Source organism: Pinus tabuliformis, chromosome X (assembly GCF_031772625.1).
Source record: "Pinus tabuliformis cultivar Carrire ecotype Pingquan chromosome X, CPIR1, whole genome shotgun sequence".
In the NCBI taxonomy this organism is placed as follows: Eukaryota; Viridiplantae; Streptophyta; class Pinopsida; order Pinales; family Pinaceae; genus Pinus; species Pinus tabuliformis.
Genome location: NC_142308.1, coordinates 872,108,812 through 872,180,900, shown reverse-complemented (window position 1 = coordinate 872,180,900; position 72,089 = coordinate 872,108,812). Strand labels below are relative to the sequence as shown.

The 72,089-nt window shown below is 39.1% G+C and overlaps 2 pseudogenes; both read right to left on the bottom strand.

Annotated features, from left to right (window-relative positions):
* Positions 1 to 12,046: 12,046 nt before the first annotated feature.
* On the bottom strand, positions 12,047 to 57,964 carry LOC149142477 (uncharacterized; annotated as a pseudogene).
* Positions 57,965 to 58,847: 883 nt separating this feature from the next.
* Positions 58,848 to 71,007, bottom strand: LOC149142476 (NF-X1-type zinc finger protein NFXL1 pseudogene; annotated as a pseudogene).
* Between the last annotated feature and the right edge of the window lie 1,082 nt (positions 71,008 to 72,089).

Here is a 72,089-nt window from a genome sequence, read left to right as displayed (position 1 = left end):
ATTCCGTCTTAAATGTCGGTCGCCTACTCCATTTGGTCTCATTTCTACCATCAAATCATGAACAGTGACTTTAACGATCACTTTCCAGCTGACATGCATGATTTCTCCCTGGGTAGTGCAGCTCTCTGCGCGCTGTCATGAACCCTGTGACACCTCCTTGCTTATCACAATCCTCCAATTGCGCGGCTCCTTAACCTGAGCAGTGTAGTTTATAGTCCCGCGCCTCCTTTCGGCTGCCTGGAGTGCTAAGACTATACTACCCTCATATAGTCACATGGCCAAACCACCGATGTATGGATTCAATCTGCTGCCATTCCCCTTTCTTGGGAAGTGATCTCCATTCAACTTAACGAATTGAACTGCTCCACTGTTAGTAATTTCCTTAATGACATAAGGCCCTAACTAGTGCATTATAAACTTCCCTGGAAATTTATCAAACTTACTATCATATAACAAAACCAGGTCATTTACCTTAAAGGTGTGCAGCTTAATGTGCCAATCATGCCATGCTTTTTCACGCTGCTTTTGGACCTGTTGGTGAAATCTAGCTACAAGTCTCTCTTCCTCAAGCTCAGCCAGCTATACGAGCCTCTCTTCCAGGGCTCCATGATCCATCATACCCATGAGTGCCTCTATGCATAGACTAGGAAAAATGTATTCCATGGGCATCACTGCTTCAACGCCATATACAAGCCTAAATGGTGTTTGTCCAGTCAACTTCTTACATGTCATCTGATAGGCCCATAGTACTATGGGTATGCATAGGTCCCAATCACTTTGTTGATCGTTGAAAACCTTGGTCAGCGTGTTTTCCAGCACCTTGTTGAATGCTTCCACCGTCCCATTAGCTTGTGGGTGATAAGGCATGCTTTTTTGGTGATATACCTGAAATTCCTCCATCAGTACGCTGATCGTCTCATTCAGAAAGTGCGTACCGCGATCACTCATAAAAATATTTGGACACTCGAATCGTGTCAGTACATCCTCAAAGAGGAACTTCGTAGGAGTAGTGCCTATACAATCCTTTACAGGTTGTGCCTCCTCCCATCGAGTCAAATACTCCATTTCGATGATAATGTGTCGTGCTCCCGTCTTCCTCCCTTGGGGCTAAATGGTTCCCACAAAATCTATCACCCATTTTTCAAAGGGTTGTAACATCATCTGTGGATTCAGAGGCAGCTCATCCCTCCGCGATGGCCCACCAGTCCTTTGACACACATCGCATGCCTTGCAGTAAGCTTTTGAGTCCTGATGGAGGGTTGGCCACCACAATCATGCGCGTAGAATCTTCTATGCAGACGCTCTTCTTGCATAATGTCCTCCCGCGGTGCCCCCATGAGCATCCATGAGGATACTGCACCTTTCAAACTCTAGTACATATCGTCTCAATATTTCATTAGACCCCATTTTGTATAGATGCCCAACAATGATAGAAAAATCTACAACACGAACCACTAACTCCTTCTACTGGATAGTGTATCCTTCCAGGGTAGTTCCTGTCGTTAGGAAGTGTATGATATCTTCAAATTGACCATCCACAATGCACACTGCAAATAGATGCCCATCAGGCAATCCCTCCTCCAAATTTTTGGGATCTTCCCCTATTTCGATGCGCAACAGACTGTCTAGTCCCACGTTTAGTCGTCCAAGCTTCACAATAACTTCAAAATCATACTCGTGGAACAATAACACCCACCTGTAGATTCTCCCCCCCAACACAGGCTTATTGACTAGGTATTTCAATGTGGAATGATCTGTATACATCTTAAAATGGCCACCCAACAAATAGTGTCTAAACTTCTGGAGCGCGTATACCATGGCTAACTCTTCGTTCTCGGTGGTGGAATAGTTCTTCTCTGCCTTGGATAAACTTATACTTGCAAACTCTATAGGATGGTCCAATTCTCCTCCGCCAACCTGCGTCAGTACATCGACATGTACATGAAACTCCTTCTTCCAATCTGGGAAGACTAAAATCGCCACAGTGACCATATTTTCTTTCAATACATCCAAGCTTTTCTAACAGTCCTCGTTCCAGCAGAACATGATGTCCTTTTTCAACAACTTTTCCATAGGTGCGGTGATCTGGGCATAGCCCTTGATAAACTTCCTATAATACCCAGTATGTCCTAAGGTTGTGCGCAGCTGTTTCACACTCCTCGGTGCTTCCAAGTTCAGTATCACCGCGATCTTCACGGGATCTACCATCAGTCCCTATCTACAAACCACATGACCCAACAGAGTCCCAAAAGGAACACAAAATAGGAATTTCTTTTGATTTAGCGTGATCTGGTATCTTCAACAGGTATCTAGAATCAGGCACAAACTTGCCACATGGCGTTTCACCAGGCCAAACACAGTCCAACCATCAAAGTGCACTTCTAGGAACTTATGAATAAATTCCTTGAACGCAGTAATGACTACACGCGAAGAAATTGTAGGCGCATTCTTCAATCTGAAAGGCATTACAGTGCACTGAAAACATCCCCACTATGTCGCAAAGGTTGTCTTGCTCCTATCCTCCAGTGCGATTTTGATCTGATGGTACCCAGAGAACCTATCAATGAAGGAATATGCCTCTTGGCCACCTACATTATCCAACACCTCATTAGTGAAAGGAGTTCGGAAAGGATCATGTACACAAGCGTCATTCAACTTCCTCAAATCTACGCATATCCTTATTTCAACCTTCTACTTCTTTTCTTGTACCTCCATTGGGCTTACCCAAACAGATTCTTCTATGGGCTTAGTGATGCCTGTCGTGAGCATCTTGTCTAGCTCTAAGTGGACCTTCTCCTTATACTTCGGATTGAGGCAGTAAGGTATTTGCTTAACCGGTTTCACGTCGAGTTTTAACGTGATCTTCATAACACCCAAGTCTCCTATTATCCCTTTCAGCTCCATAAAATTGGTAGGGAACAAATCCTGGTATTCATGGAGCAATTCAGCAACCTTATCCACCGTCGTGTCATCCCAGTAATCTCCAATCTTTGCGAATTTGGGTTCCACCTCCATACCAATATTTACCTGTTTCATTTTCAATGGCGCGGTCATATCAGGATTCTCAATATGTGGTCCCTCAACCTCGTAGTGACCCTCTATTTCAGGGATGTTAATCTTTTGTGAATCCTCATATTCTTCTTCAGCAGTCACGTTATATCATTTCAGCTTGTGGTTCAGCTCAATGGTCTAATCATGTTGAATTAGATCCAAAGGATCATTTGGTATCCTAAAGATTGCTACTTTCACTTCATGTAGCACTTTGTCAATACAATCAAACCCGTCTTCAAAACTGAATGTCATTATGAATCCTTCGCACAAAATATCCCATTCTCTTGTACCATTTTGGAGCTCTGTTTCCAAGTACCAATTCATTGGTATGACATCTTAGGTGTGATAGAACAAGTGCACCCATTCAGGTTGGGGCTTTGTTCCATAAGCCTCGGACCATTTGGCCAAGTGTGCACACGGATCGTCCCTCCCATCATATTTGTCTGTCATTCGTACCTTCAGCTTCCCAAAGCATGTTCTCATCATCCTCTGACATTCATGCCAATCATTGAAGCTACCCTTGTGCGTACCCCACCATCTTGCGGGCGTAGCACACAGTGCCCCATCCAAAGCCTGGAAGCGCTACTTTTCTGGTACCTCCCTCTCAACTGCATCAAAAAATACATCTACATCATTCATGCCATCATAAGTGGGTAGATTTCTTACCTCTGACGACACACAGTGCAGTGACCGGGTCATCATGTTACAACTTAGCATGGTTACTTCATGTAATCAATTCTTCCAACACTCTAATTCTTCATCAAAGTCTGAGGTGCAGGAACTCTCGCGATCCCATGTAATTCAACCATCCACTGTTGGATTCACCCAATCTTGGTCTCGCGTTGTAATCTTATATATGTAATCCAAATCATCATCACTCTCATAATCGCGGACTAGTTCAGTATAGCGCGATCCTTCAGCAGGATCTAGGGGTAGTATTACGTGGAGTGATTTCTTCTCAAATATCATCTTTTGCTTCTTTAGGTAGATTACCCCATTCATATCAGTAGCCCAATCAATGCCAAGGAGTGCAGGGTAGGAGTTGTTGTCATACTTCAAAGTCATCCAACACGCTCGCGCCTTCAATATCTACAATTACCCCTTACAGTCACCCCATAGGGATGATCTTATGTTGATTTTCCATCCTTAACTGAATTGGAGACCACTGCAGCACGAGTCTTCCCATCCTCTCCCAAGTCTGCTTTGGTAGGACATTCTGGTCTAACCCCAAATCCAAAATAACCTGATCCATTTCATATTTTCCTATTTGCGTGTTCAGTCTCATCTCTCGTACTATCTTTGTTTTATGCTTACCAATCTTTTGTACCACACGCAGTTCACCTTGAGTGTTTCCGGCGCATCTATTTATAAGCTCTTGTAATCCCTTCACGGCCTTGCTATTGCGTAGCAGCTTCATACAGGTCTCTAGAAAGGTCGTAAGCATAGAAGGGTCCATCTCCTAATCCAACTTATCCTTGCTCTCTGAGGTGGATGCCTCAGCGAAGATCTTCTTTGCTTCCATGAACGTTTCGCGTGCGCGCTCCAAATCAAATTTAGCCTCCTTCATCAGAGCTTTATGAACCCATGCGTTGTATTTAGGTTGTTTCCCCTTATCATCCCCTATTGCAATTCCACTTCCGAGAACTATATTTACATTCAGATCCTCTTCGCAAGGATCCTTTGTAGGTTCTGAGTCAGCTGAGGAGGTATCGCCCTTTGTCGTGTATCCTCGCTATCAACGTAGGACAGCCCTTCATTTCATGATCAAACAAAGTGCAATATTTTCACAATGGACACGTTGGGTTAGTGCAATCGCAGGCATAGTGTCCTGGTCCTCCAAAATTGTAGCATATTAGTTTTCCCTGACCTCTGCCAGGTCCTCCTCCACCTCTGCCTCGTCCACGCCCCTGAAAACCTCTTCGCGCCATCCCTACACTCTGGTTAGGGGGTCACGTTTCTACCTGAACCCTATAGGTGGGTGTTCTATCCATCATCAATTCATAACTTCTGCAGTTGTGCTCATCATGCCCTACCGACCTGCAGAATTTGCGGAACAGTTGTTGTGGTGTTTGTACGAACTTCTGTAGCAAATGACAGTTATCCGTCGTATGTTTTCCTACTACCTGACATATAGCGCACCACAATGAAAGCCCTGTGCTCGTTCCTACTTGGGCCTCTAGCCTCAAAGGCATTTGTCCCTCTCCTAAAATATAATTTGCAAAGAATGGGCAATGGTCTTTATCATACCCCTGACACTTGCATTTCAGGCACCATACCTCTTCGCGCACCTCTGGTCAAATTGTCCTGTCCTGCTTCAAACTTTGCATTTCAAGGCAAATATTTTGCAACTGCACATGGATCTGTTGGACCCTCAGGTTTAGATCTTGTATCGGTGTTTCATGCAGTCTCATTGCAATCTCCAAGGCCTCTACCTGAGTTGTTATCTTCTATTGTGACAGCGCAACCCTTAGGTGTGGCAGGAGTGAAGCCACGAACCACTTACAGTGCTATCCATCTGTTAGATTCATATTAGCTTCGTGGATTTGGCATTTCAACCTTTGATCTAATTCCCAGGGTGTCTCTCTTGGATTCATCGCAATTTCCTTGAACCCCACAATTGACTGTGCCTCAGATTTAGGCCTAATGAACTCTTTATTCAGCACAGTCTAGACGCCTGCCACTCTAGCGTTTGGGTTATCATTACAGTACTTAATGTACCAAGTTAGTACGCGATCCTGCAAGGTAGTAACTGACGTTTCCTTCTTCATGTGATCATCTATAATTCCCTGATCTTCCCAAACAACTTTTACGACGAACCAGAACTAGTCCGGGTCCTCGTTTCCCAAGCCTTTAAACAAAGGTAGCTTCACTGAATTCACCATGCTGAACTATGGTGGAGGTGGTGGTGGTATGGGTGAAGTCGCAGGTGATGGTGGTGAAGTTGGAGGTGGTGTGGGTGGATGTGGCAGTCGCGGGAATCCTTGTCTTATTAACTAGATCACACTTCGCAGAGAAGCCTGCGCTACTCCCTCTTCGTCACCCAATGGAGGTGAAATCAATGGACTATATTCAGGACCTTTTCTTCCTTCGTTCCTGTAAGTTTTTCCACTTCGCGTAGCCCCGAACATCAAGGTAGCTGCATAACCTATTTTTCTCACAATAACATCTTAATCCAGGTATTCAAAGACATCAAGTACTTACCTCATGGACCTATGAAAAGGCGTCGCTCCACCTCGCTATAGATAACTGAGGTATCGACCGCGTATTCAGTCACAAATCCTCCTATGATGTGATCAAGTCAATAATTGACAGCACGAGCGATCTTATCCTCAGAGGCTTTTAGTCTCTGTACTAACTCCGGGGTCCAAACAATAGGACCTTCAAGTCTCCACCTTCCTTGGCTATCCGCTAGCTTCACGATCCACTTGTATAACTCAACTGGAAAGGAACAGAAAAAGATCTCATGGATTTCTATATATAGGTACCTGTCTAGCCACTATTCCTTGGTCAGTCGTAGATTTTTGTTCTCCTGCGCTGAAAATTCATGGATCTTCCTATCCAGACAATCTTCGATCTCTTTCTTAGATGGATTCCAGTGATACAAAATCACACATCTCTTATGTAGATTTTGATCCTGGCAACGGAACCATTTTTTGGTTGCGTGGGGCTTGACCTAGGTTCAGTGTTAGTTAGCCAAAGAAATCCCTACACTACTGGCCCTTTCGGCATCAGCCCATGGAGCACGGACCGAAGTCTCACCTGAAGCAGTATGGGGGGATGTTGGAACCAATTTTCCGCACCTTGAGATGGTCATGATGTTAGTTTATACCCTCTATTCCTACTTCCGTGTAGGTCAATAAGTTCTAGGGCTCTGTCAGTCTAACCCTTTATTCCGCCTTTCAGTACCTCCGTGAAGGAGTGTGATTGACCTTTGCGTAGCCCTAGCCTACGGTCCAGGTACTTTCGCGTTGCTATAACAACATATTGCACCAGTTCCCAAGTTACCTTAAGTGTTTTAATTATATTACTAAACAATCATAGTTAGCACCACATAAACTAATATTCTCACTTGTGTTCAATTAACCAACATACTTACATACATTTGTGCATCACATAATCATTGTAAATCAAATCCATACACAACATAACAGGATGTATTAACAGGAAATAAAGACACAGAATTTGTAGACTACTTCTCTTTATTGATATCTGAATATTATTACAGACTCTATTTGCCTTGCGCACACAGCTGCAAGGGTCCGCGCACTTAGCTGCGGACTTCCACCCTATGCCTCTGCACACTCAGCTGCAGAGCCTCTACCTACGCTAAGACCCGGAATTCTTAGACTTTTCTATCAAGACTCTTCACTCCATTCTTTTCTAAAGACTTGTTAACTACTTAGAGCTTACTTACTTATCTCGTTTTATATAATCCCATGGTCCGCAAACCATGGGTGGATATTTACAACCAACTTTACACTTTACAAAATAAGGGTAGACAACCCTTTATGATTGATGACACCTTCGTGCTCCGCAACCACAAAATGTGAAGACTTTACAACTTTATGAAAAAACTTGACCCAAAACATGGGCTTTTATCCCCAAAACTATCCTTGGGGGATCACGTTCTCAAGAACTATCTAATAAGATCACTCATTGCAGATGTTCCTTAGGAAAAGGTAAAAAAACCAAGTGAAAGTGAATGATCGACCAAAGAGATGGTGGCAGTGGAATGGAAAAACCAAGGCCCATCTCACAAAAATCGGCTAATAAAAATGACATTCAAGAGATGTAAAGTGAAAATGGTTTCATTTTTACACAAGTTTGAAACATAGGAAACTTGGCTTGAAATTGGTTTCATTTTTACACAAGCTTGAAACATGTAGAAACTGTGCTTGAGATTTATTTGCATGCCCCCAGCATAATGACTCAATTCGAGGTAAATGGCCCCCAAGATTCATTTCATTCACCTAAGTAGACTACGGGTTAATAACAGGTGAATGGAATTAAGGTTTACTTACAAGATCAAGTGAAAGACTCGACTGCGATTTTACGAGATCTAATCAAAGACTCAAATTGGAAGGGGATTTGTTTCATTTTTTAACGATATTGAGATAAGTAAAATAACTCTACTCATGGACACTTATTTCATTTTTTAACGAGATTGAAATAGTAAAACAACTATCCTCAACGGACTAATTTCATTTTTTAATGAGGTTGATATAGTAAAAGAACTATCCTCATATCCCTTGTTTCATTTTTTAATGAGCTTGACACAAGACAAGGAACTCTGCTCCAAACACTTGATCACATAAAAAAAGAGACCATGGCTTCCAAGAGGTTCTCATCAGATGGGAGAACAACACTCTGGAAGGGATACATGTCCAGGGATCCAATGGAAAAATCGGGCTCCAATGACCCCAGTTCATGGCATACTACATCACCTACTAGATCATTAGTAGATTTGGGCATGGAACAGGTAGTCATGTAATTAACCTATGGTGGGGGTGATACCACTTGCATATAAGAACCATTTAGGGATGATTTTTGATTGGGAGTTTTTTTAGGACCAATGACCGTAAGTTAATCAATGATCACAATGCTTCCTTCATGTGGGAAACACATCACTCCAAAGAGGGAAGAGACAAGAGATCCTATGATGTAAATATAGTCACAACCAAGGAGTAGATTAAGATCTAAAGGGCCTTGGACAACCATCACGTCTATATAGACAGTCTTTCCTCCCAAAGTAATAGGTAACTTAGGAAGGATCCCTAACGGTTGACTGTTTCCTCTATTAAAACCTAAAAGATTCTGAGTGACAGGGACAAGCTTTAGAGAACCTAAATCTTTCCAAGAATTTGAGGACAAAATGCTAACAGATCCTCCCTCATCTATGACTGTGCTAGATATATCCATATGGTAAGCTTGACCTGTAATCTAGAAAGGTACATAATACGGAAGATGATATCCTGCCAGTCGACTCCAATCAAAAGAAGTGACTAAACTACTCAAAGGGGGTGTCATATGAATGTGAGAGCTTTCCCCTTGCACTATTGGAATAGGAGAACTACTCTCATGCACCTCGAGAATAGGAGAATTTCCCTCCATTTCATTCGAAACTAAAGAAACTAGAAGAACCTGAGAAGTACGCGGTTTGCTCTCTACTGAAAAGGTACAGTTAACTGAAGATGGATTCAAGTCTATCGTTTTCTCAACCAATGGTTGGTCGAGAATGGACTCATGAGACTCACTTTCAAAGAGATCAGGGTTAAACAAAGATAGCTATTGATCAATCACTTGATCAACCAGAAAAAGGATCAGGAGAAAGATTTCGATAGCCAGCTGGAAGATGAGATTGGGAAGCAGTAAGGTTTTCCAACTCTTTGGAAACTTCATCCATAAGGGGACAAAGGTGAATGGGATGATTACCTTCACACACCTTACAGGGAAATTTGACTTTTCACCTTTTCCCATGGGCTTTATTATTACTAGTTGAAGGTTTATCACTGACATGATATCTAGAGGCTGAAGACAAAGGTCGATGTGAATCTATGGACCACAATTCTAAGACCTTGCAAATACTAGGAAAATTCCTAAGAAGGTGGTCACCCTTACATAGCATGCAAGGGAATTTCACTTTCCGGGGCTAATTGGAAGATTTGTATATATCAGTTGCATCCGTAGTAATGGTTGTTTGGTTGCCTCCTTGATTATTTATCTTCTTCTTATTCATCTTCTTCTTATTCTTCTTAGCATCTTGGTTACTAGAATCTAGACTTTCACTAGGCGAATAGGAAGAATGGGTGAAGAAATAGGCGAAGAAGGTGAGGGGTCAACTTTAGGATCAACATGAGGTTGATGTTGTTCAGGTGGAGGAGAACTCGGTTGAAAAGTAGTTTGGACACTCCGAATCACCGAGGTCGAAAATAACCAAACCTGCAAACAAATGGTGAATCTAAGAAGGGACAACGTTGCCATAAACGGAGCACTAGTATTTCCAAAATAAGGAAAATAACTAGGACTCCTGTCAGATGGGTTTCCTTGACTGGTAGACTCAGGAAATGTTGCCATCAGTATCAACCTAAGATCTACTAAGGAGTATTTCAATAGGAAGGATGTTCTTCTGTAGTCAATTAATTGATTTTAGAAATTAACAAAACAAAATAAAAGAGAGGTAAGATAGGAAATAGGGTTTACCAAGTATCTATGAACTATAATAAACACCTTAGCTAAAACCAAGGACTTAACATACGGCGACCAATCTCCCTGAATTGTGTGTTCAGTCTATCACGTTTACAAGGTGGTTGAATCAGTTACCTATGGATAAAGGATAACAACCTAATGGGGTCTCCCAATATATACTCAATGGTATGGGGAGCACATGTCCGTGTTAGCGCTATCTAATGCATAAACATTTGATGAGAGAGTTCCCATATACTTGTCATACTGGAGTGCCTCCAATATACTCGAGAGTACTGGAGAACCTCCTATATACTTCTGTACTGGAACGGGTCTTCACCCTTGGGATATAATGTAGGCAGTTAACGATAGCTTCTATGTCTAAAGATGATGGAACACATCTCTAGCCAAGACCTGTAGATATTTTTGTTAGGTTACAAATGCTCCTTAGGTTAATTGAGGTAAATTTTAAGTTTATCTTGAATTAGGTTTCAATTTTATGGCTTAATGATGTCACCTGAATTCCTATGATGCAACTAAATGAGAAAAATAAAATCTTTTCATTCGATGAAGGCTAAAGTAATGAGGGAATAGAAACAACCAACAATGCATCAATCAAGCAAAATGCATCAAAACATATCTCCCTAACTTTTCGAATGCAAGATGTAAAAATGAAAACTACTCTTTCACTTTCACTAACGAATGCAATGACAAAATGAAATCTTATGAGAAACAAAATCACTTTCTTTCACTAAGATGCACTAATAATTTGTTCATTTTCTTTCAATTTGATTCAAAATGAAAACTAATCCATAAGCAAAGAAAAAATGGATTTCAAAACAGCTAAAATGAAAATTTCATTCTCTTTGGTTTCGAACAAAAATCATTTCAAAAATAATTAAATGAAGAGATCTTTTCACTTTTCATTTCAAAACAACGAAATCAAAAGAAGTATATACTTTCAATTTCACCAAAGCAAACAATTGTAATCTACGTTTGACAATGGAGCAAAATAAATTTTAAAAGTACAAATATGATCCAATACTAATGAATACAACTTCACAAATATGAACCGAAAGCAACTTGAAAATGATGACCTAATCACAGTAAAACTCTTAAATAGAGACAATCGATCTCACAAACACAAGCCAAGTGATGAGTGGAGGGACCTAGACCTAGAAACCCCAGAAGACAACTTAACTTCAATCACACATCAACAGAAGTAAAGATACAAATGCAACCATTAAAGGACAGCAATCAAGGCAAACACAACAATATCACAATGGAAAAACACTCACAAACATTAAGACATATTGAAAGGAAAAATGGCATTGAAAGGAAAAGAAGCACGACAGTTAATCAAAAATCAGTGTTGACAGTGTTTCTGTAAGACCAGAAAACTCGTTGAGCGAGGAAAAGAAGGAAAGATACAAAAGTTTCAAAAATTAGATTAGACTCAACACTCTCAAGCAAAATCAAGTGACTGTATAAACCTACAGTGGTGCACAAAAGCTGAGAAATCAACAGTTTGTCAAACTAATCAGAGGATCAGATCGAAGAAAGTGATGGAAAATTTATAGCTTCCCCAGTGGAGTCGCCATTTTGTTGTGTAGGTAAATCCTCTCTGTGGATAGAGATGATCCCTCTAGCACAATGAGTGGGTGTAGCAACAAATGAGACAATCTACAAGATACTTTCCTAGATTACGAAAAAAATGAGAGAAGAGGAAGGAGACCTACCTCGCTCTGATGCTACAATGCACTCCTTTGATGAAGATCTTGATTGCTTGTTCCTTGGGTTGAGTCCTTACTACTCACTGTGTTCGAATACCTGCATAAACGTTCACAGACACAACAAAGAATAAAAGTGCAACAAGAATAATTAAATGTAATCCACTTAACAGATCAAGGAGAATTAAGATAAATGAAGCATTGACACAAGAATTTATATAAAGTGAACTAGAATTTTTATATATATTAATGAACAAAAGAGGAATCATACAACCCAAGCCTTGATGTTAGTAGCCCTCCTTGAGTGAATGTCCAGGCCCAAGCTCAATATCTCCAAGCACTCCTTCTCCAAGCCAAAGAGAATAACATGTAGGCACTATCTCAGCATAAGGGTGCAAATATAAATTAGATACCAGCCATTTGGGAATGGAAGAGGATGAATATATAGGCAAGGAGAGGGAGTTATGATCTCACCATAGATAGGGGAAGGTCCTCATCTCAAGGGGGAAGCTCATTGGGATAAGATCAAAGGGTAATGTTGGGAGAATTCGACCACATCCACAACGAACATCATCCAGCTCATCGTTCTGGAAGCATATAGATCACGAAGCTTCTCCTCCTCTTTGGAAAAAATTTCCTTTTAGGGATCAGCATGAGTATCCAGGAAAAATCCACTCAGGCAGTGAAAGGCTCATATGGTGCAACCTGCCATCAACACGAGTGGGCAATGTCACATTCACACTAACCTAGAAATTAGGGTTTTGAGCTCATTTTCTCAGGGAAGGCTCAAGCATGTTTTCATTAGTTCTTGAGGGAGGATGTGGAATGCATATTAGGATGGCTACACTACATAGTTGTCAAGTTTTTGGCACTTCGAGGTATGACACAGGGAAATGCAGGAGGTGTGAAAAAATATTGTGTAATAGGGGAGCTGGCAAACATAGATGAATTAGTAGATTGGCTCCCAAGAGGAATTTATGACATGGTTCTTCTCAATGAATAAAAAGGAATGCGATGAGGTGAAAAATTAGGACCTAAAAAGTTCAAATGGGCAGAATACTAAGGATCAGGTCGGAAAGGATAAAAAGGAACACTTGGGAAAAATCTTGGATCAAAATGTTCAACAGTGGTAACTAGAGTATGAGGTGAATCGTCCTCCTCGTTCCTAGTAATATATCCAATGCTAATCAATCCAGCAGGTAATCCAATTGTAATTATCAGCTTCCTTCGAGGTGAAGGTGGAGCAGGAGTAGGAGCTATAACATCCGAAGGTGATTTAGGTTGAGAAATATCAAACTCAGTTCTTCTAATTCTGGTTCGGTTGGTTCAGTTTCTAAAATTTCTCTAGTATTAGATTTAGTCTGAACTACTTCAATAATCTCTAGGTCAAAATGAACTAAGCCTGATTCTACTTCTTTTGTTTGATTCACCTCAGTTTCTATTGTCCCATAATGTAAAACTATAGATGTTTCAGGTTGTTCTGAGGTTCCAGATCATGTTGATTTTGACCTTTTAGTTTTTATCTTTTCCAATTGACTAGGTGTATATTCAGGGGGTTTACCCTGCATTCTATGTGACTGCCTTGGTGAATCATCCAGGATGAAATTTTTTATCACAAAATCAAACAATATTCACAATCCAATCCTAAAGCCTCTAAAAATTAAAAACAAATAACTAACAAATGCCAAAATATCTAAGATTCAAACCATGCAAACAAGATTTTCATAGCAAAATCACTAATTGGTTATGAAATCAAACATCACAGAGATCAAAGTGAAAAGTGGCTATCGATAGAGTGAGACGAACTAGTTACGCTGAAAACCTACTTAATGTACATGATCCAGTGCAAGTAAACTTCATTTATGCCATCTCAAATGAAGAACACCCTCCAGAAAGGTCCAAGTGATTCTAGCCAACGTTTATTCTAGGTACAACAAAGAATTCCCCTCCATCGTCACCTCGGGTAAAATCCCTCAGATTATAGTCTCTAAGGTTACCACGTAAAACAATTTAACCTGGGCAGGCAGTTGCATATCAAACGTACATGCAAGGGTTGAGTAACAAAGATCAATCCCCTTGAAAGTTCTTTAACATGGTTAATTTGAGGTTTACTTCCAAGTGACTCCCAAGTACCTTTCAGCACCGTTTTTAGTACGTGTAAATCACTCTACCCTAGCCAATGAGGTGGGGCCAATCACTTCACTGGGTATGATATGATCTCGTGCTTGACTCCTTTGTAAGGTGATCTTTCCAGAGAAAAAATGCAGTAAATGGATTTTTATCCCTATCACAAAATGTTAATGTTTGTTTGCAACTTTAAAAAGTTAACTCACTTCCCTATTCCAAAGCCCTACAACCTGATCTACTGTAGGTGGAAAAGAGCCCTAAAAATAAAAATAAATCTAGACTGATTTTATTAGCATTGATTTTAAGAGTTGTTATTTACTCAAAGGTAATGGACGTGAAACTTGATGGAATTGTGACTTGATGCAAATCCTAATGCAATCGAAAATGAAAATGTTATATTTTCATTTCAATGAATTTCTATCCCTTTTCCTACAATACAGATATCCAATTTTGAATTACCAAAATATTGAAAATAACTTCAAGATTTTCACTTGGCCCAGTAGCACAAAAAATCAAGAAAAGTCTCTTTAAACACACAATCACTCGCAAATTCATAAAATGAAAGTAGAAACCAATGAACACTAAAATGAATTTTCTCTAATTGAATGCTACGAATTCACTTGCAGTAAATAGTACAGTTCATAAACACTTCAGCAACGGAAGAAAAAATGAATTTTCATTTTGAAACTAGCATAAGTATTTTTCATAAACAATGCCCAATCTTGTAAATCATTGTGTCATGCGGAAATAGTCAATTTTGCGGACAAAACCAACCTCCCTAGAAGCTAAGGCTTTCTAGTGACAAACAAGACAATTAAGCACTATCTTTCCCTAAATATGCATTTAGAATACAAGCAACCAGGTGTTTAAAGCATACCTTTAGTCCAACGTTGTTTGTAGCAGTCCAACCTCTCCAATCCAGATGAGCTCCTCCTTCTCTTTGAAACCTGCATTCACTAACAAGCAAACGATTACATAGCACCTGAATAACTCATAAAATAAAACATATTCATCATAAAGACCAAGGAGTATATGAAACAAATTATATATAACAACTTTTTGAGAAAAATGAACTTAATTGTATTAAGTGGAAACAAAATAAACCATTACAACCAGTGCCTTGGTGTTGTGCAGGTCCCTCCCAGGGTCCAGCAAGAGTTCTCCTTTACTTTGATCAGCTCACCCACTTCCAAATGAAGCTAAGAAAGGATGGGAATCTCTCCTTTCAAGCTCTATAAGGGAGTCCTAATTTCAGCAGCATCTACCCTTAGGAATGTTCAGCTTTCAACCTCCCCTCCCTCTGGCCCAATGCTTGTATTTATAATGCTTTGGAGGAAGTTAATCAGGTCCACCATCAATGGGATAAGCCCCTCTTTCAATGGGATAGCTCCCCTCTTGATGGGATAAGTTCCTCTTTCATAGGGATGCATGAACCATCTGGAGGCGCTCAATACACGTCAAACCAACTTCTAGAATGCTCTAGAATCGACCACAAGTAACTTTTTTGAAGTAAAACTCACGCCTTTTGACCTTTAGAGGAGTACGCACCCACCCCTTTACAGACAGAGCATACAAGTACGCAGGTATTGTGAACTTGGGGTGCGTACACGCAGGTAAGGTTAAGAGAAACTGCATAACCAGAGTTAATTGACTTTTTAAGGACTTTCTCTCTTTCTTGGAGTTTGACATGAGGAGCAGAGGTATAATACTTGCCAAGGAGGATAGTGTGACAGTTGATGGAGCCATACTGACTGCAAATAGTCATGGTGACAAATTTTAGTGTAACAGATTTCCCCCTAAAGTGCGAAGCCTGTAGTAGATTAGGGTTTCATATCATCTAGGAAGGGTGAAGCACTTTATCATTTCAAGGATTATCTTGTGGAGAGCCCAGTTGGAACCTGCAAATATTCAACACAAAATACATATATAAGATCATATCATCACTGAGGTAGGCATTCCCATACTCAGATTGAAAACTTTAACTAACAAACTAACTACTGCTCTGATATAGGAATGATTTCACAGTACATCATAATCATAGACTCATGTAGACACAGTATGGACGCAGCCATCTGTTTATGATTAGTCTACTGTATAATGAATACAAAACTCCTCGCAGCCTGGATGGTGGAAACTAGATCCAGGGTCTTCATTTCTACTTCCCGAAATAGTATGATTCTATCCATGCGAATAAATGAGTTGATGTCGAACATGGTAGAAACCACTTGATTACCAGTCGATGATGTAAACTGTTAACAAGTGTGAGAGAGACCACCAGTGATGTCAATGGTTCTCAAAGTACCCAGTACAATCCGTGAGATGTGAATGAATGTGTTGATGTCGAACATATCACGGAATCCTTCGATCGAAAGTCAATGATGTAAACTGTCGTCAAAGGCGAGAAACCTGCCATTGATGCATGCATATTTCAAGGTACTGACGATTTCTAGATCATCTTTCTAGATAATGTGCTGATGTCGATAGAAAGCGATCCGTTGCAGGCAAGCCCACAACACGAAATCATAGATCAAGTTGAAGAAATGTAGCTGTAAGGACTGACTCAGGGATGGTCAAGATGGATGACAAGTATTTTGCAGATGAATGGTTTATTTGCAGTGACCTCTTGAACACATAACGACACAACAGATGGCTTGGTGACAATTGACCCAAAGTTAATACCCGGAAACCGGCTGAAGACTTTCAATGTGGTTTGATCAACTATTAGGCAAAGGATTTCCCAACCCATGTGAATAAAAAGTGTCGTGTTCAAGAGTGGTGATAAGGTTTTTCTGAGACAAAGGATAACAAATAGGCTCATTTTTCTCTCTTTTCCCCCACCATTTCTGGCAAGTACCTCTTTATTTTTTTACAAGCTTGAGGAGGATAACATTTGCTTGATTATAAGCTCATCCTTCGGATGAGTCCAACTTAGTTTAGATTCGAACCCTAAGAAGGAGTGGTCCGTTCCTGTTTGTAATTGAACAGGTCCTTTACTGTGAAATTTTAACAAGTCCAGTATAGGAGAAACTCGGCGTTTTTCAATTTTAGAGAATCTGAAAAACTTAAGAAGACTCCAGGGTTGAACTTTTTCGTAAATTTGTGTCTCCCAAGCCCGAAAAAGTATAAAATAATACTTGAGAGAACCACTTGATCTTTTACGAAGAAGGAGTACTTTCATAATTAGTGTCTTTGACCTGAAAAGTAAAAAGCGATCAAGGACACGTTGTTTTATTTCCAATATCGAATTTGAAACGACAAAAATCCGGCAATCTTTTCATGTTTTTACGGTCAGAAAAGGGCTATAAGAGGATCGCCTTTTAATTCCGTTTTAACGAGTGTAAAAGAAACGCTCGGCAATCTTTTCATGTTTTAGGAGTCAGAAAAGGGCTTAAAGATGACTCTGATGTTTTTGTTTGTGAAAAATGACAATTTTCCCTGAAAATCCTTTATCCTGCACAAAAACCAACACATTACTCATACCTGTTTAAAGATAGATAAAAATACTTTGAAAAATACCTTTTCATGGTGAAAAATAAACAAATTTACCATTTATTTACCCAAAAAACCTATAAAAAGGGCTTTTACCAATTCATTTTTGCCATTTTACTGTTGAGGAGAGAAAAGGGGCTTTTGGCAAGAAACTTCCCGTGGACATTGCGGAGAATCCGACCGACGAAATCGAACACTGTCTCTTTCAGGTATTCTACAACATCCTCCTCTTCATTTTCATCCATTTAGAATTTGTTTTTAGGCCCTAGTTTCATTTTTTGTAGGCTTTGGGGTTTCAAGGTCCGCCTTTCGGGGTACGCAGGTGCTCCACTAGTGACCTGCGTACCTCGACATTTTCTCAGTTGGGAAAATGGCGGGCGTACGCACCTTGCCTTAAAGGAACCCACGTACCCATGCTCTGTTCCTAATGGCGGGGTGCGTACTCCGCGCAAAGGGTTTACAAACCCCAAATTCTCCAAATTGGACCAATAAATTTTGATTTTATGGATTCTAATGGATGTTTTCTGGTGTGTAGATTGCCCACCATGCTTGATTGGCGCGAGAGAGAACACGAAGATGTTGATTTGGCCGCCATTAATCATCAACCATCCATTGATGCTTTGAAGGCATGCGGCCTTTACAAATACTGGGCCATACCTGGCATGAGGGCCCAGGTGCGCTTTCTAGAGTGGATGGTAGAGAGATGGAACGTCCAGGACCAGTGCTTTTACATTGGAGGGCACCAGCTCGAGATAGAGCCCTCAGATATTTATTTCCTCACTGGTTTGCCCAAGAGAGGCGAACACTTGACTCTGTTCGGGACTAGGCCGGGTGGCCAGTCCATCGCTAGTCTCCGACAAGAGTGGTGTAACACTCAGTCTCAGGAGAAAGGGATAGAGATCAAAACTATATCCCGACCTGAACTTATGGTGATTGCTTTTACAGTTACCAGACTTTGCGGGGCTGCCGCTTTACACATTGCCACTGGATCCCAGATGCGGATGGCGATTAATTGATATCGGGGCACCATTTTCAACTGGTGTGATGTTGTGTTGGCCAATTTAAAGGGCCAACTGACTAGAATAAAAAACGGACAGCTAAAGACTTTTGGTTATGGGCCTTTAGTTGTGAGTTTTGCTTTAGAGAGGGTTCCGATGCTGATCCCACAGCAGCTCACTGTTGAGGTTGGGCCTCCTCGAGAGCCTAAATTGATGTGATGGGTTGCGGTTATAGCCCGCCATCCTGACGAGGGCACGGAAGTTGTCTGATTTACTCCGGAGTACTTTCACTGGTTGGAGGACCAGATCTTTTCTATAGAGGATTTTCCTTATGCCGGAGTTGATTTTCGTGGAGATCCGGACATGGTTCTTCCGCCGAGAGAACAATGGGATGACACAGGTACTTCATTTTCACAAGTTTTTAAATTATCTATTTTTTTTTGTTTTTATATCGTCTCAAAACTGACAGTAATTTTTTTCAAAATGCAGATGTAGGCCCACGCCGTCCAGCCAATCTCCGACCTTTCGAGAGGAGACTACCAGTTGCAGCAGCACCGGCCCCACGGGACGAGGCCACAGAGACCCTAGCTGAGTTGGAACAAGACCTAGAGCGTCTTACAGCAGACATACCAGAGACTACTATAGATGATGTTCCTATCAGGCTTCAGCGCTATGTAGTCGCAGTCCTAGGACCTTTTAGGAGGTTCTTGTGTAGGGTGGCTCGTGCAGTGGTGTCGTATAGAGAGCATCACCAGTGATTGGATGGTCATTTTTGTAGACACATGTGACATTTTTGTTTTTTGTACTTATCATTTTTGCCGATCATAAGGTGTTTTTCAACCTATGATCGAAGACGATGTATTTTTTGACACACTCCTATCTATATATATCATTATTACCGGCTTATCTTGTTAAACATGTGTGATGAAATGTTTTTAAATTTACATGTATGATTATTGCAAATGTCTGTCTAACATTCGAGAAGCAATTGCATCTGCTAATGTATTTAAAGACCTTGGAATATGCTGATATTCAATATAATCAAATTCATGTTCCAAGGGACGCACTCTCAAAAATAACCTTAATAACACTGGATTTCTAATGGCATAGACTCTATTTAGCTGTAATACAACGAATTCAGAATCCAACCTCACGATCAAACTCCGAATCCCAAATGAAATAGATTCAGACAATAACTCAATCACTGCACTGTATTCTGCAATGTTGTTTGTTGTTTGACCGAGGCTTACCCCATGCATAGAAACTAACTTGTCAGAGGGCGAATAGATAACCCAAGCCGCGAAAGAGATATTCCGTGTACTACGACAAGCGCCATCAGCAAATCCAATGTATGTTTGGAGAGGCATCGACATCTGCAAACATCAAGGGTAAAACCAAGATAAGCAGAATAATGACGAAAAACACACTTTCTAAGCTAAGCACACTGTCTAAACTAACAAACACACCAGCTAGAAAAAAAAACCTAACCTAACTAAAATCTCCATACCCATCATTTAAGCATAATACCTCTTTAGGTAAAGTCCATTTCTGGGTTTACCCAAAGAGTCCCCGTCAAAGTCTACCAGCTCATAGGCCCCTTTTGCTAGCTTTCGCTTGACAATGTAGGGCCCATGCCACATGGGAACGAATTTTCCAGCACCTAATTTATCGTTAGCTTGATCATATAATAGCACTAGGCCTCCTTCCAAAAAATTTCAAGGGGTCACATTTCGATCATACTGAGCGTTCATACGTTTTGCGTGAGCCTCGATTGCCAATGCAGCATCACGTCGAGTCTCATCTAATTGATCTAAGTATAATAAACGCTTCTCCTCTTCGGAAGTAGTTGGAAGTAATTCGACGGCCATTTAAAGTGACGGGATTTCGCATTCAATGGGCAGCACAGCTTCCAAACCATAAACTAGTTGGAAAGGAGTGAACCCTGTTGATGTTTTCACTGAGGTTCGGTACGCCCAAAGCGCGGAAAATAACTTGTGCCAATTCGACCGATGAATACCAATGATTCGTCGGATCATGATAACTAAAACTTTGTTGATGGATTCAACCAGACCATTCGCTTGTGGCTAATAAGGAGTTGAGCTATCGTGACGTAAACCAAGCTGGCCTGTAAGTTCTGTCATCATAACGTTTCGAAAATGGCGCCCATGGTCAGTGATTATCGCTTGTGGGACACCAAACCTAGCAATAATGTGATTGAATATGAAAATTGCAGCTGTCTTGCCGTCTGCCTCGAATGTAGGCATCGCCTCGGCCCACTTAGTAAAATAATCTATCGCAAGGATGATATACACATGCCCCCTAGCCGAGTGAGGGTTACATGTAATAAAATCGATACCCCATTTGGCAAAAGGACCAACGGCAATTATAGGGTGGAGAGGAGCAGGTGGAGCACGCATCTTGCGATTAAACACTTGACAGTTGTGGCATTTCCGGACCACAGTAATACAATCTTTAAATAAGGACGGCCAGAAGTAGCCAACGCGCAATATCTTTTGGGCTGTGGCATACCCAGACATATGACTGCCACACGCTCCAGAGTGACAGTCATTCAAAACCCTTTCAGCTTCCTCGTGAGTTAAACAAAGTCGAAAAACCAAGTCTGCCCCACGGCGATAAAAAGTATCTCCAATAATTTTGTACTGTTGGGACTGGAACCGAATTTTCCGACGTTCTGACTTTGAAACTTCGGGCCGAAAGGATTGGGTCTGGAGATAGACGATGATATCTCCATACCACAGATCTAAAGTGCTGATGAGAAACAAAGATTCGTCCGCAATGGGTTCCTTTGCCACAATTTCCGTGTCAGCACGCGGGAAGTCACACATTAACTCTGCAAAAACTAAAGATTTCTTAGACTTAGATTTCTCAAACTCCAAGTCGAACTCTTGCAGGATAAAAATCCATTTGGAGTACTTGCCCCCTAGCAGTTGTATAGTCAAAATGTAGATCATAGGGTTGCAATCCGAAATGACTGTAGTTTTGCGGAGTAGAATGTAGTGACGAAAACGTTGGACAACTTGAATGGCCGCCAATGCCAATTTCTCCACATGTGAATATTTGAGTTCAGTTGGATTTAACGTCCGACTAAGGTAATAGATCACATGTTCCGTTCCGAATTCATCTTCTTGTACTAAGACCATTTCGATGGTGGAATGAGCGGTGGCAAGGTACAAAAAGTAATCCTGGTTGTAGTTGGGAGGATGCAGCAATGGTGCATGGGTCAACGCGTGCTTGAGTGCATCAAAAGATTTCTGAGCTATCTCATCCCAAGGGAATTGAGCGTTCTGTTTCAACAACCAGGTAAAACCCTTTGTAACCTCGGCGTAGTTAGGAATGAATTGTCGTAAAAAGTTTGCTTTCCCCTGCAAATTTTGGAGTTGGCGAAGACTCGAAGGAGGAGGCAATTTGATGATAGCTTCTACCTTCGAGGGATCGACGCGAATGCCGACTTTCGAAACTACAAATCCCAGTAATCGACCTACTTCTATATAGAAGACACATTTGTGTGGGTTCAACCGAATACGATAATGCCTACACCTCATGAAGATTGCTCATAAATGGACAAGGTGATCAGCTCGATGTAATGAATGAGCGGGCAAATCATCGAGATACGGTTGCACAATGTGTTTGATGTCATGAAACGCATAAGACATCGCCCTTTTAAAAGTTGCTCCGGCATTCTTAAGCCCAAAAGGAAATTTGCAATAAGAAAATGTCCCCCATGGACAAATGAAAGCCGTTTTTGGTTGATCGGCAGGTAGAATATTGATTTGATTGTAACCGGAAAAACCGTCCATAAAGGAAAATATTTCACTGCCGGCACAATCGTCAATTATTTGATCGATATAGGGTGTTGGATAGTTGTCCTTGGGACAAGCTCGATTGATATCCCTATAGTCGATGCATATTCTTATTGTTCCCTGTTTTTTGTTAACCGGAACAATATTCGATACCCAATCCGTTAACGGGATCAGATAAATGAAACCCGCTTTCAACAGCTTCTCAACTTCTGCTTTAATTGTAGCCACTTTTCGTGGGTGAATCTGACGCAAACGTTGCCGGACGGGTTTAGCGTCCGGGTAAGTTTTGATCTCATGGACAACAATTGCGGGATCAATTCCTGGCATTTCCTCATAGGACCAGGCAAACACGTCGCGGAATTCTTGAAATAGGGCCTTGTATGTCTGAATTTCGTCATCTGAACATGAGGCACCTATATGAATGTGCTCAACAATTCCGGGCTTGACTGAAATGTCAATGGGAATAGTGCGAGAGATGTTTCCCAAATTCAGCTCTGAATCAGGATGTTTCATTGGATTCTGAGCTTCTTTGACATATTCAGCTGTAAAGATTGATGAGAAATCGTTTTCAAAACGATCATCCTCAGGTAAAAACGAAGATCTGTGATGGAGATCTTCCCATGGTAAATCGTCTACACACAAGACTTCACGAAGTTGCTCGTCAGATGACACAACTTCGGGAAACACTATTAACTCTGAGGTTGACGTGAAAAGTGATTCCTCACGGACCACATTCATTTGGTCGATTTTGGTTGAACTCGGGTCGGTAAAAGACTGCACGACTTCATAGGCAATTTCATACGAAATCAAAGGCATAGTATCACCAAATGAGTCTATCTCAGATTCAAAAGGAACGATCCAAGGATCGTCATAAACAATGGTGTCTGAAGTAATCATATGAATAGATGCAAATGAAGACAAGGCGTTGATTGGAGGAAAAGGAAAAGTTCCCAGTAAACCGACATCTTTAACTAATCCTACTCCAACATCCTTATAAGGGATAGTCGTTTTACCGACATGCTGGATACTCTCTGAAGAGGTTGGGTCGGATGAAAAGTAAGCCAGCTGGTCTATGGTTACGATCTTTCCATTATGTGGAAACTTTATTACTCGGAAGACCGATGAAATGACCGCTGTCATAGCGTAAGACCAACTTCGACCCAAGAGAAGGTTGTAGTCTAGAGGGGCATCAACCACCTCCACATCTAGACTAACGGTTTTTCCTTCAACCCCTATAGGCAAATCCTGTAGAATGCCAAACGGATGAAACCCACAACCATCAAAGGCCTTAAGAATTGTCAGGGATTGATTTAGTGAAGCTCCCTCATCAATTGCAGTCCTATGAATAGGCCTGTTTTTGACTATCACTGGGATCTGGAAAGCCATTTGATGAGGTAAACGCGGTGTACTATTTTCTAGATCAAAGATTATTAGGTTCGGGTCCTGAACATCAACAGCTCCTATAGCCGACAAGAGTAATTTGCGTTGTGCTGGGCATGATTGCAGCACTTCCAAAGCCGACATTGTTGAGGGTGAAACAGCTAAATCCTCAACAATGTTGTAATTCTGGGCTGCTCTCGCATGTGGATTGAAAGCAGACCTTCGAAGTACACCCTTGGCGGGCGGTTTGATTACTAAGTCCGGGTTAGGTTTCTTGATCTGTAGTGGATCGGAACCGGGAGCTGAGGTTGATGGATTAGAATGAGAAGATTCTGCTTCTTTGCCATCAACGGGACTTTTACTACCATAATCTTGCGATCGAGTCACAATCCGTACATGAGACATCATCAATATGGGTTCTTCACTGGCACTCGAGGAAGAACCTATCATCTTACTCTCCTGCTTTGGAAATGGATCTTTCAAAACAACAGGAGTTGGGGAACCCTTGACGATTTTCACAACCTCGGCCCGATGAGGGCAATCTCTTGTAAAGTGATCCTCTTCACAAATAAGACAAGGATATCGAGGTTTGCGCTTTTCGTCATTGGTTTCCGACTTTTCATTTTTTTCCTTTGGAGCTTTGTCTGCTTTATTCTTCTTCTTACCTTTCTTCTTCCCACTGGGTTTTGATTTAGCCGTAGATGACTCTACAGCGTGAATATCGGCGGAAACTTCAGCAGAAGATTCTCCTGTCGGGGAGTCTGGTAAGGTTATAATAGGAGAAGAATTCTTTGAGGATTTCTTCTTACTTTTAGTGTTCACCGTACCAATCATACCATCAGCGGCATGAGACCCTGAAGGAGCAACAGCGATTTGATTTGACTTAGGAAGATCTGGGATCTTTTCGTGTAACGTACCTGACTGAGTGTAAACTAAGTCAAGGTACTGCGCTTGAGCAATCACTTGCTCCTCAGTAACTACTCCGGCCTTAGCTACGTCTTCAGTAATATTTGGTAACAATGATTTAACAAACCATTCAGCTAAGATTTGGTCCGGGATAAAAACTTTCACTAACCGCCTTCGACGTCTCCATTCATGAATATGATTAGAAATATAAGTGGACGTCGATTGTTTTAATGAAGTTAGTAACTCCGTGCCATTATCATATCTGACCGGCAACTGAAAATGAGTTAAGAACGAGGTAGCTAACTGGCTAAAATTATAAAAAGAGGCCCATGGTAACTCAATGTACCACTTGGCCGCGAGACCAATGAGAGTACGCTGGAAAAGACGTAAGCGGATCGAATCATCCGAGATGGAATTAGAGGCACACCAGAGGTGGTAAGTCATCACATGATTCGACGGGTCCTCTCCAGACTTACCTTCGAACTTGGGTATGTCACTGGGCAACTTATTTGGCATTGGCGACCAAAACGGAAGATAATTTATTGGATCGTTCGTTAGGCGAGACAAGTCTGGTAAATCCAAAGTTGCGATAAATGGTAATTGCCGATTAGGATCCTAAAAACTCTGGGTCACGAGACCAGTCCCAGGAGGAGGATATCCAGGATAACTAGGAATAGGAATCGCATTTGGGATATTGTATCCTCCCTGAAAACCAGGATTAACCGGACCGTACTAGGGTTGTTGTGGTTGTTGATAAGTGTACCCAGGATACGGTTGATACTGATAAACTGGCTGCTGGACAGCAGGCCCGTATTGGTACTGTCCTTGGTACGGTTGATAAGTGAATTGTGGTTGACTGGTGACAACCGTACTTAAACCAGTTTGTCCTACAAGCATCTGAACCGTAGTTTGAATCGTGGATCCAGAAAATGGTAAATATGTCTGAGGAGTAGTTACAGGGACAGTAGAAACCGGAGCTGTCGATACTCCAGAAGTAAGTGTGGTAGACTGAACAGATGTTACAGTAGTTGCAGCAGTCGTTTGAGATGGAGTACTAGGTGTAGGCCCAGACTGAGAAAATACTGAAGGTACATAAGTTTGAACATTAGACTGGACTGGTTGCTGGGGTGAACCAGAAACTAAAGGTTGTCCGGTTGAGATGACAACTATACACTTGGCTGCAAAACCTGTTGAACTTGTGATGGATCCCACACTATGTTCATTCCGGGGTATTGACCCATAACAGGTTGAGGATATTGAGATCCATAACCGGATTGAGGGTAGGATTGATAACTGAAAGGTACATTTCCCGTACCTTGAACATAAGATTGACCTTGGGGTGGTTGATAACCTTGACTCGAGTACTGGCCTTGGGGTAGATACCCTTGAGGTAAGTACTGATACTGGGGTTGACCTTGAGGTATAAATTGATACTGAGGTTGACCTTGGGGTACATATTGAGGTTGGGGTTGACCTTGAGGAATGTATTGTACCACGGGTACATACTGTCCTTGAGGTTGCCCCCAAGACGCAATTTGTGTACCTTGAGGTTGCCCCCCAGGCGTTAATTGAGGCTGCCCCCCAGGTGGTAACTGGCCACCTTGAGGTTGAGAACTGGGAATTGAACCTGACATCATGTAAATGTCTCCTACGCCCAACGGTTTATTACCATTGTTTCCAGTTAATAACCCATGTTCAATGGGTTGAGGAGATGCTCCTGCAAAAGTACCAGAAAGTGACTGATACCTAGAGGGAACAGAAGGACCGTCGTACAAAAAAGATTCATGAGATTGAGTAAACATGGACGACTGACCAGACATATTTACAGGAGTATAAATATCTCCAGGTGGATAAGGAGCACGAGGTGGAGAAAAACTTGACCCCGAGTTGTCCAAATAATTAGTTAACGAAAGATACCAAGTAGTACTTCTAGGTGGACTGTAAAAAATGGATTCACGCTCCCTTAGATCAATAATAGGTTGATCTTTAGGGATAGGGACCTATTTCTTCTTCTGGAGCAAGTTCTTCAATAGAAATCAAACCAGAAGGAAGGTTTTCGGTGATGACTCTTTCTACCCTAGGTGAATCAGGAGCACTAGAAGTTGGAGTAACAGGTTCATATATTTCAGGTTCTTCGCCTATATCACTAGTAGATGAAAAACTACCAGCAAGCTCGGAAACTGCAATACCTTTGGGATTATAACCTGTTTCTAGACTTTGGTAATCAGGATGAACTACCAACGAAGACTCTCCTTCTTCAGGTGAACCTACTTTACTGCCACTAGGAGTTACAAGGACTTTCAAACCTTCGTAATGACTCGAGACGTCTTCAGGAGGTTGGCCCCAAAGTCTATGGGACTTCCTCAACAAATCGGCCACGGTTACAATCTCAGGTGACTGGCCCCGAAGTCTACGGGACTGTCTCGGTAATTCAGCCACAGTTAAAAACTTTTAACTACTGCACACGCAAACAAAGTAAAATCTCAAAGCAAACCACCTAAAGTCTCTAAAGAACCAAACAAATTCGAATCACACGCCTAAAGAATCTAGGGCGTCAAACCATACACAAACAGTAGCCTTCCGGACCGAAAACACTAGTTGGTGATGAAATCCAACATCGTCGAATTCAGTACAGAAGTGGCAGGTGGAACAGTTACCCCGGCAACCTGCTTAATGAATAGACCGACACAAGTTCCTCCACTTTAACCGTCTCGAGTGAAGTGAACCCCCCGGAAAATCCAAGTGAGTCTAGCCGACGTCTGCTCCAGGTACAGTGGGATCTTCCCTCCACCGTCACCTTGGGTAGAACCCTAAAGATAATGGTCACTAAGGTCACCAACAACAACAAATATACCTGGGGGAACAGCCTACGATCCGATAGCACGCAAGGGCAGAGTATCAAGCTCAATCCCCTTGTCGGCTCCTTGACAATAATCCAAGGTTCACCGACAAGTGACCCCCGGCTCCTCGACAATAATCCGAGGTTTACCGTTTGTAGTACATGCGTATCTGGCGTCGTTCCCAATGAAGGAGGATTGATCCCCTCACTGGTTTGGACACGATCTCGTGCTTCTCCTTTAAGATGATCTTTCCCAGAGCATAAATGTAACTATTGGATTTATCCTATCACAAGATGAGCTACTTGTTTGGTTTTGCTGTCTTGGAGAGTTAATTACTCTCCTACTCCAAGACACTAGCCTGATCTATATTGGTGTTTTAGAGCCCTAGTAAATAAAAAGTTACAAAGTAAATTTTACTTTAAGCGTTAATTTTATGGCTTTTCTTTAGGACAAAAGGTAGTGGAGATGAAACTGATGGTGTGTAGACTCGACTCAAATCCACTAAAAAGATGCACCTAGGATGATTTAAACTATTTTTCTTTTTTCAATGAATTCCCTAGCTAAGAGAGTTGGAGAATGCAAAATTGATATAAAGACAACTTTCTTGGCAATGAAAATCAAAGAAACAATCTCTTTAACTTTTCCAAAGCATATAACACATGACCACTAATTATTTCACAAAAATTCCTTTCTCTTTTCAAAGACTTCAAACGCTACTAAAACAAACTTTTCTTCAAAAGAGATTTTTGTATTTTTTCCTATATTAACAAAGCATGTAAAACTACTTAACAAAAATCAATTTTTAAAAAAATCTATGACAATCAAATCAATTTTACCTAAAAGCAAATCTAAGAGAAATTCACCTAAAAGAAAATCTAATGAGGTAAAAGCTTACCAAGTATAATTCCAGGATATTTTACTCAGTTACAATTCAACCAAGGACTAGTTCATGCAGAATCATAAACCAGTCAAAAACAAAAATCAAAATCTTTGTTCTTTTTTTTAAGAATGAAATTCACAGCTTTAACAAACAAGCTTTGTCGAAATTCCGCAAAGAGACAACACAAAGGTAGGTTTCTCACACAGGGGGATTTTATGAAAGGTCCGACTCCTAAGAAGACTGAAAAGACCAGGGACATCCAAGGTTTTACAACTTCTAAAGCCAAAGTCACTACAGGACCAATGCAAAAATCAAACCTAGGGCTAGAACTTCTATGAATTTCACTAAAAGCCTTGATACTAATGAAACAAGCTTAGATGAAGACTTTTGACAGGTAACCAGTGGATCTGGGTAGCAAAATACAAATTATAAACAAAATCTAAAAGGCAAAAGGAAAAAATTGGAAATTTCTCAAATTTTGACAAGGTACGCAGGCAGCCTGTTTGCACAGGTGCGTGTACGCTCTGTGTACAAGGCTACAGTGCGCACATGTACGCACTGTGCTTAACGCAGAGGGTGCGTACTGCTAGCAAAACCAAGAAAAATAAAATCTAACTTAACCCTAAGCTATTCCACCCAAATTCACAGTCAATCAGCCAAAATCCAGAAAGAAATCGACTTTTCTCAAATCAAAGTATCAATCAAAATAGAAATCAATCAAATCCATGGATTCCCCAGCGGAGTCGCCATTTTGTCATGCGGAAAGAGTCAATTTTGCGGACAAAACCGACCTCCCTAGAAGCTAAGGCTTTCTAGGGACAAACAAGACAATTAAGCACTATCTTTCCCTAAATATGCATTTAGAATACAAGCAACCAGGTGTTTAAAGCATACCTTTAGTCCAACGCTGTTTGCAGCAGTCCAGCCTCTCCAATCTAGATGAGCTCCTCCTTCTCTTTGAAACCTGCATTCACTAACAAGCAAACGATTACATAGCACCTGAATAACTCATAAAATAAAACATATTCATCATAAAGACCAAGGAGTATATGAAACAAATTATATATAACAACTTGTTGAGAAAAATGAACTTAATTGTATTAAGTGGAAACAAAAGAAACCATTACAACCAGTGCCTTGGTGTTGTGCAGGTCCCTCCCAGGGTCCAGCAAGAGTCTTCCTTTACTTTGATCAGCTCACCCACTTCCAAATGAAGCTAAGAAAGGATGGGAATCTCTCCTCTCAAGCTCTATAAGGGAGTCCTAATTTCAGCAGCATCTACCCTTAGGAATGTTCAGCTTTCAACCTCCCCTCCCTCTGGCCCAATGCCTGTATTTATAATGCTTTGGAGGAAGTTAATCAGGTCCACCATCAATGGGATAAGCCCCTCTTTCAATGGGATAGCTCCCCTCTTGATGGGATAAGTTCCTCTTTCATAGGGATGCATGAACCATCTGGAGGCGCTCAATACACGTCAAACCAACTTCTAGAATGCTCTAGAATCGACCACAAGTAACTTTTTTGAAGTAAAACTCGCGCCTTTTGACCTTTACAGGAGTACGCACCCACCCCTTTACAGACAGAGCATACAAGTACACAGGTATTGTGAACTTGGGGTGCGTACACGCAGGTAAGGTTAAGAGAAACTACGTAACCAGAGTTAATTGACTTTTTAAGGACTTTCTCTCTTTCTTGGAGTTTGACATGAGGAGCAGAGGTATAAGACTTGCCAAGGAGGATAGTATGACAGTTGATGGAGCCATACTGACTGCAAATAGTCATGGTGACAAATTTTAGTGTAACACATTGCTTTTCACACATAAAACAATCTTTCACAAAAGAGCAAACTGAACTCAAGGCCTAATCTGATCGAAAGAAGAAAGACTGACAGACTACAAGGCAAGACCTGTTATCACCCCAAGAAACTCACCTAGGTTGTATATCAGTGATGCTCAGGAACATTAAAAATTCAACAGTTTTGTTGGATAAAATGATGGATAAATGGAAGATGTGCAGCACCTTTAAGCCAGATAACCACTCCTACTATGATTTACCCCACACATGGGTGAAGATCCCCAAACTACAAGGCTTTCAACCACCAACTACTCACAACTTAAAGTAAAAATGATGATGGAGAAGACTGATTGCACCAGAAGATGCACAAGGCTCTGTGATGGCCAGATGCAACCAGTTAGAAGGTCTGCAAGACTACTATTCCATATACACCGAGGATGACAACTCTCTGGTATTAGAATAACAACAACCTGCAAGCAATTTTCAATGAACCACAAAATTTTAACATAGAGGTGGGATGACAGCCCCTCAAATGCAAAATATTAACAGCACATCAACTAAATGCAAAGCAGGCAGAGCCTAGAACATAGAAGAAGTGAAAAGCGAGCAGGTGATAGCAAAAGAAGCTTGTATTAGTTGGAAATCAAGACCAGAAGCTGCAAGTCTCATAGTATTTACAGTCTCCAGAAGTTAAAAGGCTACAATAAGCTCTCATTCATCAAACACTCATCAATCCCATTACATCTGTTTTTTCAGTATATATGGTGTTTCATTACACAATCTCTCTATTAGCTATGCGTGGAGGAGCCCATAAATGGCCACCAACCACATTTACATTCAGGAATGGGCCGTTGATACAAATCTAGCTGTGCTGTAAATGGATTTGACCACTCTGTTGCTCTGCAGTCCTCCTCTGAGCAGGTGGCATGAAATACCAAAGGAGCCATAACCATTGAATGCTCTACATTGATAAACGGTGTCCTGCTTCCTCCTCGGCCATACTTTTGATTAATGGCAGCTGCCGAATCATTAAAATGGCTCAATCATGGTTGTTTGGCTTTAAAACAGTGAAACACTGCTACACTGTTCATTCCCGCCCATCACTGCTTCATCTTTGGCTTTAAAAGGTGTCCATCAACCATTGATCTTCCCTAAAGAAATCGAACGGTTGAGGTGAATATCAGAAGCCCTTTCTTGACTGTCCTTTAAGTCCCGATAGAATGGTTGTTTTGGAAACGTACATAGGATGCGTGGCATAGTTCTATTTGCATCGGGCTCGCTTGTACGAAAACCACTTGCTGAGAAAAAGCGGTCCGATAAGGTTGGCAGTTTCCTTTGTATTTGAAAACACATAAACTGCTGCAAAATACAGGAAATTTGCTTTTGGCGGACTTAAAAACATATATATTTTACTTCCCGGACCCCATCGGGTCCAGTATTCATCGCTATCGACATCCTCCCAGGCTTAGTTTTTTATTTCTTTATATTTCCTTTAACAAAGAAAATGCGCCCAAAACCAATGAAAATGGCTCAGTGCGGACTTGAAATTTTAATAAAAATCATTTATAGTTCCATCGGGTCCGACCCTCGTCGCTATCAGCACCCACCAGGCCTCCTTTGTATTTTCTTTATATAAAGAAAATACATAAAAAACAACGAAACAAAGATGGGCGCAGATTTGAAATATTATGCAATGGATTGCTGTATTGTCGTCGGGTCCGGCCCATCGGGTCGCAAACATAAAAGGCCCATGCTCCATTGTAAATTCTGATAGCGATACGCTAATGCGATATCAGTGATCGCTCATCGGCGATGTATCATGTCGCTGCCGCTGCCTCCCTCGACTTGCGATATGCCGACACGATCTGGACTGTTGATAGGCCAGATCCAACGGCTGAGATTGATGTGGACCCTTAAGCCTGCGCTTTTGATTTTTACATGGTTTTTGGGGTATTTCCACCTCCCGATAGTGTATTTCTGCCCTCCAAAGGGCTTTCCCCTTGCAATTTTTTCGATCGGTGGAGGACTTTTAGCCATAATTTGAGAGTTTGAACAGCAACCATGGATCCTTTGGCATATTTATAAGTGTAATTGTAGCCTTTGAGAGTGTTTGAATCCATTTTTGATGCTTTTGCACAGCAAAGCTAACACTAGCTCCTTCTGGGGATGAGATCCTCCCTGTGAGGTCTCAAGAACCTGCAGATCAATGCCTTTCCAGCAACAAACAAATTAGCCAAAATTCCTAGTGTTCCATTGGGCATGGAGTCTACTACAGCTATACTAAAAACTGATAAAAGCACAATATTTACAGCTTTTAAGGCCAAAAGACCTTAAATCACATAGTTTTTCAAAAACCGCCCATTAACTGGGCCATCAAAGACTGGTTCTCCCCCCATACTTTTCAGTATGAAGGTGTTGTTTCCTTGAATCTGTGAAATGATGAAAGGGCCTGTCCAGAGAGCATCAAATTTCCCATGATTGCCTTTCTTTTCTTTAAATGCATCCCATATCAGAACTAAATCCCCAACCTGTAAATTATTCCTTTTTGCCTTCTTTTCAAAGACTTCCTTGATCCTTTGCTGATGTGTTGTAGCTTTTTCAATTAACTGCTCTCTGATATGACATAATTCTGTTAAATCAGTGATTCTATTGGCCATATCATCTTCTTCATTCTGCGATGTTTGGAGCAACTTTGCCACAGGAAGGGTAAGCTGAATTGGAAAAATAGCATCAGTACCATATACCAGCTTGAAAGGAGAACAGCCTGTAGATCTTTTTATGGTCACTGTGTCTGCCCAAAGTGCATACTTGAGCTTGGCATCCCAATTCTTCTTATTTTCCTCTAACAGCTTCTTAATAATCCTGATTAGACATTTATTAGAGGATTCTGCTAGACCATTCCTTTGGGGGTAATAGGAGGTGGAATGAACAAGTTTAATGCTCATTGAATCACACATTCCCACCAACTCTTTTGCCTTGAAGGCTGTTTCATTATCTGTTATAAGCTTATGCGGGCAACCAAATCTGCTGAAAATGTTTTCTGATAAAAATTTCATGACCACATTATGATCAGCCTTCCTTGTTGGGATTGCTTACATCCATTTTGTAGAATAATCAGTGGCAACTAATATCCACCTGTGCTGGCCACTGGAGTGTGGGTTGATTTCACCAATGAAATCCAAGCCCCACTGCTGAAAAGGTCCTTTTGCAATTATTGGCTTTAGGGGCAGGGATTCCAATTGCTGCTTACCTTCAAATCTTTGGCACCTATCACAAGATTTAACAAAATCAAATACATCAGAAAATAAAGAGGGCCAATAGTACCTAGCTCTGAGAATCTTATGGGCTGTAGTTCTCCAATAATGATGTCCTCCACACATGCTGTTATGGAATTGCTGCATAACTTCTATTGACTGTTCTTTGTCCAGGCATCTTAAAAGCACTCCAGATGGATCCCTCCAATAAAGCAAGCTATCATTGATGCAATATTTCGTTGCCTTGAGCTTTAACGTTCTTGCTTGACTTTGAGAAAATTCTGAAGGAACTTCTAGCTTTAGAAGGAAATTAATTATTCCAGCATACCAGCTACATGAAGCTAAGTTCTTGGCCACTGACTGTCCTCTCTGCGATTCAGTTGTTTCATGCTCTTCTATTTGACCATTTTCTGCCACATTGAACAAGAAATCAATGTCCAAAGACCTGCAATTTTCTTCAGCTAACAGTTTAGCAATCCCCTAACCTCTTATCAGCTTGGTGGGCTTTAGCTCTATGGTAAGCTCTATCATTTTTTCAATCCATTTCTCTCTTTTTCCTTCAGCATCAGGCTGCGTTAAGAAATCCTTTATTGCAACAGAAGGCATATATGCAACTATTTTGGAATGCAAGATGTATACTCTAAAAGATTTCAAAGATTTGATAAGAGCATAAGCCTGCTTTTCAATAATATCATACCTTAGTTCAGCATCCCTCAGATTCTTGCTAAAAAAGGCCACTGGATGCTCTTGACCTGCTTCACCTTGCTGCAACAAGACAGCTGCAATGGTATCCTTATAGGCAAATGAAAATAGGTGAAACTCCTTGCTATAGTCAGGGCTTATTAAAGTAGGGGCTTCCACAATAGCCACCTTAATGGACTCAAATTATTTTCTGGTCGCATTAGTCCATTTTACCTCTGCTCCTTTTTTCAACATGGAGGTTATGTGCTTAACCAGCTCTGCAAAATTAGGAATGAACCTCCTTATAAAGTTAATTTTGCCAAGAAAAGACTGTATGTCTTTCTTTGATCTTGGAAGAGTCAAGGCCTGAATTGCTTTGACTCTTTCTGGGTCAATTTGAACACCTGCAACAGACACTACATGCCCCAACAGTTTGCCTTCTTCCAAAGCAAATTGGGATTTTTTGGGATTGAGTGAAATTCCAAATTTCCTGCACTTTAAAAACACCTTTTTTAAATGCTGTAGATGATCATGATGGCTGCCAGAATAAACAGTTATGTCATCAAGATAAATTAGCACGAATTTATCCTTTTCACCCACAAAAGCAATATCCATAGCGCGCTGAAAGGTGGCTCCAGCATTCATCAGCCCAAATGGCATTTTGGCATACATGAACATGCCCCAAGGAGTGGTAAATGTTGTCTTCTCTTGATCATCTGGATGCACAACGATTTGATTAAAGCCTGAAAATCCATCTATAAAAGACATTACTTTGGCACCTGAGACTTGCTGCAACAAATGCTCCATTTTTGGCAGGGGATAGTTATCCTTTTTAGAGCATTTATTTAGATTCCTGAAATCAACGCACAGTCTGATTTCTCCATTCTTTTTCCTCGCAACAACCAGATTGGACACCCATTTAGAATATCTGAGAGGCACTATAATCTTAGCAGCCAGCAGCTTTTTAATTTCTTTCTCAACCAGAGGAAGGAGCATAGGATTCATTGGTCTCAACTTCTGTTTGAAAGGAATAGTGTCTTTCTCAAGCGGAATTTTATGCTGAATTATATTCCTGTCATATGTTTTCAGATCACTGTATTCCCAAGCGAATACATCAGCAAATTGCCTCATTAATTTGCAATATTCAACACTCTAATCAGCAGATAAATTAGTGGACAGATTTATGAATTTGGGCTGACCTGGATTTCCTATATCATGCTTACAAACTGTAGAATGATCTTCTTTTTGGGCAGCTTTGTAAGGCACATCATTGTGGTCAAACAATCTCTCAAGAGGAATTAGACCCTTAGGGATATGGTTACTAGGAAGCTGGACTATGCTATTCTTGCCAATTTTATTTCTAAGTTGGGCCTTGGGATCCTCTAACAAAGCATCATTATTTTGGTCAATATGCATTTCAGAGAACTCATCAATGACTTGAAGGAACCTATTTAACTCATCATCATCATCAAAAACCTTCCAATGGTGAACATTATCAGGCACAGAGGGTCTATACTTCATTTGTACCTCATAAACTAGTTTGGGAGGCGATGGAGGGATGAACAAACTAGCAGAGACAGCAAGGGAATCAGAAAGCTGATTTTGGGCTCTAGGAATATATGAAATGCAGAAAAATTCAAAGAACTCTTTGACTCTCCATACCTCATCTCTATAAGCTCTCAGTATTGGATGCTTTGCTTGGAATGTTTTATTTACTTGCTGAATTATCAGATCATCATCTCCAAACACCTTCAGATTTTTTATTCCTCTATCTTTGGCTTCATGAAGGCCCAACAGTAATGCTTCATATTCTGCTATGTTTTTTGCCACCTGAAAAACCAGCTTTAGAGACAACTGAATTGTTTCTTGTTGTGGAGATACTAGCACCACCCCTGCTCCTACGGTCTCCTTGGTACATGCTCCATCAAAGAACATCTCCCAAATCTGACCACCTGTATTATGCTCAGCCTGAGCTATTGTTTTCCTGATCTGCAATGCAGCCTTCTGATATTTTTCTATTTGGAGAATGCAAGCTCCAAAATCAGTGTCCACTACATATATGGGATGGTTTGTAGGATTCTTCTCATCACTAATGACATATGCCAGCTGTGCTTCTCTATATAACCTCCCGCTTTCTCCTCCAAACACTGGAACAGTTGCATAAGATAGATCATTCTGCAATGTCCCACCTAGTCTCTTAATCCATCCTCTAGACAACAACATACCAAACTTCGGAGGAACATCAGCCACCACTATATCCATCATCATACTTTTCATGGGCAGCTGGGTTAAGGTAATGGCCAGATCCTTAATTAATCCGAGGCATTTTACCTTCCTTGAATCAAAAGAGAACAAATCATGATAAGGTCTAGTGATATCAAGGCCTAACTCTTCCATGATAGTTTTAGGCATTAGATTGTGGCTGGCCCTGTGTATAGCATGCAATTGTGGAGGATTTTATCATGGATAGTTAATGAAACATAGAAAGATGGAGAACTATTATCAGCAGGTTCAATCATGGGGCTAAGCACAATAGCAGGCTTGTCATCTTGCAAATTGACAGAGTCAATGGAGGTTTGTTTAGATTCTAGTTCAAGGGCCTCAAGGATGGGATTTCTAAATAATTCACTCTTCACCAACTCAACCAGAGGCATGGATATTTTCAATTTCTGAATTTCTGACTCAAAACTAAAAGAAGAGAATACTTTATCAGCAGTTTTTACCTCTTGAACTGGAGCTTTGAGGGTGATAGGATCAGCTGCTATTTTGTGGCATTGTTTGAGCAGCTTCTTATTTTCTTTAACATTCTTTGCATTGGATCTTAGATTATATTTTTTCTGTTGCTCACCAGATTGCAGAACAACACCACTATCCCACCTCTGATTGTTTTGCTCTTGCAGCAATGACTCTTCATATTTGGCCAATGTTAAAAATGCAGCGCTGCCTTTATCCTCCAAGTAGTGAATTTCATCCTCATATTCTTCAAATTGTTCCCCCTCCATGACTGCATTCTGAAAGGGAGCTTTTACTTTATGATCTTCTTTTGCTTCTTCACCCCTTTGCATAATTTGTAGCTGCTCATTTGCTTTTCTAAATGGGTTTGGATTTCTTGGAGCAAATGTGTTTTGCTGCCTTGTTTTGCTTGAAGTCTGCTCAACCTTTAACTTAGAAATTTCAATAGTCAATGACTCGATCATTTTATTCATTTTCTCTAATTTAGGCTCTGAAGTTGATACAGGGGAAGAAGAAGCCTCACCTCTCGGCCTTCTTCTATCAACTTGACTCTTTAACTTCTCTGCTGCCAAAATATTAGATTCCACCTCCAGGGCTGCCTCTTGCATATCACCCAGAGTAGCACATCGTCTTTCTCTCAACAATAAGCAGAAATGAGAGTTAAAAGCATTGGCATATGTGAGTTTGGTGGCAGTGGGAGTAGGCTTTACCTCAGTTGGTATTTTACTATACATCTTATTAAATCTCTTATTGAAGTTAGGCAAAGATTCACCCTTTTCTCTTTTCAAGTTTCCAAACTCAGTGCGATAATATAATAAGTCCTTATTATCTCCCCATTGCTTCAAAAATGCATCATCTAATGCTTCAATATCTGTTATAGATCTTTTGGGGTAATTCTCTAAACCACTTCCTAGCCTCTCCATCAAGGCTCTGGACAAAAACTCTCATCCATACATCATTCTCATTTATATCTAAATTATCGACATAACTGTAAAAAGCTTCAAGATGTTCTTCTACTGTCACTCCCTCTATTCCAGTAAATTTAGGCATATATTTTTGATATTCTCCCACGGGAATAGGATTTAGAGGCATAGGCAATACCAAAGGTCCATATCTAGCAGCAACAATCCTCTCAATCCTAGTAGGTGCTTGCTGTCCTGCCATGTTTGGAATATGTGGAAGAACACTAGCAGATGGAGCAGTAGGAAATAATGTAATGGATGGCAGAGAGATTGGGATGTTTTGGACAGTATGGGAAACTTTCTTTGGACTGAGATTCAAAGGAGAACTAACTGCACAAGGGGCTGAACTACTCTCTGAAGGAATTTCTTTATTAACAGTGCTGGGCTCTAAGGCTTCAAGCTGTAATTCTTCAGTTATAAACTCATCTTTTAGAGATAAATTGGAGTTTTTAGGCTTACTTGATCCTGATGCCCCTATCTGTGATGATTTCTTCGATTTAACAACTTTCTCAGGGTCATGCAATGGTTCAGCTGGAGATTTCTGCGGATTTCTTCTAGTATGCCTCACAAACTGAGCCAGAACTTCAAAGTGGAGTCACCAAAGGATGGTCTTCCACCAATGGAGTCGCCAGACAGAAGATTACAACCAATACTGTGTTCAAACCTTGTCTGTCATCAAGGCTTGAAACTATGTCGTTCTCCCAAGGAAGCTTGAGCTCCGATTCTCCTCTCCCCGGCAACGGTGCCAATTAATGTTATAACCCCAAGAAACTCACCTAGGTTGTATATCAGTGACGCTCAGGAACATTAAAAATTCAACAGTTTTGTTGGATAAAATGATGGATAAATGGAAGATGTGCAACACCTTTAAGCCAGATAACCACTCCTACTATGATTTACCCCACACATGGGTGAAGACCCCCAAACTACAAGGCTTTCAACCACCAACTACTCATAGCTTAAAGTAAAAATGATGATGGAGAAGACTGATTGCACCAGCAGATGCACAAGGCTCTGTGATGGCCAGATGCAACCAGTTAGAAGGTATGCAAGACTACTATTCCATATACAACGAGGATGACAACTCTCTGGTATTAGAATAACAGCAACCTGCAAGCAATTTTCAATGAACCACTAAATTTTAACATAGAGGTGGGATGATAGCCCCTCAAATGCCAAATATTAACAGCACATCAACTAAATGCAAATCAGGCAGAGCCTAGAACATAGAAGAAGTGAAAAGCGAGCAGGTGATAGCAAAATAAGCTTGTATTAGTTGGAAATAAAGACCAGAAGCTACAAGTCTCATAGTATTTATAGTATCCAGAAGTTAAAAGGCTGCAATAAGCTCTCATTCATCAAACACTCATCAGTCCCATTACATCTGTTTTTTCAGTATATATGGTGTTTCATTACACAATCTCTCTGTTAGCTATGTGTGGAGGAGCCCATAAATGGCCACCAACCACATTTACATTCAGGAATGGGCCGCTGATACAAATCTGGTTGTGTTGTAAATGGATTTGACCCCTCTATTGCTCTGCAGTCCTCCTCTGAGCAGGAGGCGTGAAATACCAAAGGAGCCATAACCATTGAATGCTCTACATTGATAAACGGTGTCCTGCTTCCTCCTCGGCCATACTTTTGATTAATGGCAGCTGCCAAATCATTAAAACAGCTCAATCATGACTGTTTGGCTTTAAAACAGTGAAACGTTGCTACACTGTTCATTCCCGCCCATCACTGCTTCATCTTTGGCTTTAAAAGGTGTCCGTCAACCGTTGATCTGCCCTAAAGAAATCAAACGGTTGAGGTGAATATCTGAAGCCCTTTCCTGACTGTCCTTTAAGTCCCGATAGAATGGTTGTTTTGGAAACGTACATAAGATGCGTGGCATAGTTCTGTTGCATCGGGCTTGCTTGTACGAAAACCACTTGCTGAGAAAAAGCGGTCCGATAAGGTTGGTGGTTTCCTTTGTATTTGAAAACACATGAACTGCTGCAAAACACGGGAAATTTTCTTTTGGCGGACTTAAAAACATATATATTTTACTTCCCGGACCCCATCGGGTCTGGTCTTCATCGCTATCGACATCCTCCCAGGCTTCCTTTTGTATTTCTTTATATTTCCTTTAACAAAGAAAATGCGCCCAAAACCAATGAAAATGGCTCAACGCAGACTTGAAATTTTAATAAAAATCATTTATAGTTCCATTGGGTCTGACCCTCGTCACTATCGGCACCCACCAGGCCTCCTTTGTATTTTCTTTATATAAAGAAAATACATAAAAAACAACGAAACAGTGACGGGCGCGGATTTGAAATATTATGCAATGGATTGTTGTATTATCGTTGGGTCCGGCCCATCGGGTCACAAACATAAAAGGCCCATGCTCCATTGTAAATGCCGATAGTGATACGTTGATGCGATATCGTCAATCGCTCATCAGCGATGTATCATGTCGCTACCGCTGCCTCCCCCAACTTGCGATATGCCGACACGATCTGGACCGTTGATCGGCCAGATCCAACGGCTGAGATTGATGCGGATCCTTAAGCCTACGCTTTTGATTTTTACATGGTTTTTGGGGTATTTCCACCTCCCGATAGTGTATTTCTGCCCTCCAAAGGGCTTTCCCCTTGCAATTTTTTCGATCGGTGGAGGACTTTTAGCCATAATTTGAGAGTTTGAACAACAACCATGGATCCTTTGGCATATTTATAAGTGTAATTGTAGCCTTTGAGAGTGTTTGAATCCATTTTTGATGCTTTTGCATAGCAAAGCTAACACGACCAACTGATCTCTCTTTCGATAGATTGACTATTCACCAGACGAGAATTTACCTTAATTTGCATAAACAAGATAATCAAAAGAAAATATTTTCACAACACTCAACCATACTAACAGACACTCAAAGAAGGTACAAACAAGTGTAACTAGTTTAACAGGAAAAACCAAAAGCTCTGGACTTGATGAGGATAAAACTGAAATTTTCAAAAATTACAGGTACGTGCATAGGTCATAAAGAAAATCAGTGAGCATACGCTTTTTTTCAGAAAGCCAATTGTGCTCTGTGCTTGAAGCCTAGGTGCGCACAATGGGAAATTTTGGAAAAAATAATTAAAAAAAAGAAGTCAAACAAAGCCAAAATCTAAATTTTTAAGATTTCCAAACACTCAGAGAGGGCTTCTACAGAAGGTTCAAAAGGTCAAACAAGTAAAGAAATGGAGAGTGAGACGAGTCCCCAGTGGAGTCACCAACTTTTTATGTGGACTATCTCTCTTTTGCACCAGAACAATCTCCCTAGACTTCATAAAAAATCTAGTAACAAAAAACTAGGAATTTCTACCTTTCTCTAGACTACGATTGACTGAAACAAATAATATGATAGGGGCCACTTATCGTTTTAATCGAAATGTCTGATGAAGTCCTATTCATATCTTTCGACCATCCGCTTCTCCTCAATGCTTTAGAGATATTCTTGTCGCTTCCCACATCTTCTCCGAGATGTCCTGAAGGAGATCTACATAGACAGAAACATACATGAGATCAAAGCATCCAATATATAGCATAACAGATAAATGAAATAATTAACTCAATCATATATCAAAATGGATCAATATGCAATCATAATATATGTAGGTGTTCATGGAATCCTACAAATTGTATCAACAGAGACATAATTGAGAAAGAATAGTTTCCTTTATATTAATGAAATGGAGAATAGACTTACAAACATGAAGCATTGATGTTGCAAGTCCACTTCCACAATCTCCAACCCTCTCCTTGAATGAATAGCCTTCCAACCTTATTCCACTAGCATAAGCCTACTTCCAACAATCCTCTTCAATCCTCAAGCTTGTGATAGCTTTATAAGCCAAAAATGGGAAGTTTGGGATCCATTTTCCAAGGGATGATATCCACTAATGCTGGGGTACGAGTTCCACAAAGAGAGGGAGTTGCTCCATTATGGGAGTGATCAGGGTTAAATAGGCACGCATTCAAAGCTTGTTAGTTGGAATAGATACAACTAACAATGCTTCTAGAATTTACTTCTATTTTTACATTCGTTAAGTCATGTGCACAAGCCACAGTGTAAGACAAAGCACACTTATGTGCAGTTTCTAATGGAATTCTCCGTATATGCATATAGATTGACTAGGGAACTACGTAGGAAGCCAAAAATAGAGTTTTTGACCATCGGATCCAAGAATTTATCTTTATTTGGGATAGTTTGGACACTAACTTTGCAGAGGAATTCTTTGGGACACGTTTATGGATAGCGAAAGATCTAAATTGATGGTCATTTGCCTAATGTGACAAAATGGCATGTAATAAAAGGTTAGAAGAAAGAATAGAAGTTTGAAATAAAAATTGATAAATGTTGAAAAGGAAAATCATTGCTCTGATAGAGAATCAATCAATCTTCAAAAGGTTCAATTAGAAGAGGCAAAAAGAACAAAAGAAACCTTAATAAAGTAGCTAAAGGGCAAATAAAGAAGTTTTGAAAGACTAGAAGATGAGAATGAATGCATGAGAAATGACATATTTAGGAGATATGAAAAGAGAGATCCAAATTTAAATGAAGAAGCAATTATCTATCTGAAGACCCAACTTGAAGAGGCAAAGAGAAAAGAAGAAAATATTTCTAATCAACTAATAGAATGGGAAAGAAATTGTGAGAGGATTAAAGTAAAAGGTAGTTTTAGGAATTCCTAAATCGTCGAGCCCACACACACACACACAAATATATATATATATATATATATATATACATAAATGAAAATTTTAGATCCGGTCAGTTCTTAAAGCCTAGATCTAGGAATTCCTATCTAGAAAGAATGATGCATTTTCTCCTCTCTTGGATGAAATCGAATGTTATAATTGCAGTAATTTTGGGCACAAAAAAAATGAATGTAGAAGAAAATTCATAAATCCTCGTAGGAAATAGTTTCCAAGCATATTCAACAACAACAAAAATACTAAGAGGTGGAAAAGAAGCTAGAAAAATTTGAAGAATGTGGATTTGCATTATATGCTCACAATCGAGAAGTTCAATGGTATATTGAAAGTGGGTGCTCAAAGCACATGATATGGAACAAGAATAAATTCCTTTCTTTAAAATAAGACAAATGAGGAAGTGTCACATTTAGCAATAATGCACTAGCTAAGATAAAAATTAAAGGGATTGTTAACCTTAATCAAAAGGCTAAGGGTCAAAATATCTTATATGTTGATGGTCTTAAGCATAATATATTAATTGTTAGTCAAATGTGTGACCAAGGATATGACCTCATTTTTCATTCTAATGGATATGAAATAAGGAAAGCAGAATCTAGGAAAGTGATAGATAAAAAAAATTGAACTCCTAGCAATGTGTATGTTCTTGATGGAGCCAAATAAAAATGTTGCATGAAAGACTGGATAAAATATGCCTATGGCATAAAAGAATGGGTCACATAAATTTTGAAAACTTGGTAAAAATTATCAAAACAGAGGTTTTTAGAGGCATGCCTAAGATATCAAAGCCAAATGATTCTATATGCAATCCTTGTTTGTTTGGGAAGTAGAGAAGGGTCTATTTCAAGGAAAATTAATATTCATTAAAGTCTAGACCACTAGAACTAGTTCATATAGATGTTTTTGGTCCTACAAGAACCCAAACCTTAAGAGGTGAAAGATACTTTATGCTCTTTATTAATTTTTATAAAAGGGAAACATGGATCATATTTCTTAAATAAATTCAGAATATTCAATTCTCAAGTCGAGAATGAAATGGATATAAATATTTAGTGCTTGAGATATGATAGAGGATGAGAGTTTACCTCAGATGAATCTAATGAATTCTATGAGAAGCATGGAATTAGAAGACAATACTCGACATCCAAAAATACTCAACAAAATGGAATACTTGAAAGAAATAAAATATTAATACAAGAGATGGTAAGAGCTATGTTGGATGAAGCAAATGCTCCAAACACTTTTTGGGGAGAAGCAGCTCCAAACCCTGTCTAAATATTAAATTGATATTAACTCAAAGTAAGTAGTGATAACACCCCCTATGAACTCTGGAAAGGTATACCTACCTTATTCAATCATCCAAAGGTATCTGGAATCAAATGTTATATCAAGAGAAATTAAGGTAACTTGGAAAACTTTGACTCTATATCTTATGAAGGAATATTTGTTGGCTACAAGTCCAATTGAAAAAAGACTAAGAAAGAGAGTGGAATGCATTGATGTAAAGATAGATGAAGAATTTACACAAGCATCAAAGCCACAAAGCATTGAATAATCATATGAAACAACAATCATAGATTGGGAAAAGGAAGAACAAGAAGGGAGGATGAATATGAAGAAGATATGACACCTCAGCAACACAAAACGCCATCCATACATGTGAAAAATTTCATCCTAAAGATTAAACATTTGGTAATACAAAATCAAGAGTTTAGACTATAATAGAAATTATCAACACCCCAAGAAATGCAAATCTAACACTATTGTCCAAAATAGAACTGAAATGTTTTGACCAATCTAGTAAAGATAAGCATTGGGTCAAGGCTATGAATAAAGAACTATATCAAATAGAGAAAAATGAAACATGAGAACTTATGCCTAGACCAAAATATAAAAATACAATTAACATTAAGTGGGTCTTCAGAAAAAACTAAAATATGGACAAGTAGTGAGAAATAAAGGCAGACTAGACTTCAAAGGGCATGCACAAATAGAAGATATTGATTTAGAAGAAACGCTTGCTCTTGTAGCTATACCAGAAACAATAAGAATGTTCTTAGGATTTGCATGCTTCATAAAATTTAAATTGTATCAAATGGATGTCAAGCAAACATTATTGAATTGTGACATAGAAGAATATGTGTACATTGAGATCCAAAGGGATTTTATCTATCCAAAGATTCAAACTAGGTATGTAGACTAAAGCAAGATCCAAGAGAATGGTATTCAAGACTTGATAGGTATCTAGAAAATAAAGGATTTTAAATGGGAAGAACAAATAATAACCTTTATATTAAAATAGATAATGAGAATCTATGGATCCCTTTTTGTGTATGTGGATGATATCATCTTACGAAGTGTTGTTGATCAAATGGGTCAAACGTTTGAAGAAGACATGTAGAAGGAGTTCAAGATGTACATGTTGGGAGAACCATCATTCTTCCTTGGATTATAGGTTTCTCAATAAAATAAAAGTATCTTCATCTCTCAAACCATGTATCTAAATGAAATACTACAGAATTTTTGCATGGAACATTTTGCACCTATCAGCACACCTATGGTCACAAGGTACAAGTCGAGGAGGGATGATGAATCATCTAATGAGAATTAGACTATGTATATGTCAATAATTGGAAGCCTCCTATATTTAACCACCTCAAGACCTGATATAATGCAAGATGTAGGATTGGTTGCCAGATTTTAGTCTACCCCCAAGGAGAGCCATGATCCAGGTGGCTCCAGAGACACACATAGGACAAAGAGGGCTTATGGAAGCTCAAAAATCAAATTGATCAGAATTATTTCAAACTAGGACTAGAGCATAGATCTCGTCGTCCTGATCACGGCGGTGTGAACGGCTCGTCAATCTGAGTCTGAACAAGGAAGATAGAGGCAGTCAAAGTTTTGGTTGACTTTTGTTGATTGGGCAGGCTTAAGGAGGCAGCATTTTGGACAAAATCCGGCCACCAAATTCCAGCCAACCTGGGCCAGATTTTGGGAGAATATGTGCCCTATTTAATTTGACTCCTTCGGTCAAATTTTAGAATTTTTGAAAAGGCCTTATTATATAAAAAATTAAAAAATAATAATAATATAAAAAGGAGGTGGTGGGCCACTACCCCCACCACCCCATGCCTCTCTATTATAACTATACGTATAAAATTGAGAAGCTGGTAGGAGTTGAACCCACAGTCGACAGGAGGGTTGGCCCCGCCCATGTGGTGGCTCCATGTTTCAGGCCATCGTTAAAACCAATGGCCCATCAAAACAACGCGCCATCAAAAACAGTTAATGTGCCACCGTTGCATAATCCAAAATTTATTAAAGGTTGTGGAGGATTATGGGGTGGGCTGCCCAATGTAGACCCAACCCCCTAAAAAATTGCATATGCAGTTATTAAAAACAAATTTTTGGGTTAATATGGAGGGGTCGGGGTTTGACCACCCGACCTCGTCCTTATAATTCGGATCTCATACCAACCTGCCAAACCACATTTCGTTGACAACTCTGCCTGTTAATTTATTATCAAACCCGAATTTCATTTTCACAGGAAGCATGGAGGAACCAGGAGTGGGCATGGAAATTGAGACAATTTTTTTTTTATTAATTTATTGCAGGTGGAACCATGACTGAGCGAAATTTCCAAGTGGGTGAAATTTTTGCAGTGTCCAAATTAGACAAACTTTATGTCGATTTTACACCTCTCAGTGACAAGAACCCGATGGCACAATCAGTTTCCTGATCTGAGTAGCCGATTTGTAGAGGACCCGGAGGAGGGAATCTTTGAGGAATCTAGGGGGAATCTAAAAGATTCCTTAAGCCCCAGATTTCCATTTTCTTAGAATTCAGAAATTTGAGAGTTGAATTTGCACTATTCGACGCCACAAATCTGATGGTGCATTCAGATTTTTCATTTTCTCATTCTATTCTTCAGCCACTTTTCTAAGTGGAATACAGGTGTCAGCATTTATGTGCGAGCAGCGATTTCCATGCAATTGATGTCATGAGATCGATGGCATGAAAAGCTTCAGCAGTTTGACATCCACTTCTTCAGATGGCCCTTGGTTATGAGGTATATGCAGTGTATTCATGTACTTCTTTTGCTATGCATCATGTTGCACAAATCCATGTTTGATGTTTGATGAGGGATCTTGTTTATTACTTGTTTTCATGATTCCTTCTTGATGTGACACGGAATCGTCTATGTGATGTACTTGTTGTCATAATGTCATGTTTTATTTGAGATCCCTTTGTTGTATGTTGATGGGATACTCATGTGTCGCCATGCATGTTTGCATTGAGATCCCTTTATGCCATGTTGGCAGGATGTTCATCATCATCATGCATGAGTTTGTGTCATCCTGATAGGAGTCCTTTTAATTGAGATTTCCTATAGTGGAACATTTCTTGGCGCCACTCTTGCGTGAGGGAATTTTCCTTGTATGATAGCCACATCACCTCTTATGTACATCATCACTATTGACACTGGGGCTCGGAGACGTAGTCCCTTCTGGACGAACTCCGTTATCAACGACTTATGTTTTCATGTGTTGATGAATGTCATGTTCCTCTTCTTTACAGCATGTAGATGTATTCATTAATGTTATTTTAAAAATTCAATTTAACACATCACAAAAGTAAAAGGTCTTGGAAGGGTCCTTCATCACACCTGGACCTAGATCAAGTGGTATCAGAGCGGTCTTTGCGTTGATGTGAATTGCAGCGTGAACAATGGAACATGCAGTGACAGAGGATGAAAAAGTGATGTACGAGACCATGCTCAACATTTCCAAGAGGGTAGAAATAATGTATGAAACTCTACAAAAAGAGACAGAGGAAAAGGAGTGATTGCAGCTTCAATTGCAAGCCACGGAAGAGGCCCTGGAAGAACTGAAGCACAACAACCAAAATCTTCAAACAGAGAACGTTGAATTGAAGATGCGTCTACATGAAGACAAGGAGGAAAAGTAGAGTTTGCTACGACAACTTCAAGCTAAGGACGAGGCCTTGGAAAAAATACAGCATGACCCATGTGAGGTAAGAGGTAATTCTCTGAATTCATGTATGTGTCCTGATGATGATTTCGCTATTTTTGAAAATCATACCACAGGAATTAGCTCCAAACTATTGAATAAAATAGGGTATGAATGAAAAGTCTTAGGCGTTAATGGCCAAGGCATTATCAACCCCATCAAAGTAGAAGAATTAACCCATCAGGAAGGACTTGGGTATGTCAGAAAGGAAGTTGGGGAATGCACTGAGACAGCTAGCGAACCACCAACAATAGATGTTGAGAAGCCATCATCAGTTCTTTCCAGATCGACAAAGGAGGTAAAAGATGTTGATTTCATTTCAGTTTCTTCTTCACATAGTCTGCTTTCTGTCAGATATTTGGAGATCCCAATTACAGGGACAAACATGAGGCTCCTTACCAGGACGAGGCACGAGAAGGAAAAAGAAATTGGTGTTAAAAACCAGGGAATAACTCAACCATTGGAGGTTGTGCATAAACATCAATTTGCAGGTTTGAGATACACCAAAGGAGGATGCTCGAAGGTGTTAGATTCTTCCGAGACATCATCGAAATCGTCGAGGAAAGAGAATGATGGGAACAAATCCCCATCATCCCATGGTAGTTTCCATTGCAAGGAAAGAGTTTAGACAAGGTCCCATCACCATACTTACACCAGAGAGAACAAGGAAAGGTATAACCACTCTCGACATTCTAATGTTCATTTCAATTATAATCATGTTTTTAATGGTGAATGTAAATCATGGAATCTAAAAACATGTACCTTTTGTGGATTAAATAACCATACATTTTATAAGTGTTGGAAAAGAATAGCAACACACAAAAGGATGAGGCATGAAAGACCCTCTCAACAACAGGTAAAGAAACATGTTAAACAAATTCGGAGGAAGAAGATCTATTGCAGTCATTGCGACAAAAATGGCCATCAAAGAGCCACATGTTGGAGGCTCCATCCAGAGCAGTGCCTTAAAGATAGAGTGTCGGTGCCTGAACCAGGTGAAGTAGTTGTTCGACCGTCGAATGCGCCACAAGGAGGCGACCCATTCACCTTGATAAGTGAAAATGGTTTCTAAATATGTTTTCTTGTCATGGTCATGCTTTTGTAAATCATTTGTTGCATTTTAAAATGTAAAAGTTATGATGTGTTTTCCATCACTTGTTCGGCAACAATGATGTCTAGTATTATTTTGAGTTTCATTTCAAAATCTGAAAGTGATATTGTGTTTCCATCACTTGTCAAAGAAAAATAGGGTTTGGCCTTATCTTTCTTAATCATGTGTTGCAGTGATGATGAGTTTTCCATCACTTGTTGAAGCAACAATGATATGTTGGCCTTGTTTTTGTAACAGGGGTATTATGTCCATCTTGATGTAAACTTGACCACCAAGTATGTGTTATAAACTCGTGGCAACTGTGGGATGCTAAGGTCATTAGTTGGTCATGAAAGTCAAGCATGTAATTTGCAAAAATAATGTACTACAGGTTGCGGAGGTTGCAGGTGTCGACTCATCACTTAAGGCTCCGAAGAACAAAGGTGAAGGAGATGGAAGTGAGACCTTTCAGGACGCTTGTGATGTAGACAAGGTAGAGAGAAGTTTAAGATTATTTTTCATGCTTTTGGAGGACCAAAAGCTCCTCAGTGGGGAGGATTGATCCAAGTGGCTCTAGAGACACATACAGGACAAGTGCTTATGGAAGCTCAAAAATCGAAGTGATTAGAATTCTTTCGACCCAGGACCAGAGTGTAGATCTCGTCATCCTAATCGTGGCGATGTGAATGGTTTGTCAATCCAAGTCCGAATGAGGAAGATAGAGGCAGTCAAAGTTTTGGTTGACTTTTGCTGATTAGGCAAGCTTAAGGAGGCAACATTTTGGACAAAATTTAGCCACTGGATTTTGGCTAACCTGGGTCAGATTTTGGGTGAATTTGTGCCCTGTTTAATTTGACTCCTTCAGTCAAATTTTTGAATTTTTGAAAAGGCCTTATTATATTAAAAATAAAAATAAAAAAAATATAAAAAGGAGGTGGTGGGCCACCACCCCCACCACCCCATGCCTCTCTATTATAACTATACGTATAAAATTGAGAAGCCGGTGGGACTTGAACCCATGGCCGGCGGGAGGGTTGGTCCCGCCCACGTGGCAGCTCCATGTTTCTGGCCATCGTTAAAACCAACGACCCATCAAAACAATGCACCATCAAAAACAGTTAATGCACCACCCTTGCACAGTCCAAAATTTATTAAAGGCTGCAGAGGATTATGGGGCGAGCCACCCAATGTGGACCCGACCCCTTAAAAAATTATATATGTGGTTATTAAAAATATATTTTTGGGTTAATATGTAGGGGTCGGGGTTTGACCACTCGATCTCCTCTTTATAGTTCAGATCTCATACCAACCTGCCAAACCACATTTCATTGACAACTCCATCCATTAATTTATTATAAAACCCAACTTTCATTTGCACAGGCAGCATGGAGGAACCAGGAGTGGGCACGAAAATTGAGACAATTTATTTTTATTAATTTATTGTAGGTTGAACCATGACTGAGCGAAATTTCCGGGTGGGTGAAATTTTTGTAGTGTCCAAATTGGACAAAATTTATGTCAATTTTACACCTCTCAGTGACACGAACCTAATGGCACGGTCAGTTTCTTGATTTGGGCAGCTGATTTGTAGAGGACCCAGAGGAGGGATTCTTTGATGAATCTAGGGGGAATCTAAAAGATTCCTTAAGCCCCAGATTTCCATTTCCTCAAAATTCAGAAATTTGACAGTCGATTTTGCACTATTCGACACCACAAATCTGATGGTGCATTCAGATTTTTTATTTTCTCATTCTATTCTTCAACCACTTTTCTAAGTGGAATGTAGGTGTCAGCATTTATGTGCAAGCAGCCATTTCCATGTAATTGATGTTGTGAGATTGATGGCACAAAAAGCTTCAACAATTTGACATCCGCTTCTTCAAATGACCCTTGGTTGTGAGGTATATGCAGTGTATTCATGTACTTCTTTTGCTATGCATCGTGTTGTAGATATCTCTATTTGATGTTTGATGAGGGATCTTGTTTATTACTTGTTTTCATGATTCCTGCTTGATGTGACGTGGAATCGTTTATGTGATGTACTTGTTGTCATATCATCATGTTTTATTTGAGATCCCTTTGTTGTATGTTGATGGGATACTCATGTGTTGCAATGCATGTTTGCATTGAGATCCCTTTATGCCATGTTGGTAGGATGTTCATCATCATCATGCATGAGTTTGTGTCATACTGATAGCAGCCCTTTTGACTGAGAGTTCCTATAGCAAAACATTTCTTGGCGCCACTCTTGCGTGAGGACATTTTCCTTGTATGATAGCGATGTCACCTCTTATGTACATCATCACTATTGACAACACTTAATGCAGTGGCCTACACCATCTTGACACTGGGGCCCGGAGACGTAGTCCCTTCTGGACGAACTTCGTTATCAATGACTTATGTTTTCATGTGTTGATGAATGTCATGTTCCTATTCTTTACATCATGTACATGTATTCATTAATGTTCTTTTAAAAATGCAACTTAAAACATCACGAAAGTAAAAGGTCTAGGAAGGGTCCTTCATCACACCCGAACCTGGATTAAGCCATGTGAATGCAATCAAAAGAATCTTTAGATACCTAAAGGGAACCGTTGATTATGGCATGTGGTACTCAAGGATAAAATAGTTCACTCTAACAACATACACCAATGAAAATTCGACAAGCATTATTAATGATAAAAAAAGCACAAGTGGTGCAACCTTGTTTTTGAGTAACTACTTAATGGCATGGCTAGGCAAGAAATAAACTTATATCTCCTTGTGTATAGTTGAAGCCAAGTATATAACAATAGCTACATGTTTCACTCAGGTCCTCTAGATAAAACAAATGCTAAAAAATATCAATAAGGAAAATTTTAAGAACCTCCCTAAATTTATATGTATAATATACATGTGAATCCCCATAATACATAGGAAAAATGGAAGGCAATTTGATTAATAATATAATATGTATATATACTTTTTTTTGTCGAATCTTTCACCAAATATATGATCTTGTAAAATAATGGTGAATCACGAAGAAATCCAAGGGTTGTTGCAGTCGCTTGGCACCAAGAGGGTATTCAAGAAGAAACTATAAAATAACTTGACTACATTGTTGGAGAATCATAAGAGCTTAACTAGTTACCATCAAACATGCCACTCTAGTGACTAAATCATACAAATCTAGAACCAACAGTTTCCACCTAACAATTTCTTTCAAAAGTGATAGTGCAATGATAGTTGAGATACTCTCTAAATTTATAAAGAGTGGACATTGGAGAAGCATATTTAATGGATCATTTGAGATGGTTGTATTTGCATGTCTCAAAAGCATAACAAGTAAATCAATAGAAGACTGCATTAAGGCACTGTCACTCTTTCCTGATGTTAGGACCATTTAAAATCTAAGGAGGTAATATTGCTACTGTGAATATCAATAGATGGAAGGGGAAGTCTCAATAGTCAAACCAAACATTTCACAAAATGTGATATAACTCCTTCATACTTAGATTTGAGACAATGCCCTAATAGTTGTATAAAAGGGTCTAACATCACTATTAAATATTAATCACTCTTAGCTACTTTTATTTTTTTCATATGGTTCTCAAGAAGTCTCAGTGCAAACACTAAAATTAGATACCTATTGGGTGTATCTAGCTTATAATCAGTAGGTCCCTTCATTGAATTTTTATATGAGTCCAATGATCTTGAAGATGCTAGGCTAGGTTTAATAAACAAAGCAGTCTTCCTACCCATATTTTCTTCCTCCATACCATCCTCAATCAATCCATATACAAAAAATATATAAATTTGTCTGACTTAATGATGCATTAGCCTGGAGATTGGTTGCTAAATAGTGTAACATGGACTCAATCTTAACTTTTTCTTTTGGTGTAAGTGTTCTATGAAGGTTGCATCTAACATTTACCAACAATGTACTAGCATGCATAGAGAAAGTAATACTCTGAGGAATTAACTGCAAACTTTCAAAAGATTTGGTACTCCTTGTCTCCTTCACTTTGAAGGAAATTTTTTCAACTTCCTTTTCTTTGGCGACTTCTCCCATGATATCATTTTCTGCAACTTCTAGAAGTTGTTGCACACAATAATCAATATTTCCAATGTCTAGGGAAGATGAAACTTTCGATAAGACAAGGGGACAAAAAAATTAATATGTATATATACATATTAATTATATATAATGTATACCTTAGTCAAAGTCAAAGTCATGTTCACTAGGTTTGTCGTTGCCAATATCAATCCAAGGAAAAAACAAATTGTCATTAATTTAGTATAGCAAAACTATGCCCACAAGGCTTTGGATTGACGGTGAATAGATGCACTGTTAAGACACTCAGTCACCAATTCAAATCCCTCGTGGATGTTTACCCCAAAAACTATATAATAAGCAAGAAACATAACTGCCCCGAATAACCAGATTGGTTAAGAGAAACATGCTCCAAAACAAAAACAAGGGTCAAATGTGCAAAGCAGAAACAACTTAATCCACCTATCTATTTGGTTGCAGTGGTTCCTCATACTCAAGGTGCAAACCACAATGTAGTGAAAAATTCCTTCAAGATGCAAACACATTGAGGTTTGTGCCTTGAGTTTTCTGCTTCCTCTTAGCACTAAATAGATCCCGAGCTTAAGATGGATCCATCATAAGAAAGAATCTTCCCTTTTTTGTCATTTGGAACATTATGCATACACTCATGCATGGACACACAAAGTAATGGACATATCCCCCATCTAGGTTGTAGAATATACCTCTTGTAGCCATTAGGACTAAAACCAATCAAAAAATCTACTTGACATAAATTGAGCACCCCCCAACAGCTCGAGCAGCAGCATGGTATTCACCCATTGGATGAAGACTTTGTATTATAACTAGAAATTTCCCCAAAAGGTGCAAAGAAAGGCTGATAGGATTCTCAAATGAAAAAATTGTACTTTGGTTTCCATAATCAAGAAAATAATAAGTGAACTTTGGTTTGGAATATTCAATTTTGGATGATGCAATTGTCTTTGAGCTTCACATTGACTATTGTGTATCACCATTTTTTTTTAATAAAATGGTGGTCATATATCTGAGGGGAGTGTAGTTAATGAAAATAGTGAAGGCAGGAAATCATATCTCCAGGTTTTCATAGTACATCATAATGCAAAATAACACATAAAAGATTATATCCATGAGATTTATAATGCAAAATAACACATAAAAGATTATATCCATGAGTTTGACAATCTTATGGACATCTGAACAAGTTTTTCCAACATACATTTACTTCTCTTGTTTTTCTCTTTTGGTCATTCTCTATGTTAAATGTAATGAATTTTCCAAGGAGACATCTAGTTTCTATTTTTTGGGCAGATGCTCCTTCCTGTCCCATTTTTGTGACAAATGGAAACTAATACATCATAAAGCACATATGCATGTAATATTTCTACATTTTCTATAATACAATGTCTTAGCTTTGAGTAATCTTTTGTAACAAGTATTGGCAGTACCTCATTTGTGTCTAGCATTTTGCTTGTACAAATGTTAAACACAAAATAATACCAGGTTAAGTTATATCTACAGCCTCAATACACTCGAGCATATGTAAATGTTATTATATATGTTTTCCCAAATTTCCAAAAAAAATAGTGTTCCTATTATATATAGATATTTAAAAATTAAATTTAAAAAAATATTTTTAAACTAGGTCATTGCTTAATTTCTGGGATTCCAAAGAAAGATGACACACTTTAGTTAAGCATTATACAACTAACACGTCTGGATGCTTCATCCTATTCCGGTGATGGCAATGACTACAATTTTTTTTTTTTAAATTTCTTTTATTTCAAAATTGTAAATAAAAATAAAAACTTATCTATTTTTCCTATACATTAAAAGATATATCAATATTAATAATAAAATAAATACAATAAATCTTAATTCATTTAAATTATATTTTTTATTTAATTGAAATAAAAATAAAAACATATCTATCAAACTGAATATTATATAATAAAATAAATACAATAAATCTTAATTCATTTAAACTATATTTTTAATTTATATTAAAATGTTGTTTACATTAAAATTAAAATCTCCTTCCTATAACCAAAAAAAAATTATGTACATTCCAACCAATTAAATATTTAAAATATCATAGTTTAAGTATTCAATTTTTTTCTACTTTTGTTATGTTAGAGATTCCTTTTTATAGGTTTCAAAGAGTTTTATATTGAATAACAAACTTAATTTTTAATTAAAAAATTGAAATACCTTTCCCTTTATAAGATTGATAAGCTTCCACTAAAATCAAATCAACTATGACATCAAACTATATTTATATTTAAATAACTAAGTAATCTGTTGAACAAAGTTCCAATACTTGTCATTTTCAATGAATCAATATCTTAACTATGTTTTTTAATCAGCGCTTTCACTAACATCAAATCAGCTATCACAACAAAACTATTATCCATCAACTATAACAAACAAACCATACTTTGTATCAATAAAGTAAGTTGCTAAGTAGAGTTTAATAATATTTTGCCATTTCAAAGAAACTATGGTGTGCCTTCAAAAAGAGTCAATGTCTTAGTTATATTTTTATATAGTGAAGATTATTTGTATTGGGAGAAACTAGGTAACGTATAGTTTTAGCTAGGGTAGGGAGATCTCCATTAAAGAAAAAAAAAAATTAGTTTTAGAAGGAAATCTTTGTTACTTAAAAAATTTAAACTGCAAATTTCAACATATAAAATATTAATATTTTAAAATGCTTTAAGGATTTATATTAAAAATTAGATAGAAAACTATGTTCCAGGAATAAAGGTTGCTTCAAAGTTATATTCAAGAGAGAAGAGATTGACAGTTACTGAGACTATAGATTTAGTCAAGTGTGTGAAAGGACTAAAAAAGAAAATGTTGCATGTATTTAGATTTTGATGCCTGCGTCCTAAGCAAATTGAACAATGAATTCTAGGTCGTACCAAGTAGGTTATTATCTTGTAGTTTTCATAATTCTATCGTCTTAATTGTTATATTTTCATATAATTATTCACTAAGTGTTGCACTCAGAGACACTTCATCAATGTCAGGGTTCTCTTTATAAAAGCTCTTTGAGTTTCATGTGATTGTTGTCTGAATATATAATCTTCAGATATTTGTAGTACCAATTAAGCATGGAAAACCCAGATATATAGGTATAATGGTCAAAGTACAAGATGTATTAAAATATATAGGTAGCTAAGTAGCTTCCAAAACGTTATCTGATCACATATCTCAAATAGATGGGTGTGCTTGATACCAGCCTAGATATCCCATACCATACAAGAGGTCAATATATATAGATAGATTAGTTATGGGATAAGACCAAAATCTACAAAAATAGCATGACAAACAACTGCTTTGAGAGTGAGATGCATTGATATCCAACTCTCTTCCCTGCTGGGAAACTGATCCCTCCCCTTTCCTATTCAAATCCAATCCTTCTACCACCTTCCGACAATTTCCCAACATGGAATGTGGATGGTACAGTCTCGGTTCATGATCAGCCTGGATTAAAGAAAGGCCATTAGACTGTACAAGCATGGCCATTCTCTCATCCACTAATGCTCTAGTTGCAGCAGGCCTTTCAACAGTAGTGGGCTTTATGAGCTATTCCACTTCTTCTTGTTCTTCTTCTGTTTTATAGGCAGAGGCATAAATGCCCAATTCTCGTAGCTTGGTAGGGGAATTCTCTCCATTGCTCTCATGGAAAATTTTCTCCACCTTTTCTTCTCAATTGGACTCTCAGATTCGTTCAGACTCTGCTCCATGCTGTGGCCTGCAAACTGATTTTGAGAGCAACGATCTCTAAGGTGGGGCTTGACCTCTAGGTCCCCATGATCTTGTCTGTGAATGTACATCAATGGAGTCACTTTCACTGGAGAGTAATTTGGCTTCACGTTGTTTGTAGGAAGCTTGGAGAAAAAATTTTCAAGCTTGGCTCTTGTGGCTTCAAGGCATGTTGATGTCGATGCTTCTGATGCCAATGTCTTCTGTGCTTTCTCTAATATGGTCTGCAAATATTTACCCTACACCTCTATTCTCAACTGCAAGCGCCTTTGAACCTACATTGACATTTACAAGAGATAGATTCCATTCAGTCATCAGGTAACTGAAACAGGGGAGAGATATTATGTTCGTCGATTTGCATAATTTCAGAAAAAATTGTCATACCTCTAGCTAGTCATGGAGTCTTCTCTGAACTTCTATCTGAGCTCTCAGAGCATTAGCAATCTACATTTCTCTATAAACATAATGATAATCAGAAAATCAGTTCAAAACCAAAGGGCTTATTTGAGTTTCTAGCCCATTTTTCTTCTGCAGATTTCTTATTACTTACTCCTTATGATTTGGTGTGATGCTGCTATCCCGAGCCATCCTACTTAGGTAGTGTCCACCATCAAAACTTCCTCCTAAAAAAATTGTAATAATAAGCATAACTCTCTTAGAATGGGAAGGGTGGGGGTGGAGTTGAGGGTGGGAGAAGGGTGGAGGTGGGGTTAAGGGTGGAAGGTGTCATCTTAGGTAGGGTCATGGTGCCACTACAGGGAATGGTTTGTAGAACTGGGCTTCTCCATTCCCTGGTGGGGTGGAAGCATTCTCTACTAGGCCCTGATCCATGAAGGTTTTTAGATGCTTCACCAAGGACCAAGGAGGACCCAGGGAAAGGAAGTGAGGTTACTAACCACTAAAGTGAGACAAATAGCTTTAGACAAGTCCTTACAAAGGTCCCAGGGAGCTTGTAGAAATGCAAGGTAATATAATTTTCTATGTAGAGGTACTTCAAAAGGTTATTTTTTGAGTTGAAAATATCAACCATTCCTATTATTATTGGAGGGTGAAAGGTGAGGGTAGGAGGTAAAATTCTTTAATTTGAGGATGGGGATGGGATGAAGCTCTCTTATTTGAGCAAATGGATAGGTGAAGTTGTGTAACTTGCAACAATGATATATGGAAGCATCCTGTGACTACCAGAAAATTTTTCAATGTTTTTTAAATTCCAATTTAGAAATCTACTAACCACCATTGCTTCTGTCAATGCTGACTTCTCTGTGGCGCTACTTCCCAAGCCTGTATTTCTGCAACAATCAATCAACACATGAGACAGTGTCAGGTTGCTGAAATAGGTTGGCCATTTTTAGTGTTTGAAATGTTATTATACCAGTGAAGCAAGATTCCCAAATAATTCTCAGGACCTGTGAAGAAATATTGCCCATATAATTCTCACGAATTAATATTTCCATTGCAACACCCAAGAGTGAAACAATCACTTGAAAAAATTTACAACAAGAACCTCAATTTAGAATTCAAAGCTCCTCATTTAGAATTCCAAGCTTCTCAAGGTTCAAGAGCTTCTAGAGGCAACTTGATATTAGACTTAGTTTCCCAATGTTCCTTGTGCAGTCCTGTAACAACATTATTTTCCTAGAATCTTTACCATTAATACATGGACATCAACAATATCACAAATTATAGTAGGAAATAGTTGGAGATTAGAGTTCCTTCCCAAGGCTAGATGAAAAATCATGTCAAAATTCAAGCACATCCATGGCTTTGAAGCTTGTTTGAAAGTTCCTAGTATATAACCAAAAACAGAATTGTAATGTTAAACTTTAGGACTAATATTGGAAATGGTTACCCTATTAACTTGAATTTTAATAAATTCAATACTAAAATGGTAAAATTATTAGTGTATCTTATTGACGGTAAATTTTATCACAAAATAAATTTTATTGAAAGCATAATATATTGCAGTGAAGCATGAAAAAATATTTGTATCCATAATTTAAATCAAGGGAATCGACTCTGAAAAACCAATATGTTTATCATAATAGGAATCCATGTGTACAAGTGTACTTTCCACAATTATTGTGAAATCGATGTAAACCAAGAAAAGAAGACTCAATGGACCAAACTATGTTCTGCTTCTGAAATTGTCAACCCATCTCAAAAGAATGGTGAGTAAGAATGTATCCCATTACTACATCTTAATTTAAAATTCTAAAACTCACTAGATAGGCTTGAAACATTTGAACTATAGATCCTGTACCAGAACCAAAGGGAGACAAAAAAATTTGCGTCTCCTCGCAAGCTATATAACTAAAGAAAAACAGTAAACCAAATAGCCTAATCAAAAGCTTTCTCCCAATCATCCACTTCACTGCAAGAGTACTTATTTTGATTCTCTTGAGAGGATGAAACTTCAGTGGAACCCATAGATGTTAGAGGCTTGGAAGATGGTTGGGCTACATTAGTTGACCAAGTCTCTCCTGCATTATATTTCTCAAGAGCTCCATATGGATTTATTCTTGTTAAAATAAGATTTCTCTGGAATTGCCATATTGGCCTCGATACTTCAACACTTGACCAATCCTCCCCCATGAATCCTCCATCCACACACTTTATTTCTCATTTTTAATTTTTTTCCATGCATTAGCCTTTTCTGATGTCCCATCTTTTGTTGCCCAGGAATTGTAGTTGGTTAATCGACCATTATGAGGGACTACAATAGCACCTCGATATACAGAAGCATGATCCACACGTCTAACAAAAGTTGCAACCCTCACATGATCTTTAAATATGGCTAATGCATTCTTTTCATTTAGCCATACAAGTTCACACTCGCCTCCAAATCTCAAAATTAGGGAACTCACTTTTGTTCTCTTGGTAAATCAAACAACACAAGGACGAGCCTAAGATCCATATCTACAACTGAATTGAAAGGTGGAGCTTGCACCAGCCCTATGGTAGGAGGTGACCCTTTGGGCATTATGCTACGTACAGGGATCTTGACTTATGTGTAGTCTATATGACCAGAAAACATTTTGGTTCCCATCCAACTGAATATATGGAGAGGTTCCATCTTTCTGAAAGATGTCTCAACATATCCCTTTCTTCCTTTAGCATAGGACCAAAAAGATGCACACGAATGTGTTGGGTCCCTATAATACTAGTGATTACCCCATTACTATTGTAGTTATACCCCTTATTAATATTTTTGTGCCCCTATTGCCCCCATATTGTTATTACTGTGCCCCATAGAATCCCTCTATTGTTATTTTTGTGGCTTTATATTATTATTTTTAGGTCGACTGGATTATATTGTGACTCCTTAGACTCCTATATATAGAAAGGAGGTTTTGTCATTTGAATCATCCAAGAATTGTTCATTTATGTAATGTAAAGGAGGTTGCCCCCTCGAAGAGGCTGAAATCTAAGGCGTTGATCTATCTTTTCTATCTTTTCTTGAGCTGGTTTCATAACATTTGGTATTAGAGCTTTGGATTCTAGGGTTTCGCTGCTCCAAACAGGTCATCGTGGCATTTTCGCTATAGCTTCTTCTCTGTGACATTTCAGAAGTCGCAAAAAAAACCCATTTGAGAAGAAATCTCGCTAAATCTTGGGTCCAAACTTCATAGCTTTTCGCATGATATTTGCGGAGATATGATCTGAGGAAGTTGGTCTTTTGCAGACTCCTGAATTACATTCAAAACAGGTGACCTGGGGAAAATCGTCATAACTTTCTCTCTGGGGATCGGATTGAAATTTCATAAGAAGGTACAGACATAGGACGGAATGTAGTTTCTTGTATGCATGTTTTAGATCCAAAGGTCGAAACAGTGACTCGTGGCACGTCGTACAAATTCGCTCTACTGAACTAGTCTATAAGCAAGTCACTGTGGGAGATTTCACATAACTCTTTCTTGGAGAATCCAATTTGGGACAGACTTGTGGCATTGGAAAGAGGACATAGAGGGCTACTAGAGCTCACAAATTCAGAACTAGATGATTGGAAATTATAGAGATACATCAGAGGCAATATCGAGCTCCTACAAAGTGAAAAAAGGTGTGTAGATTTTCTTAAATTTTTGCTTAAGCTTGGTTTGAAAATTTATTTTGAAGGAATTTGTTATCACAAAATCACTACTGAGGGCTGCAACCAAGCAAGATTTCATGTAACTCTTTCAACCTAACTTTAGATCAAAGATTAGCCTCTTTGACCAGAGAGGGCTCTCTCACAAACTCTTGATAAAATCCTTCACTACAATAGATGGCTAACTCTTTATTCATTCATGAAAGCAAAGCTGGTTGGAAACATATCAAACTGGTTCTCATTGGGCTATGGAGTCTCATATATTAAGTAAACAAGGAAAACATAGTCATCTCATGGAAGTCAAGGCTCTTTGCATCACATGTCAAACATACTCCATCAAAACATAGCTTGCCAAACACACAGGAAGTCAGAGCATAAGATTATGAATTCTGAGTGATTGTGTTACAACAAGGCTACAAAAGAACATAAAATATAAAACACCATCATTATATTTGAACACAACAATCCATTGAGAATCTTGAGTAGAGATCAACACTGTTTTACTATTACTGTCAAAAAAGTCTTACAATGGCCCAAAACAACACTGTTTTTCTATAAAATGTCCAACCCCTTTTACATCAGAGTTATTTCTATATATAGCAAACCAAAATACTACTACCTGAGACTCCTCAACAAGCATGAAGGGAGCTCGGAATTCTATCATTAATTACCTTATCTATATCATAAACCAACTAATTAATTACAAGAGATGTTGTGCTACGAAAACAGAGGACTCCATTACATTGAAACTTCAAGTCTATCTCCTCGTGTACATTGCTGCGTTCTTTGAAACTTGACACCTGTAGCACTTCAATAATAGCCAAACCAAACTAAAAACACATTCACTGGATGAGCAGCTTCGGATGCCTGATGTGTGGATGATTCATCAACAAACAAGAATCTGTGCCCTATGTTCACGGTCTTTGTCTCCCATTAGTGTTCATGCATTTAAGATCATGTTTCAAGCCATTTAATCTTCTAATAGTCATGTATGAGGGAAGAAATCTTATGATCTGGCCATCTCATAACTGAACAAGTGTACCACTCAACACCTCGGCTGCCCTACCAGAACCCTAAAAATTCGGACATAAAGTGAAAACTTTAACATAAGACAAAATTTCACCTTTTCCTTGAATACTTACACCTGGCACTTTTTTAAACATCTGAATGACTTTCTATAGTCTCCATGCTAATCTCGAATCATCCCTTTTAATATTTGCTGACCTCAGCGTTCAAACTCAAGTTTTTTACATAAACAGTCATCTACAGCAGTTTCGTAGCGCGCTACGAAACTGCTGTAGGTAATCAAAACTAAGCATATGAACCTTAAAGCAACAATGACTGAACTCTGTGATTTCTTCAGCTATTTTACACAGGTGTAAGGACTTCAAAAAGTTTCAAAAAGTTTCAAAATGATGACAGCCAAAATTTACCAAAATTTGGAAGGCAAATTTCCCTTTGGATCAATTAGCTAGTTTGCCTAGCTTTCTCTTCAAGCTGCTAACTTCTTCCTTTAATGCTTTGATTTCTGATCTCAGGCTCATGTTCATCTTTCTGACATGTTTGGCTTGTTTGATGGCTGAAAACGTCCAGGTGTACACCTCAGCCACTGCATCTACCTGACTAGCAAAGCTTTTGCTACCTTTCATTACAGCTACGAAACTGTTATTCTGCCTGAAAAATAGCTCTTGGGACAGAGCTCATAGCTTCTCACAGAAAACGTATTTGGCAAAACTAAAGGAGGTTTTTGTGAACCAACCCGTTCTTAACAAAAACCTCTTTTGGTTTTTTGAAAAACTACTCCAGCTGCCCAGAATCGAGCCTTGAAAAAGATGTGTGAAACAGGAAATTAAAAACTGCATCTACAGCAGTTTTGTAGCGCAACTTTAGTCATTCGATTCTCTCAGCTCGTAACGGATTTGAGGAAACTGAAAGAGGTTTTTCTAGTTCAGTATGTTAGGAATAAAAGCCTCTTTCAATTTTCGAAAATACACTTTCATCTGCTCTAAATACCTCCTGGAAGTTGACTGCTTAAAACAGATAACTATGCCTGTAACAAACATCTCCTACAGCAGTTTCAAAAACACAATCTTCATCAAAAACATGTTCTTCAAATAAAAATGATTAATGGCTTCATTACTGTAGCTACTTGAAGTACATTCTGTGCTAACATTTGTTGGCCTTTCTGGAAAAGCATTGCCATGACTGCTGGAAGACTTGTTTGCAAATTTCACAAGATCCTTCCCACTGCTCGAAAGAGATGCAGCTGCACCTTGAACTAACAGCTGCTTGGAATATTTTTACACAGGAAACTAATGGTAGCTTGTAGCACGAAAACAAACTTCGACTTTGGAGTGCAGGCTCGCTTGCAGTAGTCCGTTTAAATAAGAACTTGGGCTTCTCATACAGCAAACATGTTTACATAATATGAAGAACCCATTATGATATAACCATCTCTTGTAACATCCCCTAAACTAACACTCAAATACATGACTTCGAACCTTATGGCGAAATACTGGTTTATCATGACATGGAGAGGATGTGAACTGACAATCATGAACGGACCTATGACTCACTACTCTCGGATTTGACATTCAGAGGAAAAGCGCTACAAAAAACCCTGAAACCCCAATTTCGTAGCGCGGGCAGTTCAAATTTAACAAGATGCGCTACGAAATTACTGACAAACAGAGCGCTGCGAAAACACGAAAACATCATTTCGCAGCTAAACTGACCAATCAAATCTGCGCTGCGAAACTGCGCAAAGTACCATGACATGACATGCTTTGACTAACAATGATGGAGGGTTTCTAATGATTTTTCCTTTACACGAATTCACAACAATACCTCTTGAATTTCAAATTTCAAATTGACATATACTAATAAACCTATTCACAAGACTTCAAGGCTTTATATAAAACTTATGGACAACCTTATATACATGAACTATAGTTCCAAGTGATAACAGAATTCAAAGGGCATAGTAGAGCATTATTATTGGTAACGGATGCCTCGAGGAAATAAAATGCAAACACCTAGTAAGAAACCTGAAATCTCTAGCATGACTCGTGAAGAAGAGGAAGAAATGCAACATGATATATCAAAATTACAAGACCAAGTGCAACAATTGTCCCTTGCACAAAAAGGAACAGAATCTAAGATGGATGGTTTAAAGAAAGATGTAGAAGCTCAGATGGATGGTTTAAAGAAAGGTGTAGAAGCTAAGATGGATTGTTTAAAGAAAGGCGTAGAAGCTAAGATGATTGACGTGGAAGCTAAGATGGATGATTTGAAGATAGATTTGAAGATAGACATGGATGAATTGAAGATAAATATGAATAAGTTGCTATAAGAAATGGTCCCTAAGGGTGAAAGGGTACTATAGGAAACTCATAATGAGAACAAAAGAAATGTTAATCATGATTCCATAGACGCTAATGTTGGATCGAAGACTCACCATATTCCAAAAATCGATATGAGGAAGTTTGATGGCAAGGATCCTGCCACATGGATATTACAGATGGAGCAATTCTTCGATCTCAATAATGTGCAAAACACACAAAAGGTACGTATGACAACTTTATATTTGGAACCAAATCAGTTTGTATGGTATCAATGGCTTTGCTCTCGTAAACCATTTATCACTTGGGCAATTTTTACGGAAGAATTGATAACACATTATGAGGATACAAAAAGCAACACTTTTTTTAGCCAATTGATAAGTCTCAAACAAAAGGGTTCAATAATGGAGAACATTGAGGAGTTCCGAAAATTGAACATAAGGGTAAAAGATATTCCAGAGGAGCATAGGATTGATGTGTTCATAGGGTCTTTAAAGGATAATATCCAACATGATGTTCGCCTTTGGGAACCTGATTCATTAGAGAAGGCATTCAGGTTAGCACGAAAAATGGAAAGCAAAATTATGGCAACTAGGAAGCATACCACTCACAACTATAAAGACGGAAGTGTTGTTGCCCCTAGTATTCCACAACCTATAAGGCTAACACCACAACAATTGGAAGAAAAAAGAGCAAAAGGGCTTCGTTAAAGTTGTGATAGCAAATACACTAAAGGTCATAAGTGTGCTGAGAAGAAATTATTCTACATAGATTGTGAAGAGGAAGAAGAAAAGGAACAAGAAAGGTCAAAAGAAGAGGATATACTCTAGGAACAAAGCCTAGATGAAGAACAAATAAATCCGACCATATCTTGTAATGCATTGGCGGGAATTACCACTCCTCAAACCATCAAGATAGAAGGACAAATCAAGAAGAAAAAGGTAATAGTGTTGATTGATTCAGGAAGCACCCACAATTTTATTCATTGTAAGGTAGCAAATGAATTGAATTGCTTCCTATATCCAGCACCAGAGTGTCAAGTGATGATTGCAAATGGAGGAACAATAAATTGCTCTGGAAAGTGCCATAATATCAAGATATCCATGGGAGAATATGTATTGACTAGCCCAATGCTTTCCATTCTAATGGGAGGTGCTGATGTTGTACTAGGAGTCCAATGGCTATAATCCCTGGGTACAATAGCTTTTAATTTTCAAGAACTTTTCATCAAATTTTCTACAGAAGGAAAGGAAGTTGAATTAATGGGTATTGCAGGGAAACCAAGAAAGATAATCAACTCTAATAGTCTGACAAAGCTTTTAAAAAAGGAGCAAAGAGGTGTAATTGCACAATTATGCTCGCTAGATGTTTCCACATCAGAATCATCTATTTCTCCAGATCTCCAAAAAGTCCTGGAAAATCATTCCAAGGTATTTGAGACTCCCAACGGTCTCCCACCTATGCATGATCATGATCATGCTATTCATCTGATTCCAGGAAGTGTTCCTCCAAACATCAGGCCGTACAGATATCCCTATGTCCAAAAGAGTGAAATTGAATGTATGGTTGCAGAAATGCTAGAGGCTGGTATAATTCAACTGAGTCAAAGTTCTTTCTCTGCACCAGTAGTATTGGTGCACAAGAAGGATGGATCATGGCGCATGTGTCTAGATTATAGGGAGCTCAGCAAGCTCACTATTAAAGATAAGTTCCCCATTCCTGTCATTGATGAATTACTGGATTAATTGCATGGATCAATTTACTTCACCAAGTTGGATCTTCATTCAGGATATCATCAAATCAGAATGAAGACTGAAGACATTTTGAAAACAACATTTAGAACTCATGAGGGTCATTATGAATTTTTGGTCATGCCTTTTGGCCTTACCATTGCACCTTCAACATTTCAAGGTTTGATGAATTCAATTTTTAAACCATTCCTTAGAAAAATTGTGTTAGTATTTTTTGATGATATAGTAATCTGCAGCAAGTCTTGGAAGGATCATGTTGAACATGTTGACAAGGTGCTACAACTATTGAAGGAGAAACAATTATATGCAAAAAGATCCAAATGTTTCTTTGGAGTCCAAGAGGTGGAATATTTGGGTCACATTGTATCTCATGAAGGAGTTAAGGTAGACCCTAGCAAAATTAAAGCCATTAAGGAATGGAAAATCCCCACATCCATAAAGCATCTGTGGGGATTTCTTAGGTTGACAGGGTATTATCACAAGTTTGTTAAGAATTATGGGAGAATAGCAGCACCTCTAACAACATTATTGAAGAAAGATGCATTTTCATGGACTCCGGAAGCAACAAAGGCCTTTGAACATCTTAAAGAGGCAATGTGCCAAGCACCGGACTTCACAAAAACATTTATTGTGGAATGTGATGCTTCAGGAAATGGAATGGGTGTTGTTATAATGCAAGATGAAAGACCCATTGCTTTTGAAAGTCGTCCAATCAAGGGAAAGTTTTTAAGCAAGGCTATTTATGAGAAGCAAACGTTGGCAATACTCCATGCACTTAAGAAATGGTGACCCTACCTAATGGGTAGACACTTCAAGGTAAAAACAGATCATGATAGCCTTAAATACTTTTTACAACAAAGATTATCCTCTGAAAAGCAACAAAAGTGGGTCACAAAGATGTTGGGTTATGACTTTGAAATCATCTACAAAAAAGGGAAGCAAAATGTGGTGGCAGATGCACTCTCAAGAAAGGATGAGGATGTGGAAGCATCGTTGTGCGCCATTTCTATTATCCAACCAGATTGGATAAACGAAGCAAGGGAGGAATGGAAGAATGAAGAAGAAGTGTGGGCACTTATTCGAAAGTTACAACAAGATTCCAGTACGTCTGGTACATTTAGCTGGCAAAAATGATTCGTTATGGTACAAAGATCGCTTATACCTCTGTAAGAATTCCTAGCTAAAACAAAAGATTCTTATGGAATTGCACACTTCTCCCTTAGGAGGGCACTCAGGATTTTTAAAAACTTACCACAGGGTTAAGAAGGAATTTTTTTTGGGATGGCCTTAAATCATATATTCAAAATTTTGTGGCTGAATGTTTGGTTTGCCAACAAAATAAAGTTGAAACAATTAAGACACCAGGTCTATTACAACCTTTATCCATTCCAAGCCAACGTTGGGAGGAGGTTTCAATGGATTTTATCACAGGTTTACCCAAGTCTGAGGGAAAGAGTGTCATCATGGTGGTAGTTGACAGACTTACCAAGTATGCACACTTTTGTGCATTATCACATCCATTTAAAGCCAGTACAGTTTCTACTGCATTTATGGAAACAATTCAAAAGCTACATGGAAACCCAAAGATTATTGTAAGTGACAGAGATCCCATTTTCATTGGAAATTTTTGGACAGAATTATTTTCTTGTCTTGGTACTCAGTTAGCTCATAGCTCATCTTATCATCCTCAATCTGATGGGAAAACTGAGATAGGAAACAAATGTTTGGAAGGATATCTTCGTTGCTTTGTATCTGATAAATAGACACAATGGGTCAAATGGTTGCCTCTGGCTGAATGGTGGTATAACACTTCCTTCCATACAGCAACAAAAATGACCCCATTTATGGCACTTTATGGGTATCAACCACCATCCATCACATCATATTTAAGAGAAAATTCTAAGGTTCAGGCAGTGGAACATCACATCGAACATCAACAACAAGTCCTCCAACTCTTAAAGGATAACCTCGTGTTGGCACAGAATAGAATGAAACAACAGGCAGATCAACATCGCAGTGAAAGAAGTTTTGATGTAGGTGATTGGGTATTCCTACGGCTACAACCATATAAGCAAATGTACCTCAAGCAAGCTAAGAAGGATAATAAATTATCACCAAAGTATTATGGTCCGTACAAGGTGTTGCAAAAGATTGGTACTATGGCATACAAATTGGAGCTTCCTGCAGCTTCTCGATTGCACCTAGTTTTCCATGTTTCATGTTTAAAGAAGGTTATAGGCGACAAGCTCCCAGTTCAAACAATATTTCCAGAACTTGACGAGGAAGGAAAAATTATATTGGAACCGGAAGAAGACACAGAAACAAGAACCCAACAGCTACGAAATCATTCAATTTCAGAGTATCTTATCAAGTGGAAGAACTTATCCGCTGAAGATTCCACATGGGAGGATGAGAATTTTATGCAGAAGTATCCAGAACTATTCAAGCGTTGAGGACAACACTTTTTTGAAGGAGAGGGGCATGTTGGGTCCCTATAATACTAGTGATTACCCCATTACTATTGTAGTTATACCCCTTATTAATATTGTTGTGTCCCTATTGCCCCCATATTGTTATTACTGTGCCCCATAGAATCCCTCTATTGTTATTTTTGTGGATTTATATTATTATTGTTAGGTCAACTGGATTATATTGTGACTCCTTAGACTCTTATATATAGAAAGGAGGTTTTGTCATTTGAATCATCCAAGAATTGTTCATTTATGTAATGTAAAGGAGGTTGCCCCCTCGAAGAGGCTGAATTCTAAGGCGTTGATCTATATTTTCTATCTTTTCTTGAGCTGGTTTCATAACAGAATGTTGTTTGAGCGGGCTTTTATTTTCCCCAAAACAAAGTATCCAAATCTTTCCTCAACAGCTGAAACCCATTGTGGTTCTCTCCTGATCAACTCCGCTAGAAGTTCTGAAATTTTTTCATTCACCCCTAGTAGATCAACTGTTGTGCAAATGCCAAAAGCATCTTCCAAAATCTGCTTCTTCTCCAAATTTAGACATTCTTCGTCACATGCAAGCTTTCTCTGGCCTAGAGGCACTCTATTTGATTTTGACTGCACTGGCTGAAGAGGAGCATGCAATTTGTGAAGAACAAAGGTTTTAAGGATAGGATCAACTCTCGTATTATTGCCTCCAGCATCACATGGGACCTTTGCAGTCAATCGACCACATGAACAAGTAATAGTCACTATCAATTCACATCTAGTATGAGGGCATCGAAGAGGTGGGTGACATGAAGCAGTACAAGTATGCTTGCAATCTTTCCGAGGAGCTCCAAAATGTTTCCCACATGAGATTCTACTTATTGATGATGAATTTTCCTTAGAAACTAAGTCATATGGAGGTAGATGGCATGTCCGAGTACACACATGCATTCCACATTGCCGTGGTTTCCCACGGAGCTTGTTGCATCTAATGTCCTGAGAAACACATGGCACATTTTCAGAGCTACATGACCCCCTACACATTCTTTTGCAATAGGAACAGTACAAGGAGGGAAATCCCTGATATGGAAATCATGAGTCGTAGGATGACCACATGTATAAGGAATGGAGTAGGGATATGAGCACGAAGGAATGGGTGTTCCACAAGGGACTGGAGGAGAAATTGAGGTCTTCCCACATGCACAAGAAATATCAGTGAAAATAGTTTCAAGGCAGGGTGGATAGTGGCCACTATGGCAAAGTTCTTGGCAAAAATGTTACCCACATTGCAACTTTTTCCCACAGGGCATTTGACATAAATGTGGATCCCAATCACCTAAATGATTAATTGAACCCCCTCGATTTCCAAGAGGGCAGCCTCTTTCACTGCATCTATGTCTACCACAATTTTTCTTTTGTTCACAATGCTCTTCACATGTGAATTCATCGTTCTCCTCGACAGATACCATGGTCTTCCAACAAGGGACCGTCTTAGATGATGATCCACATCAACATTTTTTATTAACAGAAACCAAACAAGGAGGACATTTATACACAAATGTTTTCCACATGGAAGAAGTTTCTCACATACCTCTGAGCAGGTTGGTACGTTATCCATACAACTCTTCCTCTGATTTTGCAGTTGAGTTTTACCATAGGGGCAAGATTTTACCTTCCTAAGTGATAGTTCACACTCTCCACATTCTCCAGGATGACATATCTTGTTGCACTTATGATTCTGAGAGGAAAGGATTTTCATGCACGGGTTCTTACATGCAAATACACCAATTTTCTAGTCTATTTCACCTTGGATCTCTATATTGCCACAAAGAATCATCTCCTCCTTTTCCCCACAAAATCATGAAGCTTTTATTAGAACCTTGCAAGGATCACATGGGCCTTCATGGTAGACATTGTCATAGTAATGGTGTCTGCATTTGAGAGGCTTTTTGCAGCACTGTCCACATGATTCAATTGATTTATGATCATAACATCTCCTTGTAATTGTTGTTTTACCACATGGGCAACGTTAGGGGGAGCCATTACTGAGCAAGGTGGGAAAGTCCCTGGATGACATTGCAGAGTACATTTATGTGAGAAACTGGGAGTTTTCTTTTCCTTTTCAAGTGGCTTCCCACATGGTCCTCCACATGAATGTGGAGTGAGATAATATTCTACTTCTAGCTCTTGCACCTTCAAAAAAAAAACAATAGTAATGAAGATGATCTGGGAGTGAAAGCTGCACAAACTGATAACCAGGGCATCTCCAGTTGGAACCCTGACCCTGCCCAGCAAACAAATCTACAGAGGATGGCGCTCTTGCCCATTTCCTTACATAGTTCAAGTGAAAAATGGCATAACATCTACCACAAGACCAAATTTCCGCTGATCATCCAACTATTTCATATCATATCATGTAGTCAACCTTTAATATATCCTTTATTAAGCTTCTCTTCAATTTTCTGCACTAGCTTTGGTACACTGGATCTATCCAAATTTGTCTTCTCCCTACTATCCTACTTTTTCGATAGACTCATAGCTCAAAGGAGGATGAAGAAGATTCTGCCTCCAATCCTGGTTGTTTTTCACCATCTTCCTATTCCTGAAACCCTTCATTTCTCATCTCTGCTGACCTGTAGATTGTGTGAGTTGATTTTTGTCAATGGAGGGGTTCATAGGGTCCTCATTTGTATAATTTTGTCCATGGATGGATACCCCATTCCGCCTATCATTATCACAATCGCCGATACTCTCAACATTCTCTTTCCCAAGAATGCCCTGGTTTGCATTATGTACAAAGGTTTGATTGCAGAGTCCATCGAAGACAACAAGTGTAGCAAATAATAACTTCTTTGTGGCTATACCCGGCGAATTCGCGGCCATGGAACTCGCTCGTAGAGTGTGAAGTTCCAAAAATGGAGTTGGTGGAAATCATAGGCGTAATGACAGATATCACGAGAATAAAGATAGAGTTATTAGACAGGTGTCACAAGTTAGTAAAAATGGTAGACAAAATTGTGAGGTTAACTGATTTAAAAGAAAGGCCTATCGGCCTAAATATATAATAATCAGCTACTGCTCGTAGACTTGAAGCTTGGAAAATAAACTTGGAAGTACAGACATTAGATATATTATAAGGGGCATTACATGGAACATATCCCAATCAGGTTGCATAAACTCTTCCAAGAAAATGTATGAATGGTATGTGATGTAGGATCCCTTGGCTAGAAATCATGAGAGGCTCTTATAACATCAGTCTATTTGGAACTGTATAAACAATTAAATACAAATTTGATACTGTTACGATCAAGGGAGAGAAAATATTGGTCAGGTTGTTTGTTTATTACAAGAAAGCATACAGAATTCTATGGCACTGACCTGTAAATACCATCAAAATTATGACTCATACAAGCAATTATCCCATTATCAGGGTAATTTCGAGCAATAGAAGCCTCCATTTCTTGCTGATACTGGCTGTCCAATTTAACACAACCACCATGGCCTACACCTAATGTCTCGATAATATTCTAGATGTCCACTTTGACACCATTAATGCCAACACTTACTAGATACGAGTGGACATCGTCATAAAATTGAAACACAATTTTGGGATGGACTAAGCCCAATCCATTTAATTTTATGCATTCTAATGCCTCATCTAGTTGGTGAAGAAGAATCCCATGAGGCTAAATAGGGAACGACAATTTTGAATTATAATGCTCCATTCCAGAAACATCAGGCTTCACTCCTCCCCAGTAACCAGTGATAGCATGCCAAAAATAAATTTACCTAGAATAATACAAATTTAATATAAATTGAGAACAAAGTAGCATGCCAAATCAACTATGGAGGAAAGTAGTCTACATATACAAATTATAGTTTAAATATATCGACTAGTCACTAAACAAAGAATGTAGCTTATGAATTCAGGAGGCAAGTACTAGAATGAAGGGTTTGGAGCATAT